The sequence below is a fragment of the Magnolia sinica genome, chromosome 4 (assembly GCF_029962835.1).
Source record: "Magnolia sinica isolate HGM2019 chromosome 4, MsV1, whole genome shotgun sequence".
Lineage (NCBI taxonomy): Eukaryota > Viridiplantae > Streptophyta > Magnoliopsida > Magnoliales > Magnoliaceae > Magnolia > Magnolia sinica.
The window spans coordinates 85841657-85913745 of record NC_080576.1 but is presented as its reverse complement, the minus strand read 5'-3'; the positions used below and the strand labels follow the sequence as shown (position 1 = coordinate 85913745).

At 39.9% G+C, this 72089-nt stretch overlaps 2 protein-coding genes and 2 long non-coding RNA genes across 4 annotated transcripts; 1 reads left to right on the top strand and 3 right to left on the bottom strand.

Annotated features, from left to right (window-relative positions):
* Positions 1 to 35946: 35946 nt before the first annotated feature.
* Positions 35947 to 46826, bottom strand: LOC131243310 (catalase isozyme 1). Its single transcript, XM_058242554.1, has 8 exons — positions 46672 to 46826; positions 46128 to 46224; positions 39423 to 39700; positions 38324 to 39100; positions 37215 to 37304; positions 37030 to 37097; positions 36845 to 36938; positions 35947 to 36218 (listed from the first exon to the last, which is right to left on the bottom strand). Exons 1-8 carry the CDS (start codon positions 46684 to 46686, stop codon positions 36159 to 36161), a joined length of 1479 nt encoding a protein of 492 aa, XP_058098537.1. The 5' UTR covers positions 46687 to 46826; the 3' UTR covers positions 35947 to 36158.
* LOC131243311 (uncharacterized) lies at positions 39082 to 39383 on the top strand. Its single transcript, XR_009170011.1, has 2 exons — positions 39082 to 39209; positions 39285 to 39383. It is a non-coding gene; the product is annotated as an uncharacterized LOC131243311 (long non-coding RNA).
* Positions 46827 to 48022: 1196 nt separating the features above from the next.
* LOC131243312 (uncharacterized) lies at positions 48023 to 50177 on the bottom strand. Its single transcript, XR_009170012.1, has 2 exons — positions 48724 to 50177; positions 48023 to 48523 (listed from the first exon to the last, which is right to left on the bottom strand). It is a non-coding gene; the product is annotated as an uncharacterized LOC131243312 (long non-coding RNA).
* Positions 50178 to 55383: 5206 nt separating this feature from the next.
* On the bottom strand, positions 55384 to 66897 carry LOC131243309 (catalase isozyme 1-like). Its single transcript, XM_058242553.1, has 8 exons — positions 66760 to 66897; positions 62009 to 62105; positions 59270 to 59547; positions 57071 to 57847; positions 56466 to 56555; positions 56108 to 56175; positions 55904 to 55997; positions 55384 to 55691 (listed from the first exon to the last, which is right to left on the bottom strand). The coding sequence occupies exons 1-8, from the start codon at positions 66772 to 66774 to the stop codon at positions 55632 to 55634; spliced, it is 1479 nt and encodes a 492-aa protein (XP_058098536.1). The 5' UTR covers positions 66775 to 66897; the 3' UTR covers positions 55384 to 55631.
* Between the last annotated feature and the right edge of the window lie 5192 nt (positions 66898 to 72089).

Genomic DNA, 72089 nt, shown 5'->3' with positions numbered 1-72089 from the left:
CACGTGTGCCATGTGAATCTTATTGGGATTTGTGCTGCGGAATCACACAGATATAGATCTAGGATAGTAATCTAAGAGCACCAAGCAATCATAAGAGAACACAGCGATTTTATGTGGAAAACCCTTGCAAGAAAAGACCATGGCACAAAGCGACAGAATTCCACTATGAAAATAGAAATTACAAAGAGAAATGACTTACCTGATTCAAACAACCTCGAATCTCACCCTTGCTACACCTTTAGAAATCCTAAAACCCTTTTAGAAACCCTTGGAATACCTTTAGGAAACCTTAGAATAACTTAGAAAAGCCCTAAGGACCCCTATTTATAGTTTGGGAAACTCTACTTACGCACCTCTCTGAAATCATCTCAAATTTACGCAACCCGCGTAGAATCTGCACACCATCTGCGTAACCTTTGACTGGTCAAGCCTAGGCTTCAACTGGTCGAGCCTGTCCCTCAACTGGTCGAAGACCTCAGGATTATCAGAAATATTGTCACTGGACTTTGAGTCGAGTGGGCTTCAACCAGTCGAAGGGACCTTCGACTAGTCAAGTCAGTCCCTCGACTAGTTGAGTAGCGTAGTGAAATAAGATTTAAGACATCTGTTTTACAACAATCTCCACCATATCTTCAATCTTTAACCACGTAGCTTCTCAACCTCTTTTCTTATCTTTACATCACATCATAGCTTCTGTTGCACACTTCGTCCTCCTTTTACGCCATCGCCAAGCCCAGAGAAGTTACACAGAACTTGAACTTCTCTACAGGAACGACCTTGGTGATCATGTCTGCCAAAATTAAATCTACATGCCCAACTACCTTTGTTCCTGTTTACCCAAAAGTAAATACATGGTCTTCTTACTATCTCACCACCACCCAATATTGCTTGCCGGGGTATTTGCTCACAACACCAATAGCCTTGGAAATAATCGGTCTAATACAAACCATGACGTACACTGTCAACCGCATTCGAATAAGTCTCATAAGATATATCCTACTTTCCTTATCTGTTTTGGGACATGTCCTGAGGAAAACTTGAGGAGAGATGTGTAGGGAATACTCTCTCAATACCTATCCAAGGTATTCTGCTTAAGATAACTAAATCCTACTCCTGTTTCTGTCTCAATGCCGAGAACCATCTTTGCAACCCCCCGATCCTTCATCCTGAATGTCCCACTTAACCAAGCCATTAGTATATTGATTTCAGACATGTCATAAATGGCAATCTACATGTCATCAACATACAATTCCTAACTCACCATTAAGGAATCAAATAACTGCCTAAGCGATAGGTCGTACCACGATCTCTTGCAAACTTTTTTCTCAACCCCTTTAACTTCGAACCACTCTAGTTGCTTCATGTAGATCTGCTCTTCTAATTTTTCATGCAGAAATGAAGACTCCACAACCATCCTTTCCTGCTCAAGATCACATTGGCCAACCAGCGCCAATCATGAATCTAATAAACACCTGCTATATCGACAGCACGAATATCTCTGAGAAGATGATCCCTTCTTTCTGAGTATAAACCTTCACTACCAACCTCACTTTATATCTATGTTGTATCTTCCTGAAGATCCACCCACATCCAATTACTCTTCGGCCCACTGAAAGCTCCACCAGCTCCCATGTGTCAATTTGGTACAACGATTTCATCACATTGCCCATAGTCACCTTCCACTTCTTAGCACTAGGCTCACCTAGAGCTATCTGAATAGAAGATGGATCCCCTTCGATATTGGAGTCGTCCATGTACCTCGCCGATATCCTGCGATTGTGTGATTCATCTCACAGGTGGCTACTCTACTTGCTCTGTATCTATGTCCGCGCGTCTCAGCCTTCATGCTTTGCTCGCTCATGTGGCCATGCCTAGCATGCCACACACGTGCAGAGGTGGAATCCGCTACAGCCACTGCAGCTCCACCTTTTAAAGTGCTCCCAATCAACATATAAACATTATTGAGTCATTGCGCTTTCATGATTACCCGTGCCCCCTTAGATACTTTAAGAAAACCATCAATCTTATAAACCCACACCCTATAGCTTCGAGTGCACCAAGAGAAATTAGGCTCTTCTTCATGTCAGGAACGTGCCTTACCTAGTTAGGGTATACTCTATCCCATCAAGCATTTTGACACGCACCGTAACAACAACCATAACATGACGGGCACTGTTATTGCCCATAAATACCTCTCCACCATCGCACTCCCTGTAACTGGTGAACCAACTCCGATGAGGAGTCATTTGAAAGGATGCCCTTGTGTCTAGAATCTACTCGCCCTTACGATCATCGTATGGGCATCAGATGGTAGAGACAGACAAAACATCACCATCGCATCCACTCGATCCATCTGACGTGGCAGCATTGGCTTCCCTGTATGAAGCCTCAAATTCTTCCCTCTTATATTTAGCATTTGTACAATCATTCTTCACATGTCCTTCCATCTCACAGTTCCAATACTTTACCTTTCCTTTGCCCTTGCCATTGGATTTGGATCTAGAACCTAAAGAACCTGTACCGTATTCAGAATTTCTACCCCTTATAATCAGTGCATTAGAAGATATTCGTATGTCGACGTTAAGCTTTCTTATAGCCTTCCCTTGAAAGGCTGAGATAACAGTGTAGACACTCAGGATTTTATTTGTGGTACACATAGTGTCCTTGAATAACTCATATAATGCTGAAAGAGAATTCAGCAACATACATACTTGTTCTTCATCTTTCATCACTTCCTCCATATCCAGCAATTTGCAAACCAATTTATTAAAGTTGCTGATGTGAGCCTCCAGATCTTCACCATCTACCATCTTGAAGTTATACCACTGTCACTTCAAGTGCAGGCGATTTTTAGAGGATTTTTTTTGCATAGACATCCTTTAACTTCTTCCATAACTTAGCTGCAGTTTTCTCCCTCATGACATTGTAGAGAACCTCATCCGTGAGACATAAACGAATCGATGATAAGGCCTCATCCGTGATTATGAAGAATATTCTAATCATCATCAGTTATAATAAACTTTCGCTCCTCAAGAGCACCATCTTCTCCTTTCTTGATTAAGGAACTAATCATCTTGATATTCCATAACTCAAAATTATTTTTTCCTGAGTACTTCTCAATATCATACCTAGTGCTTACCATTATTGTTTATCCCTTAGATTCAGATCTGCACCCCAACAATTGCTCTAATACCACTCGTTGGGATTTGTGCTGCGGAATCACACAAATCTAGATCTAGGATAGCAATCCAAGAACACCAAGCAATCACAAGAGAACACAATGATTTTACATGGAAAGCCCTTGCGGTGAAAAAACCATGGCACAAAGCGACAAAATTCCACTATGAAAATAAAAATTACAAAGAGAAATGACTTACCCGATTCAAACAACCTCGAATCTCACCCTTTAGAAACCCTAAAACCCTTTTAGGAACCCTTGAAATACCTTTAAAAAATCTTATAATAACTTAGAAAAGCTTTAGGGACCCCTATATATAGTTTGAGAAATTCTACTTACCTCTCTGAAACCGTCTCAAATTTACGCAGTCCGCGCAGAATCCGCACACCATCTGCGTAACCTTTGACTGGTCGAGCCTATCCCTCGACTGGTTGAAGACCTCAGGATTATCAGAAATATTGTTGTTAGACTTCGAGTCGAGCGGACTTCAACCAGTCGAAGGGACCTTTGACTAGTCAAGCCAATCCCTTGACTAGTCAAGCAGCGCGGTAAAACAAGGTTTAAGACATCTGTTTTACAACAAATCTCACTGCATTATGCAACTATAATATACATTTTTCATTTCTCTTCCTCCAACCCTCTCTTTCTAAGCTCAAACTCGACCCTGTATCTCCAAACATTGGCTTTGATACTCTGGTAGTGTCATGGATGATACACATGTACTAGATAACATACCACTCATATTAAACAGTCCAATTTATAGGTCTCAGTCAAGATGCACCGAAAATTTATGCTTGTTTGACCGACTATAAGAGTGATGGACATTTATTGGACGGTTGAAGATTAAAAATACACAATGGCCTCATGAATTCAACAAAGAAGTGTCTACGAATCAAAGGTTAAGATAATTAAAATAATCTGACTTTTGAAAAGTGACTTAGAGATACTGAATCTAATTTGAGTTAGTGCATGCAATGTTTATAATTCCTGAGTGCCAGTGTATCAAGTGTCATACTTTGACGTATCAAATAACTCCAACCTATGATACGCGGCTGGAGTGCTGCAGAGGATAGGTATCTTTGACCAAGACGCTCACAGCGGGTTTCTAATAAGCACCCACCTTTTGTTTTTGTTTTTTGGTTTTTTTTTTTTTTAATATTCTATAATTATTTTCATATTCTATTATTCTATTAAAACTTGTAGACTTTTACTATTTTTCAGCATTTTTTTAATCTTTCTCTCTTGTTTAATCTAGAAGACATTGAGATATCATTGTACGTACAATAGTCAGCAATCATAGTTTAGAAACCTAAAAACTCGATTTGATTCCATATCCAGTTGACTCGGCCGAGTCTTGGCTTGACCCAGTTTGGTATTTGATGATTAAATAAAAATATTTACAGTAACAAATATTTTGAATGATTATGTCAAGTAAAAATATATAAAATCGCTAAACAAACAGCTCCGCGGCCCATGCATTGTTGATCATGGACCTTTCCTGCTGGACGGGAATCATCTACAACATGGCCGGCAAAATGCTTTATGGAGGTAAAATGGGTAATTTGTATGCGTTCACTCCATATATATATATATATATATATATATAGAAAAGGTACTATGCACTCGACCTAACGAGTCCGTCCCATGAGGTCGAGCTGTGTGGGCCCCACCGTGATGCGTTTCGAACATCTACCCCATCAGTCAGATGCACCATTCCATCGTGGGCATAGGTCTCAAAATTCAAGTGAATCCGTGACTTGAGTGGGCCACACCATATACAAAAGTGGGGAGGGGTTGTGCCCCCTTAAAACATTCATAACCATTTTTTGGGCCCACCGAGATGTGGTTTGCAAATCCAGCCCATCCATTATGTGTGTCCAACTTGGATGAGGGTTCAAACCAAGTTTCAAATGCATGCAAATTTCAGGTGGGCCCCACCAAGTGCTTTTATATGTTTTAACGGTGTCTTCACATGATTTTAGATGGTATGGCCCACCTGAGTTCCGTATACAGCTGATTTTTGGGATATCCCATAATTTAGAGGGGACCCATCAAATGCACGGTGTTGATGGTCGACACACATCATGGTGGGGCCCACACAGCTTGACCTCACGGGAGCTTATCGTGAGGTCGAGCGCATAGGACCTTTTCCATATATATATATATATATGGGGTCCTTACTCTTACTCCGGTGGTAGACTTAGGAGTTTCAACACCTGGTGGAGGGTTCGAGTACCCATAGGTGGTGAAATCCCACCATGGTGTGCGTGTGTGTGCATGTGTAAAAATTAAAAACTAAAGTGTGGCTTCATATGCGGCAAAAAACCATAACTATGGGCGTTTGATTGAAATTTCCTTTTCTCTTTTTTTTTTTTTTCACAAGTTTGGACTTGAACCCAATACCTCAATGTTAAAACCTCTAAGTGCAAGTAGTGTTTGCCTTAGTTTTGGATGGGGCTGATTTTTAGACACTTCATTCATTTCGGTGAAATGCGTCAAATGCATGGATTGGATGAAATATACTAATACGAGGGCATTTTCATACTAGATTCAAGTGGGGTTACATGTGGGATGTGGGGGCACACTCAGGGTGGGCGGCCCATGGAACCCATAAATTTGGAGCCCGTGTAGGGTGGGTGGCTCATGTGAGGCAGAATCCATGAATTTGGGGCCCACGAGGGGGCGGAACCCATGAATTTGATACTCACGAGAAGGGTTCGGCTGAGGACCTAATCCATATATTTGGGGCATAGGTTATGAAATAAAGGGATTAATTCATCATGCTTTATTAGTTCAAGCTTTCAGAGCAAGTTGTTAATTGTTCCGCATCAAATTGGTATCAGTGTGGGAAGTCTTGTGTTCAAGACACTCCTCACTAGTGGGGTTGCTACTGAGCTATGTAGGAGCACACTTAGAGTGGGCGGCCCACGGTATTGGCTTGTTGAGTAGCCAACATGATTTATGCACAACATCAAACTTATCCACCAGATGAATCTAAAAAACTCCTTTTTTTTTTTCTTTTTTTTTCTTAAATATTATTATTTGGAAAATCAGGAGAAATATTATTACTTTCAGAAGGGCCTTTGCATAGGTTCCATAGGCTGTGTTGTGTATATAAATCCAAGTCATTTAGACTCTTATTATTTTTTTTATTTGGAAAATCACGAGAAATATTATTGCTTCCAGAAGGGCCAAAGGCTCAAAAAACAAAAGTGACTCTTGCCTGGATGAAAGGTTGGGCAAAACAACAGGCGATTAGATAATTCAAGGTGTGCCCTAGTGCAAATTCGCTGATTGGGTTGATTTTTGGATCATGAAGGTAACATGAGGTACATACCTAATGGACAGGTTACATTGGCCCCACAACAGCCTGCTACCACCATAAGCTACAGTGGTACCACTAATTAATTGGCATCTTTTAACTTCTTCTTTTTCTTTTTCTTTTTTCTTTTCTTTTCTTTTGTTTTTTTTTTATGTGACTTAAATGAAATCTCCCTGGTCGAGTTAAATCAGTCAAGTTTTGAGTTGACTCAGCAAATACTAATAATGCCACATAACTTTGACTTAGATCCAGATGCAGATCTTATTTTTTTATTTTATTTTATGTTTAACATTTTCTTTTTTAAAAAAGTAGGAAAAAGTAGCTACATACTAAAAAAAAAAAAAACACCTTGTGACTGTGATTTGCAAAGCTGATTGGATTCAAGTAGTTGTCTATGAAGTCCATTTTGTATTATTTCATGTAGAAAAATGAGGCGTGCGAGTGTAACTGACCACAAAAGAGGGTCCCGCCCACGTAATCACATATACTATATTCCAAGGAAAAAGTGTATGAGAGTAAATTACAATATTTCTAACGTGCATTCCACACAAACATTTAAATCCCATTTCATTTTCATGATTTTTCTAATGTTGATACATCAAAGTGTTGGTGTATGACATTAAGTAGCAAGAACTCGATCTCCTATGATGCAACAACGTCATGACTAGCCACCCAACCACTGGCATCCATCTAATGAGTAAGGTGGCCCACCGGAAAATAAGTCAGCGGATCAATAATCTATGGCATTTACATGATATCAGTGCTCAGTCAGCAATACGTACGGTGCATGTGGGGATATTGGTACTTAATAACTTATTTTTAGATCTTGTGTACAAAGTACGGATGGCCCATTGTTGTAGATGGTCTTATCTGTGATGGGACCTATTTGATTGAAAATCTGAACCTTTCGACCATGGGCTATACGTTTGATGGCATGGTCGTGTGAACTGTGACAATTGAAATGTCTCTTATCGCTGGTTTGATTGATAATATTTTAATTTGTGTAATTAGGACTCTAATATCTGGTTGTCAAGAAATCAACAATCATTGATGGAGAGAATATTAGGTGAAAAATGGCAGATGTATAGTGAATGCAACTATCAACTGAAAAAAATAGCTCTGATAGCATGTAAAAAATAGAAATCAATTTACTTTTTTGGTAGTTAATGAAGAATAACATAATTATATACAAGAGGCATACATGTAGAACATGAGTAGTATACAGAACTTGACTAATCGCATACTATGCACGTTCTTGAATACGCGGCTGGTGCATGAATCTGCTTGCCATTCCTAATGCAAGGGAGATCTGGATGGGTAGCAATTATATATATGATCTTGCCTACCAGTCTTCTGTAGTGCTCTGCATCTTCAAGTAGCTGCCCCTGGTTGTCAACCAATTTCACATTAGGATCAATGGGACTGTCACAAGGCTTACACCCCATCAATCCAGTTTCATATTGCAGGTCAAGTGTATATATTGTTTTTTCTAGATGATAAGATCCCTAGTTGGGTCTTTCTACCTTAATTCCAATGAAGAATTTCGGGAGGCCAGTGTCTTAGGTTTGAAACTGTTTTTATATATGGTGTTTAACATCGGCGATTCCTTCTTCGTCATTGCTTAGGATGATTATATCGTCAACGTAAATAATCAAGATTGCTACTCTCTTGGATCTATGCTTTATGAAAAATCGAATGATTGACCTTGTATCGATGAAACCCAAAGTTTAAAAGAGCACAACTAAACTTCCTGAACCAAGTACGAGGAGATTGTTTTTATAAACAGAGAGGAGCTGAAAGCTTTTGTGTATTTGAGATAACCCAAAGGGGTTGAATATATAAAGATTACAGCATCTATATAAGGAAAATAATAAAATCAGAATCCTCCACCTATGGAAACGAACTATACAAGGTATGCTAGCTATACAAGGTATATGTGAGTCTATCTAACATCCCTCCTCAAACTAATGTGGGTTACTGACGAGTAATAGTTTAACAACTAGAAATGAGTGACGTGCAGAAGTGAGGGACTTGGTGAGAATGTCTGCAATCTGATAATGGGATGCAACATGTGGAAGAGAAATGAGTCCAGACTAAAATTTCTCGTGAATAAAGTGACAATCAACTTCAATATGCTTCGTCCGTTCATGAAAGATAGGGTTAGAGGCAATCTGAATGACACTTAGAATATCAACATGGAGTGGAGTAAGATTCTACAAAGGAACGCCCAAGTCGGAAAGAAGTCCACGTAACCAAACAAGCTCATTACACGCAGCGGACATTGCCCGATACTCGACTTCTTTGCTTGATTTGGAAATAGTGACCTGCTTCTTACACTTCCAAGATATGAGAGAAGTGCAGAGAAAAACACAGTAGCTAGTGGTGGATCTTCGTGTGAGAGCGTAACCGGCCCAATCAGTATCCAAATAAGCATGAAGGTTCAGAGTCGCCGTGGAGGAGAAGAACAGTGATCGATCTAGAGTTCCACGTAGGTACCATCGGATACACAACACTACAATCATATGAAGAGTCCGATGAGCAAAAACAAATTGACTGATGACTTGGACAGCGTAGGCAATATTAAGGCAAGTTATAGTTAAGTAAACCAGACTCCCAACCAAATGACGGTATAAGTCGGGCTGTGCAAGTAGATCACCATCGTCACAGCCATATTGAATGTTAAGTTCTAAGGGAGTCTGAACTTCTTCTAATCCGTCAATGATGCCAAGGCGAGAAGATCATTGGTATATTTACGCTGGCTGACCAGGATTCCACGTTTAGAACATGAAATTTCAAGCCCAAGAAAGTATGTGAGATGGCAGAGGTCTTTCATATTGAAGGAGGATTGCAGAACTTCCTTTAAAGCCGAGATGCCAGTAGCATCGCTACCAGTCAGAAGTATGTCATCAACATAGACGAGAACAATGACAATTCCGCGAGCAGTGGTGTGCAAAAATAAGGATGGATCATGACTACTTTGAGTAAAACCAGCACTGGTAACAACATCGTGAAAGCGTTGGAACCATACCTGAAGTGTCTGTTTGAGGCCATACAGGGCTTTCTTTAGGCGACATACCTTATTGTCAGGGATTAAAGACCCAGGAGGAGGTTTCAAATATACTGTTTCTTGGAGGTCTCCATGAAGAAAAGCATTTTTCACATCCATCTGAGCAAGTGGCCAAGAGCGAACGGAAGATATTACCAGAAGAGTATGGACATTTTCATCTTGGCCACGGGAGTGAATTTCTCATTATAATCAATTCCCTATTCCTATTTGTATCCCTGAGGGACAAGTTAAGCCTTGTATCGATCCAATGATCCATCAGACTTGAGCTTGACAGAATAAATCCATTTGCTACCAATTAGCTGTTGGTTAGCGGGTCGAGTGACAATGTCCCACATATGATTATCATCCAATGCCGCAAGTTCTTCTGTCATAGCCTTCTTCCAACAATCATGAGTGATTGCTTGAGAGTATGAAGTAGGAACAGAAACAATATGCAGAGTAGCATTCATGGTAGACATAGAGCATATCAAGCGATCAGGTGCTCAATGTACACGATTGGAATGACGTATCGAGGTAGGTTCAGGATCTGCAACAGGTACAGTAGGTGCGAGTTGAGTAATTGGTGGTGGAGCTGTACGTGATCGACGCGAGTAAACCTGCAACGGACGAGGGAGAGTACTCGATGCAAAAGGAATATCAGGAAAGGTGGTTAGACTAGGAGATTTTGGGGCGTGCGAAGGAGGAAGAGATGAATGAAAGACAATATGTTCAAGACAAACAACATGTCGTGAAACCTGAACACGATGAGTAACCGGATCATAACATCGAAAACTCTTCTGAGTTTTTTCAAATCCCAAGTATATACATTTGATCATTTTGGGAGATAGTTTGTTACGCTCACGTGAAGACAGGTGAACATAACAGACAACCAAAAATACGAAATGTAGAATATACAGGAGGAAAGCCGTGGAGGACATAGTAAGAAGATTTACTGTTCAGAACGTTGGTTGCCATTTGGTTAATCAAGTAGACTGAATATAACATTGCTTCTGCTAAGAAAGAATGAGGAACACTCATAGTTGTCATTAGAGTGTTGGCAGTTTCAACAATATGACAATTTTTTCATTCAGCCACCCCGTTCTGTTGTGGAGTATCAGAACAGGTAGTCTGATGAATAATCTCATGACCCTGAAGAAATGTACGAAAATCGGTTAAGAGATATTCCCCCCTGAGTCAGAGCAGAGAGTTTGAACTAGAACCCGAAATTGAGTCTCCACCATAGAGTGAAATATCTTGAATTTTTCAAAAGTCTGTGACTTCGAGTGCAGAAAGTAAATCCAGGTGTAACGTGTGAAATTATCAATGAATATAACATAGTAACGTAACCCAGAGAGTGACATAATTGGTGAAGGACCCCAGACATCTATATACACAAGTTCAAACATAGAAAATGATTTTGAAATACTTAGAGGAAAAGGAATATATTTACTTTTTGAAAGACAATAAGATAAACAGGAACAGTCCAAATCTTTTTTATTAAGAGAAACGTTCCCTTACATGCCAGAAGAAAATAACTGAATTAACCGATCGGAATGTGGATGACCTAAGCAAAAGTGCCACAGTTTCCATAATTTATTTATTGAACAAATATCTAATGAATATGGAGAAAGAAACAACAAGCCGGAGTGACAAATGGATCAAAGTTCAGCACGTACAGACGATCATGCCGCCTACCCATCCCAAGTACTTTCCCCGTCGCCAGATCCTGCACAAAACAACAGTTGGGAAGAAATACGACTAAGCAGTTATTGGATGTGGTTGACCAACTGAAATTAAATTGAAGGAGAGGTTAGAGACATGAAACACATCACGAATGGTGAACTGGCAATGAGCAAAATGAGAGAAATTAAATGATCCAACGGACTGAATAGGTAGTCTAGTGCCATCTGCAGTAGAAATAGCCCGATTGCCGGTGTAGGGACGAATGTTACGAAGATGGAATACAGCACCGGTCATATGATTGGAAACACCCGAATCGAAGAACCATGGAGAAAATGGGGATATACCTGACATACCGGCCGCAGAAAGGGCTTGAACGATTTGCTGGAGCATTACAGAAGTCAAAGGTGATGAAAGACCTTCAGCAGAAGATGCAAAATCACTAACAGATGACTCGGAAGAAATAGTGGCAGTAATAGCAGAAAGAACACGACCACGACCACGACCACCACATCTACGGCCGAAAGAAGATGCATAGGCACGTGTACGGCAGTCCTGAATACCATGACCAGTCCGTCGACAATAAGCGCACCATTCTTTGCATTGAACAAGAACATGACCCACCTTGTTGTAGCCGCGACAAGTCAAAGGAGTGGAACCACGTGTTAGTGTAGTGGTGGACACAGCAAGCATCATATCAGATGATCCTAGAGTTGAGGAAGGAAGAGAGAACTTTCAGTTGTTATTCCTCAGCCAATAGATCATTAATAACCGAGTTCAATGAAGGAGTAGGGCTACGGTTCAAGAGAGCAGCCCGACAACGCTTGAATTCCGGATGCAGCTTCATAAGAAATTGGTGAACTTGCGCACTCTCGTGCATAGTTTGGAAAATCTTAAAGTCATGAGGAAATGTTGGATCCATCATAGCCATCTCAGTCCAAATTGTGACAATTTTAGAGTAAAATGATTGAATACTGTCGTCACCTTGAGTAAAGTTAACAAGATCCTGGTCTAGACGGTATAACCGGACCACATTACTCCATTAATAAATTGTCTGAAGATGTTCCCACATTGCCTTAGCCGTGCAATGAGGTGTGAGGTTAACAGCAATGGACCGATCGACCGAATCGAGAATCTAGGTAATAATCCGTCCATTGCTCATTTCCCAATCAGCTAATTTGTCGACATCTGTGGAAGTGGGGATAGTAACAGATCCTTCAATTACTCCCTACAAACCACAACCCTTGAGGAAGTTCTGAAAATGGATGGCCCATAGCGAATAGTTGGTACCATCAAAACTAAAACGTGGGGCCTCTGTACGTGATGAGTTCTTGTCCATTGATCGGAAGTATTGTAAAGCATGCAAAGAGTTGCAGCAGAAGAAGGTTTTAGATATACCGTACAATAGGAGATACCCAGGGGGTTGCAGTATTTGAAAAATAGAGATCTGGAAAAGCTAGATCTAAATCTGGTGGAACAGCAACAACAACAAGGGCTCTAGATCTGGAAAATCTAGATCTGGATCTGACGAAATAGTAACAGCAACAGTGGATCTGGATCTAGAAAATCTAGATCAGCAACAGGGGCTCTAGATCTGGAAAATCGAGATATGGCGCTGGATCGGGAAAAATGAGATCTGGAACAGCAACAGGGGTTGCTAGATGGTAGCAACAGCAACAGGGGTTGATGGAACTCAAACAAATCGAGCAATAGAGGTGGCCGGACGACGTAGGGGCGCTGGACGAGCAAAGGGGTGGTTGGACGAGCAGGGGCAAAGCTGTAGGGTGGTCGGATGACGTAGTGATGGTCGGACGACGCAACAGGAGTGGCCGGACGACGCAGCAAGGGTGGCCGGATGACGCAGGGGTGGTCGGACGAGCAGGGATGGTGGTCGGACGCAGCAGGGATGGTCGGATCTGACAGGTGATGCCAGATTTGGATCAATGAAGCTCTGATACTGTGTAAACAGAGAGGAGCTAAAAGCTTGTGTATTTGAGACAACCCAAAGGGGTTGAATGTATAGAGATTACAGTATCTATACAAGAAAAATAATAAAATTAGAATCCTCTACCTATGGAAATGAACTATACAAGGTATGCGAGCTATACAAGGTATATGTGAGTCTGTCAAACAGTTTTAGCCTATAGATTGCTTTCCTCAACTCACAAATTTTCTTAGTCTCCCCCTGAGCAACAAACTCAGAAGGTTACTCCATGTACAACTCTTTAGAAAGATCTCCATTGAAGAAAGTGTTTTCTTCATATTAAGTTGATAAAATGGTCAGGAGATCTGTTAGTTGCAATGGAAATCAATACTCAAATAGAATATTATTTTACCATAGGATAGAAAGTTCCTTCATGATCCAAGCCAATAGTTTAAGTGTATTCTTTAGCAATAAGTTGCGCTTTGAGGTGCTCAATTGAGTCATTAAGATAGTGTTTAAGTGTGTCAACCCATCAACAATTGACGACTTGCTTGCCTGGAGGAAGAGATGTTGAGGACCATCTGCTAATACGATACATCACATAGATCTCATCTTCCATTGCTTTTCTCCAATAAGGATGAGTCATCACATCATGGATCAATGTAGGGACCATATCACATGACAAATGATCGATGAGAATGATGAAGGCAATGATAATAGGAAAATTTGGAAATAGGATGGAGGGTACAGGAGCGAGTAACTTTCTAAAGAGAAATAGGAATGTCTAAATTAGGAATGGACGAAGATGAAGGGGCTTCAGTGACTCAGTTAACGTTGCTGATGTGGGGTTGGAAGCACATGTCATACTCTCTGCCCTAGAGAAGGTGAAGATGGCATGGTAGGAGAAGAAAAAAGGCGAGGTTGAGGCGGAGTGACAGGTAGAGGTGGTTCTAGGAGCTTTTTGGCAAAATATGGTGTCCTTAAAGAATGGAAAATTGGCTCTCACATATTCATAATTAATTATAACATTCAGGCACCGATACTCCTGAGTACGGGAGTATCCCAAAAAAGGCACCTAATGATTCAAGCATCTAGCTTGTTAGTAAAGACACTCAACTTATGAACAGATGTAGTAAAACCACAAGGTTTAAGGAGGTAACCAAAGAGGTTTGACACCTGTAACTGCTTCGGTTTGTCAATGACCTTAGCTAATGAGTCTTGAGCTGGTTGAGCATCCATACGAAGACATTGAAGAATAAAGACTGAAGACTCAAAGACTTAAAACATCAAGGCTTGAAAGCACATGTAAAAATGAGGTACCATGGTAATCCTAGCCTTAGACCCCTTTAGTTCTAAAAACACTTACTTCTAGATGATACATTCCAAATAAGAAAACCCACTATATATCATCCCTAGCCTTAGGCTTAAAATGATCATCATAGGCTAGGCTCTGAGAGGTTTAGAGTTACTATAAAATAGAAACCTCAAACAACATTTTTCTCAGAATTGTCGATTGAATCAATAGTTCATCGATTAACTCAATTTAATTGAAGGTCCGATCGAAGACGATAAAAAATGTCCACCGAACAAATGACAAATCCTGGAATTTCTCAATTGAATCAAAAGAATGCTTAAGCAAATTGAAGGTGCGTTCGATCGATCGATTGACAACTAGTCGTTATAGCATTAGAACATTTTGTCTATATATTTGGCATTCAGATCTTTGTAAAAATGATGGATCTTGGTGAATTAGAAGCTCCGGTGTATTTCACTCTTCCCCAACACTCATAGGCTCTATCCCAAAGAGTTTTATGTTTCTATTCTTATGATTAATCAATCTAATGAGCATTTTAAGCTCCATTATAAAAATATACATGAACTCCTCCATTTTCTAGATATTAGACACCAACCCAATAAGTAAATAATTGTCTACAATATTTAGAATATCTATATAGGTGAATCCTCTTATTAGAACCAACTATCCATTAGTCGTAAGAGATTCCACCATTCTCCCATTTCCTTAATAGCCCCATAGGTACATCATATGCAACATAACCGATCGTAGGAACTGAAGCATCTGCATCAAAGATCAGAGGAGCATAAGAGAAGCAAAATCAAGAAGAGAAAATACATCTTAAGAAGGTGTATCAAGAGGGTTGAATCCAACAAATAGATTGTTATTTTAGAGTCCACGTATTCTTTCCTTGTGTAGGATTGAGTATAAAGTTTGTAACTCAAACTCACACAAGTCCTTGTGTATGACCATATTGCCACCAAATACGGGTGTGTACTTAGGCCACCGACACGAGTGATAGGTCCGTGTGTAGGACCGCCCCTCCAATGGAAGTGTATGCATGTCATTAGATTTTGACCGAGGTTATTAGTTAGCCGATAGAAAACCAATTAGGTCTATGCGGGAGTCACCAACATAGGTGAAAACGTGTTCCATAACATAGGTGAGTACATGTAAGTTTTTGTGTAGGACCATCACCGACACGGGGGTGTGTGTGTGTGTGTGGGGGGGGGGGGGGGGCACTTGAGGAGGGTGCGTCCATCAGGAGTGGAGTAGGCAATTAGCCAAACTACTATATATCGTTGTGTTTGCAATTGTGATTTGAGTATGATATTTTGTTTATATTTATGAGTTAAATGGTTTAATTCATATGAATGCATAATAATTAGAGTGTATGCTAGGCGCTTAATTAATTGAACATACACACACAAGATATCTATCTCCCACAGATTATTTTGCCAAATTAGTTGTATCTTAATTAGTATATGTTCTTGATTTATGGTGCCTAATTGCATAAATTGGTAAAGAACCCCTCTAGTCTTAGCCATAATTTTAAGCTCCGTAACCGTCCACATAGTGTGGTGCCGTGTTAAATAACTGATTTAATTTCAACACCTAGAAGTCAAAACAGAGAGAGGAGTGGCCTCATAAAGAATAGAGGGTTGATTATTGATAAGGTACCATAGAGTGAGCATAACATAACTCCAGAACATTTGGGAATGCTCATATGAGTTAATAGAGAATGAGGTAGTTCCAACAAGTATTAGTTCTTTCATTCGGCCACTCCATTTTACTATGGGGCGTAAGTGCACAAGGTTTAGTGTGTGATGACACATATGGACAAATAGTTTGTGGAAGAGGGAGACATGTTCGACATCATTATCTGCCATGACTGCTTGAGGTGCTGGGTTCAAATTAAACCATAGTTCTAAAACTTGATGACTTGACTCAAAACTCATTTGAGTCAACTTGACTCGGCCAAAAATCGAGCCGAATCACTTTGAAATTCGATGAGGAGTAGAATTCAGCTCTAATTTGGCATGACTCATCAAGTTGTCTTGCTTACTCAGTCCACTCGAAATGACTCAACATGACTTGAACAGACATAATTGGCTGAGTAAAGAGACTTCAATTTTTTTTTAAAAAAAAGGAGCAAGTGGAGTGATTCAAAATCACCACCCCAACCAAGCCAATCAACAATAATGACCAACTAACCAAGACGTGTTTAATATTAAAACTCACAAATTTTTATATTCGTACAATTTTAAGAGTTTATATTATTAGTGTAATTAATTTCATAGTTTAATAATTAATATTGAGTCGAGTCGAGTCTTCAAGTCAACCGAACCTGACTGGATATCAAGTCAAGTGGAGTTTTTGAGTTTTTAAACTATGGTTCAAATCCCATAAACTACTCAAGTTTTTTAATTTAAAAACTGAATCACCTCAATGATTGACTCAATTGGAGTCATGCCGAATAGAGCCAGCTCAACTAGTCATTCCGAGTCTGAACCAAGTCGGGATCAATAGCAAGTTATTTACAAGTTGACTCAATTTTTTGTCTAAGTCAAGTAATTGGACACGAAATTTCAAAACTATGATATTTTCTAGTATTCACATTGAGGATGAAACCTAAAATCATAGTTACATTCCTTCAAGTCTGTTGATGCAGAAATCTGGTTAGCCTTCCTTGGACCTTTAAGCACAAGCACAAGGAAAAGACAAAGGAGACCCTAGCTAATACAAGGGACCTTCTGATGCTTAAGTCAAGTAGGGAATTTGGGCCTGGTCGTAAACTGGGTTTTAAGCTAGAGACTGTGCATACCTTTCACCATAAGGGATGCCCTTATTTATAAGCAGGAGAGGGTGGTGGAGTAGAAGGCGGTCTCCCTATTCGGTAGGTGCATATTGTAGAAGGATTTAGATCCTATATGTGTCATGAAGATTTCCTGAGATCCTCGGCTAAGATCTCGGACAGATTCTTGTTGCGATTGCCTTCCTAGATCCTCGGATGGGATTTCGGGCGAATACCATCGGGACCAGGTCGGAACTAGCAGAGGAGGGATTATGCAAACCTATATGTTATGCCGACCTAGGTGTTATGCCGACCTGGATGTTATGTCGAGTTCCCTTTGGCAACGGGAAGATTAACAGGTTTCCTAACTTGCTCTTGAGGACGGTCGCGAGATCGAGTCCGATCTGGTTTCCTACTCAGGAGTGATGTCTTTAGTAGTATTTGTAATTAGCTGACCTTACTGAGTGCATAAGGTTCCGACCTGACCTTATCTTTATTGGATGATCTATTTTTTCCATAACAGTAAGCCCCCTACTTATGAGTTTGAGAAACAGGCTTGGAAAGTATGTCAGTCTAGTTCAGGCTGGACCATCTTGCGTCAAGGGTATCAGATTTGCTTACCATTAATGTAGAGTAAGGCGACGTGCATAGGAATCAGGGTGTATCTACAATCATGATGCGCAGTGCTCGAGGTGGCGTGTCGTGGCTCAAGGTAGCGTGTCGTGGCTCGAGGTCACGTGTGTTGTCAGGGCACCTGTTCAGCGATCGGCATATGGGACACTAACGCGTGGCATGTCCTCGGTCGTAGAGCTGTGCAGTGAATGGTAGCGCTCCACGTGTCCAAGTGGGAGTGTCGAGGAGACATTTTCGGCTCTGCATTAAATGCGAGCATTGAGTGCTCGCACGAGCATGCCTGTAATAAAAAGGGGTGCCCTAGCATTGTCTAGGGTTATTTGTCCCTTTGCCTTTTTACTGCGTTCTGTGCTCTTCTCCAGCATCAGACGATTTTCAGCGAGACTTCGGGCGTTCTTCCTCGGTGAGCCTTGCTCTTGCACTTCTACCCCCCCCCCCCCTCCCCTCCTATGTCTTTTTCTTTTTCCTTGGTTTTCTAGCTTCCGGCAGCCTTCCTGCTCAGAGAATATGTCTAAATCATCTAATCAATGGGGGGGGGGGGGGGGGGGGGTGCTTCCCAACGTGATGGTGGGGCAGATGATCTCCACCCTATGTCGAACCCACAGTCACCATTGGTGATGATGAGCGACAAGGACTTTCGGGCATCCCATGAGTCATGGATAGCGGAACAGTCCTTGACCGAGCGGCTAGAGGATGTAGAGGGGGCTGCCCTAGCAATGGAGAAAACTAGTGGGTCTTCGTCAGAGGCGGAGGAGAAAGGACGAGTAGGGTTCACGCTGATCGAGGCCGACCTAATGCGGATCAGGTCGAGGTATCACGTTTCAGAATTTGTGATACTCAGAGCTCCTGCACCAGGTGAGCTCCCAAATGAACCCCATAACGACGATGTGGCCATCAAGTAGGTCACCCTCCAATGTGGGTTGAGGCTTCCTCTACAAAGCATAGTGAAGAAAGTCCTTACATATCTGGGGTTAGCTCCTAGGCAGCTAGTCCCTAATGCTTGGAGGGCATTGGTGGGGTCATTCATTCTTTGGTCCGAGCTCGACCAACCGAGCTGACCATGAATGAGTTTCTCCACCTGTATCAGGTGAAATCCAACCCCTTTCACAAGGGTTGGTACTACTTTGTTGCTTGGGCGAAGACCAGTAAGGCCATGTCACAGGCACCTAGACCTCAAATAAGAATTGGAAGAGCAAGTGGTTCCAGGCTTCGGGGGATTAGGAGGCTCCAGGAACTTCCGGGTTGAGTTTTTGGGTTCCACCTTCCTTCGCTGAGCCAGGTCGGTATATCTGAATTGCTTTTCCTTGATTTATTTTTTTCTCCATCTCTGACTATGGTTGTCCTTGCCAGTTATGCCTAAGTATCCTACTAAAGTGAGTGGGGAGGAACGTGCTCGGATCGCCAAAGCGAGGTTGATAGACACCGAGCTGAGATCTTGGAGGCATCTGATTATGCCTGAGCTGCTACTCAAATATGGTCTTGGTTTATTCTTGATAGGTACATCTTTTTAGGAGATAGTTGAAGATTTTTTTTCACCCTTATGTGTTTTGCTGACTACTACTCTTTGTCATGTAGAGATGCCCGAGCAGAACCGGTCTAAGCGAAAGGCTTCTTTTACGGTCGAGCTGACCTAGAAGAAGAAGATGCATGCTCTTAAGAAGAAGGAGGATGTTGACTCTGCCACTATTTCTGTTGCCGCTCCTCCAGACCAACTAGTGGTCTCTGGAGGTGTCGGGGCTATCGCAGGGGCAACCTCAGTTGTTGAGGCCCAGCTCCCTAAGGTGCGGGCAACCTCTAGCTGTGAGTTCCAGCCTTCCTCATTTCTACTGGGTAGTCTGGCTGGGGGCCAGGGTGGTGAAGCCCGGGGGCCCCTCAAGTCAGCCATTGCTGCGATAGAGGGCCTCATGCCCTATATAGCTCAGCATGTCCCTGATGCCAAGTTTACCAAGGTGATGGATATGGCTAAGAGGCTGTCGTGGGCCATTTGGTGGCTCTCTTTTACAGGGTAAGTTCTTTTCTCCATAATGGTCATCTTTCTTTATTTAATAATTTTTTGTGCCTTCTAATTGTTGGTTTTCTTTCAGTTCTCTCACTCGTGAATGTCCGCCGTGAGATATTACGTAGCAAGACAGAGTGTAAGGAGGCGGAGGCGACCTTATTGCAGAAGAGCGTTGAGTCCGAGTAGCTCTGCTCCGAGAATGCTACTCTGAAGGCCCAGGCGGAGGGGTTGAGGACCGAGCTGGAGGCGGTGAAGGTGCTTCTCAAGGAGGCCCAAGAGAAGGGTGCTCGGTGGAAGTCCGATCTGGGGGAGTTGAAGTACAGTCACAATGTGAAGATAAAGGAGGCCTAGGCGGCCATCTCGAAGGCTAAGGAAGTGGCCATGGAGGTGTGGGAAGGCCTCCAAAGAGTGGGAGGAAGAGAGGGATGCACTTTACAACACCGGGTACGACAAGTGCATGGAAGACGTTAAGGAGGCGCACCCCAAGCTCGGCCTATCCGCTTTCGAGGTCAGCCCCTTTGAAGAATCCACTCCACCGGAAGCCAAAGTCTTTCCTTCCATGCAGCCTCCTCCATTCGAACCCTAAACACCTTTTCCTTCTCTTATACCCCTCTTATTGTTATGTCCTTTTTTTGTTATGTACTCTTCATATCATATAAATGAGAAAAGAGCTTTTGTTGCAATGATTGTTTGTGTGAATCTTCTAAGTAGATTGGTCAAATCATTTTTCTTTTTTGTTAATTGACAGGTCGACCTTTTTAGATAGTGTCAAGGCCTAAGTACGAGCCCTTCTTGTGGACCGTCTAGTCTTGATGACGTTATTTAGTTAGTAGCCCAACCTCTTCTTTAAGGGTTGGGCGACTAGTGAGGACTTTCTCCCTTGCACTAAGGGAAGTCCTCAGTAAGCCATGTAGATCAAGTTATTATAGGCGACGAGTAGAACATAAAATGTCCTGACCTCATGATTTTTATTATAAATTATGAGGACTACATGTGGGTTCCAACTTGGTTGGTTATTGTGAATTCTAGGTAATAAAACTATAGATTTTGGCCCTAGGCATGTTCAACTTTCATGGGTAGTAGATCTTCAGGTGTTCAGCATTCCATGGATGTGGTAGAGGTCACCCTTCCATATCTTCAAGCCGATATGTTCTAGGTTGGGTAGTGCCTGTCACTTTGTAGGGTCCTTCCCAGTTCAGTCCTAGGACTCTCGAGCCGTGCTCCTTGATGTTTTGGAAGGTTCGACAGAGGACAAAATCTTTAGCCCAGAACCTTCTCGTCCTCACTCTAGAATTATAGAATCGGGCAACCTGTTGTTGTCAAGCCACAACCCTGAGTTGGGCCTACTCCCTTTTTTCCTCAAGCAGATCAAGGTCCAACACCATCTGCTCGGCATTTTAATTTTAGTTGTAAGAACGGGTCCGAGTGGTAGGGAGTCTGATCTCGACTAGAATGACGGCCTTGGTTCCAAAGGCCAGGGAGAAAGGAGTTTCTCTTGTGGCTGTTCTGGCGGTGGTCCAATATGTGCAGAGGACATGGGGGAGCCCTTCGGCCCACCCCCCTTTAGCTTTCCCGTGCTTGGTTCGGAGATTGTTCTTGATGATCTTGTTGACCACCTTGACCAAACTGTTGGCTTGGAGGTGTTGAGGTGACAAGTAGACGTTTCAAATTCCAAGGTTTTCACACATCATTGGAATCAATTATTGTTGAACTGCTCCCATTGTCCGAAATGATCGTGTGCAGTATCCCATATCGGCATATAATATTTTTCTAGACGAAGTCGGTAATTTTCTACTCAATGATTGTGGCCAGAGGCTCAGCTTCGACCCATTTAGTGAAGTAATCGACCGCAACGACTGGGAATTTGGTTTGGCTTCTGCTAGTTGGCAGGGGGCCAGTGATGTCTATTCCCCATTAAGCAAAGGGCCATGGCCTGGTCATGGGGGTCAGCTACTCAGGTGGCTGATAGGGTATTGTTGTGAATCTCTGACATTTGTTGCAGCTCTAGATGTATTGTTTAGCATATTTTTGGATGGTAGGCCAAAAGTATCATTGTCAAATGACTTTGTAGGTGAGGGTACGACTACCAGAGTGATTGCCGCAAATACCTTCATGTAGCTCTCTCAGGACGTACTCGGCCACTTCAAGTCCGAGGTATCTGAGATAAGGTAGGGAAAATTCCTTTTTGTACAAAATGTCCTCGACCATAGTGTACCGGGCCGACCTAGATCGGAGTCTGCGGGCATCAAGTCGGTCTTCGGGGAGCTTCTCTTCCTGAAAGTAGTCGATTATTGGGTTCATCTAGCACGGTATTGAATTCACCAGGAGAATCATATCCGAACTGGAATTGCTGATGCTCGGCTCGACAAGAAACTCGATTTGGGATTGACTTCGGAATGTCGTCTTCTGTCGTTGTGGCCAGCTTTGCTAGTGTATTCGCTTTGGAGTTTTTTACTCTTGGGATCAGGTTGATGTCGCACTTGGGGAATTTGCTGATGAGTTCTCGGGCCCTTTGTAAATAGGAGATCATTTTCTCTTCATTTGTCTGGTACTCATTTTCTATATAGTTGACGACTAGCTATGAATCACTGCAGACTTTCAGGTTCTGTGCTCCCATTGTCGTTGCTAACCTAAGTCTGGCAAGTAAGACTTCGCATTTTGTTGCACTGTTCGGTGTTTAAAATCTAAATCTTAAGGCATATTATGTGCAAATCTGATCAGGAACCTCCAAGACTATCCCGACCCCGCTGCCTTTAAAATTTGATGAGCCATAGATGTACAACATCTAGAGTGGCAGGTCTGGCTCGACTACATGACTTATAGGCTGATTGGTCTCACTGTCGAAACTGGTTTCCGCGTCATTTTCGCTTGTAAGCTTGACAATAAAATCAGCCATGGCTTGGCCTTTGATGGCGGTTCAGGGCTGATATTTAACATCGAACTCGCTGAGCTCGATTGCCCATTTCGTGAGTCTCCCTGACACTTCAAGTTTTTGGAGTACCTGGTGGAGGGCTTGGTTGGTCGGGACTATTATAGTATGGGCCTGGAAGTAAGTTCGGAGGCGGTGAGATGAGACGACCAGAGCTACGATGATTTTCTTGATGTTTGGATAGCTGGTCTTGGCTGGGACTAGGGCTTTGTTGACATCGTATACTGGTAATTGTTTCCCTTCTTGCTCTCAGATGAGGGCCAAGCTTACTGTTGTTATTGAAACTACTAAGTATAACATGAGTGGTTCTCCTTGCTCAGGCTTTGAAAGTAATGGTGGTGAACCCAAGTACTACTTGAGCTGTTAAAAGACCAGCTCGCAGTCTTCGGTCCACTCTATCTTCCATTTTCCTTTCAGTTGTTTCAAGAAGGGGAGACACTTATCTGTGGCTGAGGAGACGAATCGGTTGAGGGCGACTATTCTCCTTGTGAGGCATTGAATTTCCTTCATCGTCTTGGGTGAGCTCATGTTGAGTGGGGCTTGGATTTTGTCGAGAATTGCCTTTATCACCCTCTGGCTGACTAGAAAGCTGAGGAACTTTCCTGAGTTGACGTTATAGGCGCATTTGCTTGAATTTAATTTCATTTGGTATCTTCGCAAGATTGCGAACATCTCTTCGAGGTTGGCAACGTGATATGCAGATTTGATGCTTTTGACGAGCATGTCGTCAACGTAGACTTCTATGGAGCATCCGATCTATTTAGCAAATATTTAATTTACGAGTCATTGGAACATGGCCCCAACCTTCTTCAACCCAAAGGGCATGACCTTATAGCAGTAGAGTCCTTTGTCGGTAATAAATGTCATCTTCTACTTGTCGTAAGGGTGCATGGTGATCTGATTGTATCCCAAATAAGTATCCATGAAGCTTAGGAGTTCGTGCCTAACAGTGCTATCGATCAGTGAAAGAGGAAAATTGTCCTTGGGGCAGGCTTTACTTAGATCGGTGTAATCAATATAGAGTCTCCACTTCTTATTAGACTTTTTTTACCAAAACGATATTTGCATTCTAGTCAGGGTTGTATATTTCTTTGATGTGCTTCGAGGAGTTTACCAACCCTTCACCGATTATTGCATACCGTTCTAGCTCGAATGCTCGTCGCTTCTGCTTCACTGGTTGGTGGTCAGGGTTGACATTCAACTTGTGGACTATTATCATTGGATCGATGTCAGGCATGTCCTGATGGGACTAGGTGAATACATCGGCATGTTTTCGGAGGAGATTCATGACTTCATACCGCAAGGCTGGAGTCAATGATGCGTCGATCTGCATGATTCTAGTTGGGTCGAATTCGTCGAGCGAGATGCTTACGAGATCTTTCATTGGGCACCCTCTATCGACTGAGTCCTCCCAAGGGTTTAGAGAGGTGATGGTCATCGTTTGGTGCTGAGTTCTCAATGCCATGGAGTAGCATTGCCGAGCTTCTTGCTGGTCTCCTTTGACTAGCCCGACACCATGCTTTGTCAGGAACTTCATCGCGAGATGATACGTTGATACCACTACTCGTAGAGTGTGGAGAGAAGGTCGTCCGAGAATGACGTTGTAGACAGAAGGACAGTCGACCACCAAGAAGTCGATCATGATCGTTGTTTAGTTATGTCCTTCTCCCGTTGTGACTGAAAGTTGAATGGATCTTTCCATGGTGAATTTGTCTCTTGCAAAATCGAGTAAGGGAGTTTTGACAGGTCAAAGTTGGGACCTCCTGACTCCCATCTTATCGTAGGCTTCAATGAAGAGGATGTCCGTTGAGCTGTCGATGCCTACCAATATCCGAAATACCTTGGGATTGGTTATAGTCATGGCCACTACTAACGCATCATCGTGGGGATGGTGGACACCTCAGATGTCTTCTTCAGTGAAGATCGGCTCACAGTGTAACACCCTGAACTTTTCAATACTTGAGTATTAAAAGTTCTCAAGTGTTACCGTGAAATTTAACTAAATATGTACATGTATACGATATTAATTTAGCTATCCTAACCTTACGTCTATTCCCCGACATGAATCTGATCGTTAGGAATAATCTTCATCCACATATCAAGCCATCAAACCATTAATTTTAAGACAGGATCATCATATATCTAAGTATCCTCGCCTGTTCATCATAACCAATCGCTCAGTCAAATATGCACTGTTAGATAGAGACATCTGACCGTCCACTTTTATTTTGGACCACCCGATCGTAGTAAACTACCTACATGATATCTATATCTGCTTGTACACATATCAAGTTAAGATTCTGATCCATTTATCTTGTTCATCACCTATGAATATGCTTAACCCACTAGTGATTCAAATATTTTATCATGGACATAATGGGCTCTGGGTAGTGACCCTCTTAGTCGACGTGTAATTCCATGGATTTTAGGTAGTGGTACACAAATTGATCTAAGTAATCCACAATGTATGTAACATCACTTCTGGGATTGGATGTCACAAATAGTCGCTCCATGAACAAATATGTCACGTAATTCATCCAATCCGTGTGTTGTGCCGTCTTGAAGTATTCACGTAAATCCATGGTAGCGTTGGATATACCGGCGAATCTCCGTAGTTATGAGATGCGGGGCAAGCCGAGTTTTCTATGAATTATATTCCATATTGTGATGATTACTACATATGATGAGCCACACATACTTTTTTAGGCATGCATTCATATATATTGGTTGCACATACTGATACTACTCGTAGTGGTGGAGTACAAGACGTATCAGAACCTCTTACATTACTCTTATGAATCCCTTGAATTATTGCTAATCTTAAAGGATAACCATCACTATAAGTAAGGCATTAATCCTCTCCAACCATACAGATGTTGCAGGTGAATTATAGGTTGACGATACAAACGATGATCATTCTGTGAAATATACGTTTGAATAAAGAAGAAGAATAGCATTGAAATCTATTTATCTATTTTCTGCTACTTACTTTAAGATGATGTAATAAGCTCCCATTAAGAGGGCATTTGAATATTAGTTGAACGCTTTTTACTCTAATAATAAATGCAGTTGATTTTATTCTCATGAATGTAACTGGATGTAATCTAAATGAAAAAAAAAAGGTGCGATTTTGAAGCATCTAATTTTTACATTATTAACACCTTGAATTCTCGAACACGAGTATGTACTCGAGCCGCGAAAATTTGAGATGTTACACATATGATGCTACTTTTTGTTCCTTTGGTGGCCTACTCCTGACGTTGATTTGATGCTTCGAACTGCAGTGACTGATACTTCGAGCGTGAGCTCTCCGTGCTTGGTTTGAGTCTCCTTCCCCCGATGGGTCCCCAAAGATGGTGCGGATTTCCCCAGTGGCTTCATTATTGATAGACTGCTAGTTGTTATGATCCGTCTGCTCTTATTTCCTGTTGACATATTCTCGCAAGTGCCCATTGCGGATGAGGGCCTCGATCTCCTCTTTTAAGTTGAAGCAATCGCTGGTTGAATGGTCGTGGTCACAGTGGAAGTGGTGGTACTTTTGTTTGTCCAGCTTGTTGGCATCGGATTTCATCTTGTTCAGCCATTTTAGGATTCGTTTGTCCCGAACTTCCATGAGAACCTGTTCAGGCATCGCATTGAGGGGAGTGTACAAAGTGAACTTTCTCTCAAGCCATCTATTTGAGCGCCGACTTCTAATTGACTCATCATCCTTTCTCCGATTATTCTATTAGTCGTGGTTTGTTCCTCCTTAGGTTGCTTTTCCCTGGCCAAGCTTCCCTTTTTCTGAGCAGCTTTTTGTGAGCTAAAAAGCTCCTTGGTGTTGGAGTATTTCTGAGCTCGATTGAGGAGATAAGCCAAACATTGTCGGTGGGTTCTTGTCGAGTGAGAAGAGGAACCTCCCCTCCCTTAGGCATCCCTTCATGGCAGCCAAGACGATCTCTTTCGATTGCCCCTCTACTTGCATTACCTCCATGTTGAAGCATTTGATGTAGTCCTTCAACATCTCGTCCTCTTTCTGGATAATGGTGATGAGGTGAGTAGTCAGCTTGAGCCTTTTCTTTCCTCCAATGAAGTTGGTGATGAATGCTTTGCTGAGCCGTGAGAATGAGTTGATCGATTGTGGCTTCAATTGTCGGAACCACTTCTGAGTTGCTCCTGTTAGGGTCAGGGAAAACGCTTGGCACATAACATTAATTGATGTGCCCTGAAGTTCCATCCAAGCCCTAAAAGATTTCAGGTATTCGGCTCGGTTAGTGGTTCTGGAGTATGGGGCGATCTAGGGCACATTTAAAACCTGTGTGGGAGTTGGGCATGCATGATGTCGGTGGTAAACGACGGCTCAGTTTCTTTCAATGTTACTTCTATTGAGGTCGGAGCGTGTGTGCGATAAGCCTATCGTATGTCACCGATCTGGCCCCATAGTTCATTGAGCTCGGCTTAAGGATCTTTGCTTTCAGCCACTGCCTCAACCACAATTTTGGGAGTTTTACAGCGCCTATTCTTCTCCAATTCATGGTGTAAGCCATAGGCAACCAGCATGGCAGTGACCAAAATGTGGGAGGGCGTTGGCCTAGATACTCCAATCTACCTACTCCTTCGAGAGTGGCGGGCGCTTTGGATGGTGCGGGAATTTCTGTGACTGCTCGAGCCATTGCTTCCCCAACACCCCAGACGGGGGGAGGTTCTGTTGCTCTAACATTCGCTTTATCAAGTCAATATTGTTAGTTAGTGCCTTAACTTGCTACTCGAGAGAGATAAGGCGTCCTCCTCGATTCCGGGATTGTTACATCGGTCTTGCAGGCGCAAAGTCAGCCTGGAGTTGAGAAGATGAATCCTTACGGTCAGCAGATTGCTCTGGTGGCGCAAGATCGGGTGCAACGGTGGAGGTCTGAGGTTTCTTTCTCCCTTTTTGCCATTGTTGAATCTTAGTGGATATGAGAATGACTTTCGACGTCGTTCCCACATACGGCACCAAACTGCTGATGCAGAAATCTGGTTAGCCTTCCCTGGACCTTTAAGCACATGCACAAGGAAAAGACAAAGGAGACCCTGACTAATACAGGGGACCCTCCTATGCTTAAGTCAGGTAGGGAATCTGGGTCTAGTCGTAAACAGGGTTTTAAGCTAGAGAGTGTGCATACCTTTCACCATCAGAGATGCCCTTATTTATAAGTAGGAGAGGGTGGTGGAGTGGAAGGCAGTCTCCCTATTTGGTAGGTACATATTGTAGAAGGATTCGGATCCTATATGTGTCGTGAAGATCTCCTGAGATCCTCAGCTAAGATCTCGGACAGATCCGTGTTGTGATTGCCTTCCTAGATCCTCGGCTGGGATTTCGGGCGAATACCATTGGGACCAGGTCGGAACTAGCAGAGGGATTATGCCGACCTGGGTGTTATGCCGACCTGGATGTTATGTCGAGTTCCCTTTGGCAACAGACAAATTAACAGGTTTTCCGACCTGCTCTTGAGGACGGTTGCGAGATCGAGTCCAATCTGGTTTCTTGCTCGGGAGTGGTGTCTTTAGTAGTATTTGTAACTGGCTGACCTTTCTGAGTGCATTGGATTCTGACCTAACCTTATCTTTATTGGACGATATATTTTTCCCGTAACATCGATCTTCCCGAAGGATAAGAGTTTTAAACGTTTAAACAATTATATAAAATGTTTTTTTTTTCCCTCACAAGTACACAGTGACCTACGAAGATACTGACAGCAGATATCTTAAAATATGGTGTGAACAAATTCCAATAAAAGAAGATTCTTGGACTTCCTCTCAAGCTTCTATTATTCAATTTCAGAGATGAGAAGGCTCTCTAGCCACATGGGATTTTCTTAATTACACTTCCACACTCAAACCCACATCAGCTGTGACATCAAACAGATGCGTTTCCTGAGAATTTATGGACACCTCTCACCATCAAATGTATTGTTTACTCGCATGATTTCATACCAGTAGCGACAAGTGTAGGTGATCCAAATCATCTCTATGACAGGCATTATCATGGATAGAGGATCTAAAAGTTAAGAACCATTAATGATGTATTTTATTTATAGAGAGGGGTATAAATACAAAATACTCTAGCTATATATGGTGCATTACATAGCTGTACAATCTGTAAAATAGAAAGGGTAATCTGTACAATAACTCATAGACCCACTCCCCCCTCAAACTTGAGATGACTTAAAGGAAATCATTGAGAGTTTAGAGACAGGGAGATATTATGTGACTTTGTGAAAAAATCAGTCAATATGCCAGGAAGAGAAATGATTCTATTCACATTATTATTATGTTTTTTTCAAAAATCAGTCAATATGCCAGGAAGAGAAATGATTCTATTCACATAAAAATCAGTCAATATGCCAAGCATATTGAAGTAGATTACCGTTGTGTTTAGAGACGGAGATATTATTTGACTTTGTCAAAAGATAATATACAAGGAAGAGAAATGATTCTATTCAATTATTATTAATAAACACAACGGTAATCTACTTCAATATGCTTGGTGTATTCAATAAAATCTGGGTTGCAATTAATATGGATGACACTCTCATTGTCACAATGCAAAAAGGTATGTATAGCAAGATGCACACGTAAGTCAGCTGATAACCATTGTAACTAGAGAATCTCAATGGTAATTAGAGCCATTGCTGGATATTCTGTCTTAGTCAATTGAGAAATCCTATATTGTTTTTTACTTTTTCAAGAGAAAAAGAGAGTCACCAAAAAAAAAAAAAAAACAATAAACAATAATAGACTTCCGTTCAAAGAAAATTCTTACATAATCAAAATTTGAATATGGTTGTAGCTCAAGTGGAGAGGTTGCAGAGAAGAAGAGTGATTGATCAAGAATGTCTTAAATATATCAAATTATATGGAAGACAACTACTAAATTGACAAAGCCGGGTGCACTTAGAAATTGACTGATAAGGTGAATCGCATAAGCAATGTTTGGCCGAGAGATGGTCAAGTAAATCAATCCAAGTTGTTGGTAAAAGGTTGGATCTAGAAGAAGTTTTCTATCTGCAAAACTATTTTTGACATTTAATTCAATTGGAGTGCCGATGAGCTTATACACACAGAGGACGCTAAAAAAATCCCCATGGTTGGATTATTACAAACCCTTCATCGCTGAACTATTTTTCCTTAATATGGATGGTGTCTCTTTAATCATATATATTTTTTTCTTTAAATTTAATGTCATTCGTGGGCTACTGACCGAATGTTTAGAATTTTCAGCCCTTTGGATCGCCTAATCTTGGCCTATGCATGCAGAATCTACAGATGAGAAGAAGTAATGATTCCTATTATTTTGCCCTTGTAGTCCCGTGGTAGATGAGAGCTCTACCTAACTTCTTTTATTTTAATAGATATGTTTACATCCAAGGTTGTGTGTGAACTTTCACATGCAACACTTTCTTTCCCTCCCAAGGCATCAGTGGTGTATGGCGTTGTAAACAAGGATGGTCCATTCATCAGGCTGGCTACACTGGCAAAATCAACGAACATCTGATGATTTGATTCAACGAAAATGATTTTTCAAAAATTTGGACATTTTTCTAACTTTAAAAGGATACTTGTAAACAATGTTTGGATTATTGCAAATACCTATCTCTGCTAGTGACAGAAGAAGAATCTGCACCAAATGATGAAAAGATCCTCCGGACTTAGTTTTTTGCCTGTACCCTTATTTATATGGTATTCGACCTGCCCCCCCCCCAAGAAAAAAAAAAAAACTTGGGTGCCAAAAGAATCAGGCTATTCCGATCAGTTGATGGACCACACCCACCCCCAAAACCTCGAAACTCACATGACAGCCGCCTATGGTTGAATTAACTTAATTTTAGGAGTTTCTCATTTTCATGATGGAGTGACCCTACTAAACATGTTATATAACAAATACACACTGGCACACACGTGTCTTCAACCAGTTACCTGGAGCTGTACACGAGTTGAACTGACTAACCCCAGCTCAAACTTGGCTCAGCTCGGTCCTTGAGCCTGTCGGGCCAGCTCGGCTCAGTTTGGTCAGTAGCTTAGGCCAGTTCGAACTTGTGCGGCATTTTCTCAAACACATAAAATGCATATTCAATTTCTCAAAGAATGCAAAACAGTAACAACATTTTTACAGGTATTTCATCAAACACCTGGAAAGCATCATCAAAATCAAACACCCAGTGAGCAACATCAAAATCAAACACCTGGCACATCGATTCCTTCTTTGTCAACACTTCGTTGAGCCATTTCATCAAACACTCGGCGAGCAGCATCGATATCAAAATAATCGAGTCACCGATCTGATTTGATCCAAGTTGGTTCGAGTTAAGGTTTGATCCGAGTCGAGTCAAGCTCAGGCAAGCTCGAACTCGGCTCGAAATTTTTTGGAGCTCCAAAACCAGCTTGACTCGTAATTTTTTTGAGTTCCAAAAGCCAGCTTGACTCGGTCCGAAACCAATTTCAAGTCAAGGCAAGTCGAGCAATTCCGAGTCAAATCAAGCGAGCTGACCGAGCTAACTCGACTCATGTATAGCTCTACAGTTACCTATCAGGGACATGCTACTTGTGATTTACTCCGATGAAAGTGAGCACATATGGGCAACAGTTTCCTTCGGTAGGCCCTGCCATCAATGGGCGCTGGTGAGCTGGTGTCACACATTCGTTCAAGATCTAGGCTCTTTATAGGTGTAAATGGATCAGGCACCCAGACTTGATCCATTTAGGAATCGGGTTAGAATTTTAGACCTAGACTCAAGCTCTTAAAATAATAGTTGGATCTAAGTAAGAAATAGCCAGCCCATTTATCACATGGGTCAAGTTTAGGTTGAGTCTGGAAGGACTTGAGATGGGTATAGAAATTACAATTGAGTTTCTACACACACTGTTTTAATCCATCCAATTGGTAATGGCTTTCTATTTTTGATGGAAGAATGAAAGGGCCAACATTTCCAGTTCAATGGGTAAAATTGGATGGTTAGGATAGTTCAATGAGTGTGATTTTTAGTATATACTCCATTGACAATGGGATCATTATTTGTAGGGTTTAGATTGTCACAAATATAGTGGACGGGTTATCATTTTAGTATAACTCAAATGGAACCCATTTAAAAACTGGGTCTCTATCAAGTCGGGTCTGGTCAATTTTGAGAGGACTCATACTTGACCCACGTAGTAATGTGGGTCAAACTTTTGAACCCAGACGGGCCTCATGGGTTAAAATTTTGGACCCACACCTACTACTTGGCAGGTCAGTTCCAATGACCCATCCAAGTCGATGTGAACAATACAATTTTCAGGTGAGCTGGATATGTTGGGAGAAATGGGTGGCGATTTCGACAATACATGTGCAAGATCTGGACCACTCAACTGATGGGGTCTCACTGGGAACATGCCCTAGCAATGGGTACTTGGTAAAAAAATAAAATAAAATTGGTGACATTTCCTAGTATTCTTAAAAAGGGTCAAAATTGCAGTCATATATTTGTTTCACATTCAATGTAATTAAGGTTTTTGCTGCCGTACTATCAGATGCATGAGTGTTCAATATAACAAGATACATAGTCGATGATGAAATCATTGATTGTAATTAACCTATGTAATAGACTATTAGATAGCGCTTGATCATAATCAACATATGTAGTAGTCTATCACATTGTACCTATGGGAATTTTGAGCTCTCATCACGGATCCCTAGCTCGAAAAAACAAGGTTGCATCCAGCTGGTGGCTGGAGTCCAACTTATGTCATGACTTCAAATCCGAACATGACATTCCAAACTCATGCTAGGGTATTCCCTGTAAACTAGGCACTGCATCATAACCAAGTGTAGTGAGTAATGGGCAAAGGGTTGGCTAGGGCATCCTCTAGCAACGAGTCAAACCAATGTTAGGTTGTTATCATTAGGCCAGGTTCATGTGCTATTCTAGACTTGTGCGGGTTAAAAGCTAGTTCAAGAAAATAGGATTCTTCTTATTAGATAGAATAAAGGAAAATTGACAAGTAAGAGTATGAAGTTAGTAGATACGATCAAATGAAGGAGAGTTAGTATAGATTGCATTTAGGAGACCAAATGGAGAAAAAAAAAAAGAGAGGCCAAAACTAGATAAATTAATAAATATAAACTTTGGTATATAGGAAATGATAATAATAGAAATGAGGTATGAGTAAGTTGTAGATAAAGGTTTAAATAATAATATTGTAGATATTGATGTAGTAAGTGATAGGATTTTAGTAATAAAAAGTGTTAAGAAAGGAATTGATGTTATTATTGCACGTGTGCCGCACGAAGAGTTCAAGGACAAAATCAAGAGTCAATTCTACAAGGATGTGGATGCTAATGCAAGAAATTTCGAACATAGAGGATACTTGTAGCATGAGACTTACATGGTCATGAAGAGCACAAGTAGAAGATTTGAGAGCATACATGGAGGATGTGGTTTGAGATAAGAAATGGGATGAGGAATGCTATTGTTGATTCGTTGTGGCATACAATCTCACTCTAGCATACACATCAAAAAAGAGATGAACATTTAATAACTCTCAAAAGTGGATCAAATGACAACCACTTTTGAGAGCATATGGATAGAAGGAACCATAAACTCAAATGACGTTGGGGAAGATAAATACTTTCGTAAGATGTCTGAAGTGAACGAAGCTATGAGAAAGATGAAAATAGAAAAAGCCCTTGGACCAGATAGTATATAGTAAGAGAGGTTTGAAAGTGTATAGGAAATACTGGGTTATTGTGATTGATAAAGTTATTCAACAAGATTGTGAGATTGAAGCAAATGCCATATGAATGGAGAAAAGTTTCATGGTACCTGTTTATGAAAATAAAGGAGATATACCATGATACCAAGCTACACTATCATGAGATTACACTTATGAGCCATACTATGAAACTTCAAGAGAGAGTAATTAAGCAAAACCTAAGGCATAAGACAAAAAAATAGTTTAGTTTCATGCTTGAGGGATCTACAACTGAAGCTATTTACCTACATAGACAATTGATGGATAAATCTGGGGAGAGGAAGATCTCCACAATCTTTATTGGCTTGGAGAAAGCTAGGGCCTTAGAGAGTTTAAAAATATGTATGAGGAAACAGTAACAAATGTGAGGACCACTGTGGAGAGACAAGTGAGTTCCCAATTACTATATATTTACAATGGTTATCATTAAGCTCATACTTTTTGCATTGGTTATGAAAGAGTCAATGAGGCATCTACAGGAAGCAACCCCAAATTGTATGTTGTTTGGGAATTGATATAGTTTTGATTGACAAGACGAGGGAGGGCGTCAGAAAGCTAGAATTATGAAGGAATGCTTTAGAGTCTAAAGGATTTAAAATTAGTCAGACAAAAACAAAATATATAGAGTGCTTAGTAGCAATAATAGTGAAAACAAGGAATTAGTTAAGACTTTGATTAGGTCTTCCAAAATGACTACTTTTAATACCTAGAGTCAACAATTCATGAGAGAGGAGGTATTAAGGATATTGCCCTTAAAACTTGTTGGATGAAAGAAATGGAAATATCTCTTTGGAGTGTTATGCGATCGTCATGTACCACTCAAACTAAGAGGAAAATTCTTTAGAATGGCTATAAAAGTATTCATGCTTTATGAGATAGATGTTCACAAGATGAGTGTACTTGAAATAAGGACATTGAGATAGATGTGAGGACGGATATAATTAGAGATTAATGCTTTCGAGAGAAGTTACTAGCAGTAGCACCAATGAGTAATAAGATTGGGGAAATAGACTTGATGGTTTAATCAAGTGCAATAGAGACGGAAAACCATACTGGTTAGGAGCGAGTAGGTATAAGTTGAAGGCTGTTAAAGGACATAGGGAAGGCCCCAAAAGATGTAGATGAAGGTGCTAAGAAAGGATTTGATGATCTATGGTTTAATCGAAGGTCTGGACCTTGATAGAGTGGAATGGCGGAATGGTAAGGCTCACATGAAGATGATGATGATAACACATACGGCGGAATAGTAAAGCTTAGATGAAGAAGATGATGATAACATAACTGATGATGGCTGCCTCAAAAATCTCAAAGATCATGACATCCTAACATCCAGAAAACACCAGTTACTGAGAAGATTCAAATTCAAAGGAAAACAGCTAAATGATCCAAGGTTTGAAATACTCCCCCTTCAACTTTCTTTTTTTACCCCATTGACGCAGGGATGAACGTGATGAGGATAATTACTCCAAATCCACGGAGCTTCTTTGGACTCCTCAGAGAGACTTCAAGCAGAAAATAGAAATAAATTCTAAGAAATTCGAAATTGATTAGTTAATCAATAAAAACGAGTTCACAACCCTTTAAATAGGGGTACCAAGCAATGAGAAAGAAATTAGAAACAAACTACAACTCAAACTCCTAGAATCCGCAACTTACTATAAATAGTAAACTTACTATTTATAGACAGTCGTGATGTCTACTAGTGCGCAAGGTTTTCGGCCAAAAATAGTAAGTGTCCTATTTGGCTTCACCAAACCATTCTCCTAATTATTCTAAGCTCTTTTCACGTTGGGCGCAACTCCTAAAGCCCGACGGATGAAGAGTTATAATCAAACTAAGACTTACTATTTATAGTAAAAACGAAATTAAAACAGGGAAACGACCGTCAATCCAGGGATTTTTTGCAATTGCGGGCTGCACAACCCGGCGTAGCGAGGTTGGTTAGCTTCAGTAGCTCGTTCTACCCCAAAATCATATATTTTACGTTAGATAACTCATTCTGGATTACAAGATATGCCCGATTTAAGGTTCAATGGTCTGGATCACTTCTATCGTCGACCGGGCCTTTTCTGATCCATCTTGGCCATGTAACTATCCGCGACCCACTCTACATCACCCATCCACATTGAGATCCATCATATAAATGGCCTGGATCATTGAAACATGGCTCCAGGTAATCCTGTAACAATACGTCGAGACGTACTCTAGAAAACCCCATCGCAATTTCAAGCCCAGACCCAAAATGAATGCTAGCAAATGAAATTACGATTTGGTCCTTTCCACTTCATTAGAGACTATGAAAATTGAAATTTCACTGATAATGCATCCAAACACACCCAGCAGGCACAAAAACAGGCTCCTCACCACAACTTTTATGCACAGGTGAAAGAGGGTGCAGGAATTATAAAGGTGGAAGGTCTCAACAAGAGATTCTTTCCAGCATAGAAACTGCAATTTATTATATGATCTGATCAAAGTAGAGTTAACTTCACTTAGATGTTCTTAGTACAATGAAATGATCATCAACCATCATCAGCTTCTGTTTGACATCCATGACACTCTTCTCTACATATAACCCTCCGCAACTTGAAAGCAGTTCCCCACATCCATTAATCACATGCTCGGCTTGATGTTGAGGCGGGACGCTATCTTCTGGCCCAGTGACCTATCAGCCTGCATTACCCACAAAATTACACGCCATGTATTGGGGTGTTATCATCAAAGTAACTTCCTTGCTAGCCATGAGTTCAAGCCTAGGGCTGTCAATCAGTACCTAGATCTGCCGGGACCCAGTGGACCTGGCCTGATTTTAATGGGTCCAGGTCCAACTGAGAGCTTTGATAAGTGCACACACGTGCAATAAAGTTCTTGTACACATCACACGTGCCAGCAGGCACATAGGTGCGAGATCCAATCCATCCATCACGTCGCACATGTTGGAAATCTGGTCCACTCCGCATGTGAGCCTCAATGCTGGAAACAGGTGGATCGGTTAGAAAACTTCAGCCAAGCTTTTCAGAGCTGTACATTTGATTTGAAACTGTGGCCCAACTGACCAGTGGATCAACCTGATTCTTGTGCTAGGGCATCAATAAAGTGGTTCTGTTCAGATAGATGGATTGGATCTTGGACCTACCATGCCATGTTGGCACGTGTAGTGTGCAAATGAGCTTTATTGCATACGAGTGCGCACTTAGCAAGGCTCACTCAACCAATACAGGTTAGAATTACCATTCATAATGCTAACAGCATGAGGCAAAAACTTCCTTATAGTGAGCAACAAAAGATGGGAGACTCACCTGAGACCAATAGCTGATCCAGATGTTGCGGATTTCATGGGTGACCCTTGGGTCAGACAGCGCCTGAACCCATCGACGGATAAAACGATCTTGCCTGCAGACATAGAGAGAGGACCCCACATCAAAATCCGATCAGATAGTTATCTATGATATAAGGCAATTTATAAGAAGCTGAATGTGGTCACCTGTCTGGTGCCCAGGATCGGTATCTCTCTCCGGGCTGCTTGAAATTGTTCTCCTTGTCGATGACACACTACACGTCAGAAGATAATGCCTTATTAGATTGGTAGAATTGCTAAATGTCGCAAGCTAGCAGTGGCCAAGTTAAACTAATGACTGAAGAAAAGCTGGGATAATAATATGAACTTACTTTTTCACGCTTCCCAGTGCAAATACGGGAAGGGATTGGATATGTCTCTGCATGACGCACCGGATCATACCTCGAAGGGAAGTAATTCACCTGAAAATCACTTCATCAGCATAATCAAAAAAGGAAAAACAATTAGGGCTGCAACTTGGGCTTGGGTCAACAAAACCTGACTGACCTAATCCAAGTTCTGGTTGAAAAAGAATTTGGGTCGGGGTTGGGTTGTGGGTTGGGTCCTCTTGAGGCCTCGTCAGGCCTGGGTTGATCCTCAACCCAACTCAACCTGCCTGAGTTGCAACCCTAATTACCATTACATGACAACACCCATAACTAGGAAAACTAGAACGTTATTAAATCACGAGACATTATAAAGAAGTGCACTTAGTGGTATTGGTGCAACAGTAGGCTTATGATGGTTCCGGGAAGATGTGGGGCCCATGTGGTATATGTATCAAATCCAACTTGGCCATCAGATGCGTCCCCTCAGGTTACCCTCAAGGCTTGAAAATTACCTTGATTCAAAACTCCAGTGAGCCAAAGAACAGGGGACAAGGTGGTAAGTGACATTCACTCTTTATCCTCGCTGGGGCCCACCTGAGTTTTAGAAAAGCCTGATCTTTGTCTTCTAACCATTCATCAGGGACAGGTGAAGCATCTAAATAGCTTGGATTATATATACACAACATGGTGTGTCCATCACGAAATCAAGGGTGGGTGTACCCTCTTAACTTGTGCCCTGTGCTATGGCCCACTTGAGTTTCCATTTGGGCTGAGTTTAGGGCCCTGGGGTTACCATGAGGCGATGAAGCTCATGAGCGTGGATGTCATGAATACATCGTGTGGGTCCTGATTATGCCTAGTACAACAGCAGCTTACGGTGGTACAGGTACTACCGGAGCACACCCCTTGTATCAATGTTTGATCTCAATAGATAATAATATTGTTTTATTCAAATCAGCAATTGTACAGGTGGGACCCATCTTTTTCTTATCCTAAGATGCTGATCTGGTGAGCCCCACCTGTACATTTTACTAGGCCAAGAAAATGCTTGATTGAACATTATATATTTCCTCTTAAATAAAAAACCAAGCACAAAATTAATATAGTAGTACCTCCTCATCCCTATGCATGAAATTCATAAAACCATCATGGTGGTTGTTGTGATGAGCACATTTGGGTGCATTCGCAGGAAGCATCAGATAATTCGGCCCGAGGCGGTGTCTCTGAGTATCAGCATATGAGAAGATCCTAGTCTGGAGCAGCTTATCATCTGAATAATAAATCCCGGGCACTATGATCGCAGGGCAGAAGGCGAGCTGCTCATTTTCAGCAAAGAAGTTATCAATGTTCTTGTTCAAGACCATGCGCCCAACAGGCTGAAGAGGCAAGATGTCCTCCGGCCATGTCTTGGTAACATCCAGCGGATCAAAATCGAACCTATCCTCATGATCAGGATCAATAGTCTGGATGAAAAGCTTCCACTCTGGGTGATTTCCAGCAGTAATCGAATCGTAAAGATCCTTACTTGCATGGCTGTGATTATTTCCTCCAACGGTCACACACGCATCCTCCAATAGACACTTCACTCCACATGTGGGCCTCCAGTGGAACTTCACATAATGGGCTTTTCCATCCTTGTCAATAAGAGTATAGGTATTAACACCAGACCCGTCCATGTGCCTGTAATCTTGTGGGACACCCAAATCATCAAAGAGAAAGGTAAACATGTGCAAGCTCTCTGGATGGTGAGAAAAGAAGTCGAGTATCCTCCAGTTCTCCTGGAGGTGGGACTTTGGGTTCGGCTTCAGAGCATGGACCATGTCAGGGAACTTAATTCCATCACGAATGAAGAAGACTGGGAAGTTATTTCCAACAAGATCGAAGTTACCCTGAGAAAAAAAAAAATGGTAATAAATCATCCATATATTTGACTAAGAGCTAGACAATAAAAAGTGATAGATTTCCTTCTAAGCCAACAATGACAGACTTAGAAAAAAGGTGCGGACCACTGTATCACATATATAGCCACACATGCAGCGCGTGCATGTGTGGGTGTATACAGGATTCCAAAAGAGCCAGGACAGGGGTCGGTTTGGACCTTTCTAAAATTTTCGGATATGATTTGCAAACGTAACCAAAAGGAAAACACTTTCTCCTCTACCCTTTGAAAAACGGGAAGAAGAAAAAGAAAGAAAAAACAAGCTTTATTACCTCTCTGGTGTAAAACTTCACGGCAAAACCTCTAGGATCTCTCAGGGTTTCTGGGCTGCCACGCTCATGGATAACAGTTGAAAAGCGAACGATGACTGGGGTCTGGACACCCGGTGCCCGAAGGAAATCGGCACAGGTGAGGTGAGAAATATCATGGGTGACCTCAAAGAAACCCTTTGCACTAGCTCCCCTGGCATGAACAACACGCTCTGGGATGCGCTCCCTGTCAAATTGAGCGAGTTTCTCGATCACATGATAATCCTCAAGTAGGATTGGCCCTGTCAACAAAAAAGAAAACGGGATTCAAATCTCTTATTGATAGAATTTGGAATCTTAACCAATAATCAACTGAAAATACAAATGGCTCTATAGTGTGTATTTATAGATATTGATTCTACAATTTTACCATTAATTTTGGTGAATCCAATATGTAGCCCCTTTAGAATAAAAAAACATAAATAATTTAATCTTTACTTATAAAGATTATGAAATTTCATGGATCATTTCCCTTGGCTGTTTTACACATTAGTTTTAGTGAAATAAAATAAAAATCAAACACGATATATGGGATAACAGATTGAAATCTGCCAATTGAATCTAGAAGAGTAAAACCAAGAGTTCCACATAAAGGAAACAATCCTTCTGCTCGCATCCTCTTTCTCATAATTCTCTGAGGGACCAACAGTTCAGGGTAAAATAAGATTATGCAAACTGATTAAAAGGAAATACCTCTGGCCAAACAAAGTTACTAACCTCAATAAAAAGACAAATGAATTCAGGAAATATTTGACTCTAAGAATCATCTGATCATTTAATCAAACAACAAAAGTCCACTGACAGTACCCAGCTGCAATCAGCTCAATGCCATAATGTAGGACAGGTTGTGGACAGCTTTATGGAGAGGCAAGAACAAATAAAATCAGGTCGATCTAAGGGCAAAAAAGGGCCTAACTGCGCGCTATAGCTTCCGATGGCCATAACTCTGTAAAATGGTTACCAGATTTGCGCATATAATCGCGTTGGAAAACTATAGACGTGGTCTACATTCTGGCCAATCAATCATCGGCCCCAAAAAGGCTTTGCAAAATTCAATCATTTCAGGGATATAATCAGAGTTGTACATGAGTCGAACTGAGTCGAGCTTGGCACAGCCCGACTCGGCTCAGCCAGTAGCTGAGCCCAGCTTGAACTCGGCTTGGCTCGGCTCAGTTTGGCTCTCAAACCTGACTGGCCAGCTCGGCTCAGTTCGGTCAGCAGCTTGGGCCAGTTCAAGCTGAGTTCGAGCATGTGCGACATTTTCTCAAACACATGAAGTGCACCTGCAATTTCTCACAGTATGCAAAACAACAGCAACAATTTATAGGTAATTCATCAAACACTCAGTTGGCAGCATCAAAATCAAGATACGGGGGTAGTGTTTTTTTTTTTTTTGTAGTGATTTGTTTCGTTTCCATACCTTCCTCGCCACCAGCCAATCGCGCGGAGAATGTATGCACCCAAAACAACACTTCGTTGAGTCATTTCATCAAACACTTGGTGAGCAACGTCAATATCAAAATAACCGAGTCACCGAACTGATTTGATCCAAGTTCGATTCGAGTTGAGGTTCAATTCGAGCTTGGACAAGCTCGAACTCGGCTCGAAATTTTTTCAAGCTCTCGCCTTGGCTTGAATTCAGTTCCGAACCGAGTCGAATCGAGCTTTTCGAGTCGAGTCGAGCAAGTTAACCGAGCTAACTCAGTTCGTGTACAGCTCTAGATATAATTTGAGTCCAAAGTAAAGGCTTACTATTTTTAGTAAGTTATGGTTTGATATTTTTACAGTTTTAAGAGTCCGATTCTCGTCTAAAGTCTTTGTTTTAGTCATCTAAGCGGTCATTTGGATGCCTGTAACTTTTTATGTTGTAAACAAGTAACTCCTGAAAGTGAGTTTCACGTGTAACTTGGTTACAAGTGAATTCACTTCTTGTTCTCAGGATTTTAGATGCACTGAAAAGCTTTAAGTGACTACTTTTAACTAAGTTAAAAGTGAAATTTCCTGTCCAAACAAAACCTGTATGTGAGTTACCTGTAAACCCTTTACAAAAAGTGAAGGGTTTAAGGGTGTAAGTTGTGGTTTTATCAAACATAATAAAAAGTTATGGTTTGATATTTTTACAGTTTTAAGAGTCTGATTCTCGTCTAAAGTCTTTTTTTAGTCATCTAAGTGGTCAATTTGATGCCTGCAACTTTTTATTTTATAAACAAGTTACTCCTGAAAGTGAGTTTCAGGTGTAAGTTGGTTACAAGTAAGTGAAATCACTTCTTTTTCTCAGGATTGCAAATGCACTGAAAAGCTTTAAGTGACTACTTTTTAACTTAGTTAAAAGTTAAATTTCCTGTCCAAACACAACCTGCATGTGAGTTACCTGTAAACCCTTTACAACTGGTAAAACTTACAGCATCCAAATGACCCCCAAAGAGTTGTTTACAAGTTTGCATAGGATTAGGCGTCATTTACTATTTTTTGTAAGTTTACTATTTTGGAAAATTTTTTATTTCGGGGAAGTTCTCTATTTTGAGTCGATTTAGAAGTCTACGGCGTCTATGCTTATATAAGCACATCGGGTACATTGTAAATGACACTTTTCATCGACTAATATCAGTTTTTTACTCTTGTTTTTTAAGATTTTCTCTCCTTGTGGATTAAGGACCTTTATAGGGAAGAAGACAATGATCTCTTCTCTTTTCTCCACACACCTGTTACATTACATAACCATCCATCATCATCATCTAAGCCTTATTCCAACTACTTGGGGTCGGCTACATGAATCTTGTTCTACCATTCCATTCTATCAAGGGCCATAACTTCAGTTAGAACATAGGTCATCAAATCTTTTCTTACTACCTCCACCCACATCCTTTTGGGCCTTCTCCTTGCCCTTTTAGAGCCTTCAACTTGTACCAACTCACTCCTAACCGGCAAAGTTCTTGGTCTCCGTTGCACTTAACCAAACCATTTAAGTCTACTTTCCATCATCTTATTACCTATTGGTGTACTCCTATGTTCCCTCAAATGCATTTATTTCCAATTCTATCCTTCCTCGTCTTGCCACCAATCCATCTTAACATCCTCATGTCAGCTAAACTCATCCTATGAACATGTTGTTCTTTAATTGCCTAGCATTGTCCTATAAAGCATGGTTGGTCTTATAGCTATCTCATAAAATTTCCATTTCAGTTTGAGTGGTAATATTACATAACCATTCATGAGAAATATTAACTTCACTTGGGGCGGGGGTTACAAAATCGGTAACTGTTCTCACAAGTGATGTAAAGAAAAACTTAGTGACATTAATGGTTTGTGCAAAACATGTAGACAATGTACAATCAAAACCACAACTGACTTGAGCCTGAATTGCAACTGAAGAAAAACTTCCAACAACAAACAATAGTAGAAGTAGCACTTGATATCATAAAATAAAAAACTCCATGTATCAACCAAAACACTAGAGGGGCCGTTTGGTAACACCGAAGTTTACACCTGGATGAGCTCATCTAGGCTTATAGCCATTGGGGAGCTCCTCTAGAGGTTGTCAAGACCTATCCCTGCAGGGAACCCAGTAATAACAGGAAAGAGCTATCCTCAAAAATAGCAATTGGGGCCGTCTAAGCTCGTCTATGCTTATAGCCATTGGGGAACTCGTCTAGCGTTTATTGAGATCTATCCCTGCAGGGAACCCAATAATGATAAGGAAGAGATATCCTCAAAAATAGCAATTGGGACCATCAGAGCTGTCCTCGCCCATTCATCCTAAGCTGGTGAAATCTCGGTTGTTTATTGCCAAGCACTCGTAAATTTCATTTTCCAAGGACATCCCTTTTAAATTAATAAATTACATTCAATGTCTAAAGTGATCAGGAAGCCCATCAATGTTCTCAAAAGCAATTGCATAATGCCATCCATATGGCATATGCGATGGTCACAGATGGCATATGGATAGTGTGCAATCACATATGAGATTATGTGATCATGTAATGACATATATATATATATATATATATATATATATATATATATATATATATATATATATATATATATATATGTTGTAAAAACTTGATTGCTTATGCGATTGTGTGATTGTATAAACGATCAAGCATAAGCAATCGCACAGGATTGCTTATGCCATTTGACAACATTGAAGTTCGTACAATTGTCAAAAGCTAATTTGAGCGCTAAAGTGTCCAAAGCTATTGGCAATATATACGATCAAGCTTGTTGTGGCCCATCTAAGTTTTTATTTCCCCAATCGTTTGTATTTTATTTTTTTTAGATCACCAATCATTTGTATTTACAATTCAAAAAGGATTATCGCATGATGGATAGAGTAGATTTCACATATATAACGTGGTGGCCCGAAGGGAGTATCACCTAGGTAAAGCATGTGTTGTAGACTATCACAATTCCCTATTTTTTTATTATTTATTTTTTTGTTTTTTTTTGTGTGTGTGTGTTGGGGGGTTGCTTTATGCTGAAATGTATAGATCTTCTGGTTTGAAAATCAGGCCAAATCACGCCTCATGTGTGCCACAACATATCAAAACAGAAAATCAATGGCTAGGGGGAAAAAAGTTAAACCATAAATTTACTTTGCAAATTGTGGCCCACTTGGAACATGAAATGGTCTTAAAGCTAGTGTGGATGGAGACACCTGCTGCAAAAATCATCCATGGCCCACCATGATGTTTATATGCCATCCAATCCTATGATAGTTATGACCATTTCTTAAATGTGGATGACACGTCTTCATTACATGTGGCAATCATATATTAACCATCTAGACCATCCAAATTGCGGGTCCCATTTTGGATGGATCATATCTCTAAAATCATGTTGATTTAGCAATCCTAGCCATCCAGGTATTAGGTACCTAATAGATGGTTAAGTGAAATATTGAGTGGCCCAAATTTGAAATGAAAATTTTGACCCTGAGAGGCTTCAACAAGTAGCTAACAGGCTTGTACTTGGCAAATCTGGACAGGTTTCAACAAACAGATGACAGGACTAACCAGGACCACAATGTCTTAGCTAGACAAGACCAGGACAATCCCAATCTAGATTGGCTGTTCGCACTTGAACTGTTGCTGCTACAAATGGGCCCTAAATGTATGACCGCAAACATTTGATGCTTACCATGTGACAAAAGAAAATTAGAGTCAACATCAATAAGGGGGTTGTTTGGATGCCTGTAAGTTGCATTTGTTGTAAAGGACTTGTAGATAACTCACTTATAGATGGTGTTTGGATGAGAAGTTTCACCTGTGGGTTAGATTTCACTTACCTGCAAGTGAGTTACAGTTCAGGGACTCCAACAGTCATGTTTTTAGATGACTGGCTATGAAGGACAGTTGCAGCAATGACTCTCTCTCTCTCTCTCTCTCTCTCTCTCTCAGCAGCAAGCTCAGAGATTCCATGTTACCCAATGATCTATGGAGCCCACTGTGATGCCCGTGTGATTTCTGCACCGTCCATCAGTTTTCCTAGATTATTTTTGGGCGTGAGCCCAAAAATGAGGTAGATCTGAAACTCAAGTGGGCCACACCACAAGAAACAGTGGGGTTTGAGTGACCACCATTGAAAACTCATCAAGGCCACAAATATTTTGAATCAGCCTAATATTTGTTGTTTCCCTTCATTTTGGTGAGAATCACCATATGAACAGGTTATATAGATTGCATATAAAGTATCATCGTGAATCCCAAGAAGGTTTCAATGGTGGGTGCTTCCCACCCTACTGTTTAGAATGGTCGGGCCCACTTAAGTCATGGATCTGCCTCATATTTAGGCTCTTATCCTCACATGAACTAGCGAAACTGATGGACAGAGTGGATTTCATGCAAACATAATGGACCCACAGATCTTTGGGTTACACAGGTGAAACTGATGGACGGAGTGGATTTCATGCAGATAGCATGGACCCCACAGATTTTTGGGTTACAAAGGCTTACACCCAACTCGAGTCCCTGTTGAGTTATAGGATAGGCAGTATATGATGTTTGATACACAGGCACTCAAAAATTGCACAAGTGGCGTATATTAACTCCGATAAAACCAACTAGAGTGTGCAGTCCACTGTTGCCAAGTCACATTCCCAAAGATCAAACAATCCCGACCCTGATTCGTGGACACCTGTTGGTGGAAATAGGACCGTTGGATCCATTTCACTTTTAATATCCAATAATTGCCCCCCTAATCCAATAGTCCGATAATAAAATAAGTATAATTTTCATTTCATGATACATCTACATTGGTTACCATAATTTGGACAGTTTAATTTGGCTAATTGTAAGCCATTTGTGCAATTTCTAGGTAATTTCTTAGTACACATGTGTCATCCATCACACCCTGCTAGAATGGCATTTTGAATATGTGGGCCCACTTTTGTGGCCAACCTGATGATTGGTAACCTAAGAATCAGCTCAAAGAGTTGTCTAGAATCTTAGATGGACTCAACCAAATGGCCTATCATATGTCAAGCTTGATTTTGGAGTGATTCTGTGCTCCAAGTTCTGTTTGGTGTGAATTCACTCTTTCTTACATGTAAACACTTTATTGATTACCCAAACACAAAAAGCTGTAGAAACTTACACCTGAAAGTGACACTTAAAGGAAATTCCCAATATACACAAACAAACAAATCAAATAGCTATCAATAGCAAATACCTCTTGATCCAACGGTCAATGATGAATTGTTGTTCCAAACAGGGGCACCGGAGTTTGTCGTAAAGAACGGAGAATTGTAAGAGCTCGCCGGGCGGTACTGTACCAGATAAAAAAAATTTAATTTAATAAATTTTAATAAAACAAGATTAGAAAGAAAAACATTTGAAATTCATACAAAAGATCGATAGACATAAAGAGAGAACCCATTTATGAATCTGATTATAAAAATCAGAAACAAAATCAATATCCAATCAAACAAAGAAATAAAGCATCGAAAAACATAATCCAGTCAACAGAGAGAACTACCAAACTGAACAGTTAAAACAAAACAACAGAAATCAATCATCACAAAAGAAAACCCATCAACAGAATCCAATAAAAATGGAAATGCAAACAGCAAATCAATAAAACAATGCATTGGTAGAGCAAAAACCAATGAAATCAAGCCCAAGATTAAGCATTTCTAACCAATCAGACATCAATGAAGAAAACCCAAATCAGGAAATTCAATGGAAGACAAGAAATCAAGGAGAAAGAATCAAACCTTGTAAGGATCCATGGATTTTTTATTTTCGAAAGAGGAGACTCTCCTTATCTACTCAAAGATAAGAACGAGGAAAGGAGCCTTGTTTCTATCGTGCGTTTGCTCTCTATGAGAATTTATAAATAGTCGGATTCCGAGGGATTATTAAATTCGATTTTCTATTTCCTTTATTGGTTGATAATGTCAGGAAACAGCCGCAGTATTCCTCCGGTCCAGAATTTATCGGGTTCTCAAGCATATACCACAAGGATATATATTTTTTTTTCGAGAATTTATTTTTCCATTGCAAGTGGGACCCGCATGCAGAGATGATCTGATGATCGGGACCTTCCTTTGTCTGAATAATACCGTGGATGGACCATGGTTAGAAGATTAAGATGTATTAATGATCTGAACCATCCATTGGTGTAGTTAAATTTGGACAGTTGAAAGGAGAAGAATGTCTACATTTTATGTGACAGGGCTGTCAATGTATCGGTTGGGGCCCACAGATGCAAATGTTTAATAGGCCCATCCAGAAAGCCTGGCCTGAACAGTTCGAAATCTTGGCCTTTGACGATGATAGGCCGGGCCCATGACAGCACTATCTACGTCCATTGTAATAAGGAAGGTCTATAAAAAGAAAAATGCCATGACTTGCATGTGATAACGCAATGAAAAATGCACGTGGTCAAGGTTGTGAGTAGATGGACGGCTGTGATTATTCAACCATCCATGGATGCACTGATTTCTGAGTATTTGACAAGTGGGCCCATCTTAATTCAGGCCTACTTTTGTGATCATCCAACCATGCATGCATGTCAGCCCCATGGAGTAAAATCCCATGAAGTTGAAGGGTATGAAACTATGCGGGCCCCACATGTGATGGACTGCACAAAGGCCGTACAAAAATGCTGGGCCCAGCCCAGCTTATTCAACGTTGTTGATCGTAGTATGGGCCCCACCTAACTTGGGCCTTCTTATTGGGTCACCAATTAGGATGGGCCCTAACTTATGGGCCTGGCCTGACCCATTTTCATCAGTATATCGTGAGAATTTGGAGATAAATTGGATTTCCAGGGGACGCGAGTTTCTTTATTATTTTGGTGCGGGGAGTTATATATACTCAGGCAGTGCGTGATAGTTGATACGCTGGCACTCTTGAATTCTACACGTATCATATATTAACTCAGTCTAAACCGTTCAATTGTGGAAAAATGTGTCTCTAACTCTAAGTTTAGATCCCAAAATCTGATATGTTTAAAAATCCTATTCTATGATTCGTGTAAAATTAGTTGTTGAAATATAACCATTTTTTAACTATCCAATAAATGACCACTAATCCGACGGTCAGAAAATCAAATAGACATACTTTTTGGTTCATGATACATATAATCTGAGACCCATTATTTGAACAGTTTAAATAAACTTAATTTTATCCAACGTATGCAATTTCTAAGTACCTGTGTACCATCTATCACATTTTGTAGAGTATGAAATTGACACGACAACGTCATTGGCTGCTCCTTCCTTATCTCGTTTGTGTTTTTCTATGACTTGATTTCAACCACTTATGACCTGGGATGACGTGGATCCTTGTAAAGCTGCCACGTTTACAGAAAGGCCTTGAAAGGCGTGTTTGGTTGGGAAGCGTTTTGGATGGGCTTGAGCAATGGCCAAGGTTCGTTTTAAGTTTTTGGTCACTTGTGGGAGAGCTGTGGACAGCGTGTGGAGTAAGAAGATAGGTGGGCCACACCATCAAAAGGCTATTATCGACAACGGGCCTCGTTGCTGCATGGCCTAGAAAATTAAAATAAAATAATAATCTTATTTTGGATTTTTTTTTTTTACATGGTTTTGGAGAATGGATCACCTACAACCGGCTGCATCACCTCCAACCGGCTGCATGGTAACTTCTCATGCAGCCTTCTATTTTCCACCACGTACCAATTTTTGTAGGATATCTGGTCCGTGGAAAAGGTGGGCCCCATCATGAAGATCAATCATCTTAAAATTCAGGATGATATTTTACATGGTTTTGGAGAATGGATCACCTACAACCGGCTGCATCACCTACAACCGGCTGCATGGTAACTTCTCATGCAGCCTTCTATTTTCCACCACGTACCAATTTTTGTAGGATATCTGGTCCGTGGAAAAGGTGGGCCCCATCATGAAGATCAATCATCTTAAAATTCAGGATGATATATTCATTAAGTGGGACACGAGAATTATCGGTTGTCCATCGATTTCAACGGTGTGGCAGGCCTGATGAGCAGACCCTCTTTATTTTTGTGCCATGTGATCTTCATGGGGAGGAGTTCCGTTGGAAAGATAGGGATGCATGAAAAGTTAGCAAACAGCTGGCTGCAGGTGAAATTTTGAATATCAAACTCTTGTTTGTTTTTTTCTAGAGATTTCTAAAAAGTGGGACCCATGCTTGGGTAATCAGACGGTTGGTCTTTCGCATCCCACTGTCGATGGAATAACATCCCTGGATCTAATGAATAGGACTATCTCTACCTTCTAATTAGTGGCCAATGGATAAACGGTTATGAAGAGAAAACGAGATAGTCAACAATCAAGTGAAAAAGGTCCCAAGGTTGGCGACCGAAATCCCCCAAAAGTGGAAATTTTTGGGTAAGGTCCATCCACGGTGGGACGCAACAGATTAGTGGTCTGGATTGCCTACCACTGGGCCCTACTTGCCAGGACTGAAAACCTGATACACTGCAAAAGTAGGTTGATGAGCTAGCGACCTTCAACGCTGAGATATAGCCGGCCCAGACAGACTGGTTGAGGATAATGGCAAGGAATTATATGTTCTATGTGTGGCCCACATGGATGGATGGGGCAATCGTTGTAAAAACTTGTGACCCTTTTGCAATGATCCAAACCGTTCAAAAAGTGGGCCCTCAGTTAGGTGGGACATAGCTCCAAAAATTGCACCAAAATGTCATCTACTTTGCAACTGTGGCTCACTAATGCTTGATTACAAAGAGATGGTATTCAGTCCAGTAAGTGTCACATATGGAGTGATTGAGATGCCTTATTGATGTAATTTTTGGGCCATGGCCCATCGACAGTGAGGCCCACATTTCGAACAGTCTATTTTATAACAAACATGTGCCTAGATATTAATTGTTGAAGGTGGGCCATCTATCAGATATTCTTCTGAACTAAATTCTTCAGACAAGGGTTAAAAACCACTCAAATTGAAAGATTAATCAGAAAATAACAAATAAAAATGAAGAGATAATGCAGGCATGGTTGCACCCTGTGGTACACGATGTCCCGCGTGCATCGCTCCACCTCATGCGTAGACTAGTATATGGACAAAGACAATGAGAGGCCCAAATTTCACTTCATTTGGACCACACACTTGTTTGATGAACAAGGACAGTGACCCATCAATCCACGTCGAATCTTTGCATTGAACATGTGAACATTGTCACACAAGTTCATTTGCATAAAACCGGACTTAATCGGTCTGGTAGGCTTATTAGCTACCATGCAAAAGATCAATAGAGATCTCGAAATGAATAATAATAATAATAATAAATCTATGTATAATAGAGATCTTGAAATGAATTTATTTTTAAAATTTTTTTTTTTAAAAAAAATTTTAAATCTATGTATTTGTTGTTGGACGCATATGGATCATGATCATTGATAGTAAGCCTATGAATGGAATATGAAAGCTCAAACCAGATTAGAGATTTTCTAATTATGTAGGTGTTTTTACTCCCTTAGATGCACTAGTTAGTCATCCTCAAGCTACATGGTCATCTTCAATTTAGACATTCAAGCTACATGGTCATCTTCAATTTAGACATTCAAGCTACATGGTCATCTTCAATTTAGACATTTGACTGTTGTAAGTGTAGATTAAGGACATAAATCTGACCTGGGATCAGAGTCCACCCCATGTTGGGCCACTAGATCTGGCGGTGGATAGCCATTTGGACAGGATGGCATCGGTGTGTAAATGCATCATCTAAACCTATAACCACAAGGGATCTGCTAAAATGGCTTTCTAGTGCTACTAAACATTTGAATGACTCAAGGAGATTCAATCAAAGTGGTTGTTTTTCCAACCTTAGAGGGATGTTTGATTACCATTAATTCTCCAGACAGGTTCTTAATTTCGTGTTCATATGAATTTTCATTATCTGCTTTTAGGTTTCTTGATTTTAGTTTTTACTCATTTTTGGGCTTACATGTTTTCACATTTTCCTGGTATTTAATTAGGTTGAGTATGTAAATTATGATTCCACAGGTTTTCGAGTTTGCATATACACATGTAAAATGGATTAGTAGAAAAACCATCTTTTGGGTTCTTGAGCGAACCAATCATAGAAAGAATGAGAAGCATGTGAAGCAACCATGCTCGCCGTCACATGTGCCATTCACACATACACCACCTATTGAAGAGAATCCCACATGATTCTCTTTGTTTGAGTTTTGAATTTTCAATATAGTTGTTACAACAGTATATTGAGTTGTCTCTCCCCTTCTAAGGGGAGATTTTCAACAAGTAAACTACTCTCACGCTTCTGTTTTAGCTCTAGTGTAGGGCTAACTGAAAATTGCTAGATTTGGAAAGTGTATGTACAGACACTGCATCTATTACAGCGTTGCGAAAATAGTACTCTCCTTGAGAGGTAACCTTAAGAGAATGGTACATAAGAAAATGCCTATTTAGTGCATTACTTTGAAAATGCATTTTTGTATTCTATCACATGGTATGGCATTATAAAAGAAGACAAGGGATGCGCGCATTAGGAATAAAGTCATTTTATCTATGCTTTTCCTTCCCTTTAGAAAATTTCATATCATTAAAATCATCATAGTCTTGTCCTTGTTATTTGGGTTGGTTTCAAGAGTCCCATTTCTCTAATAATTCCTAAGGCCCTATACTTGTAAGTGAACAGACCTTCATATCCCTTCAAACCAAATCCTTTCAGGTCTTCCCCTCATCTTCCTTCTAGGCCCTTCAATCCTAGACAAGGTCCACCTCCCTACAAGGGCTGCCTAAGATTTTCATGGCACATGGTGGAAACATCCCAATTGGATTTTTCTATGGTTCTAAAATCATGGAATTACGAACATATCTTTCCAAATCAAAAACCGATCTTGGTTTTCAATTAGAACATTCTATGGTATGGCCTGGATAATGAAACAGCAAAGCAGTCCATATGCAGTCTAAGCAAGATGGGAAGATTTGAATGACAAGATGCCATTGCCCAAAAAGGACATGTTCTCAATTCAGCTCTTTGTTGCATTGAGTTCACTTGCCATTCGGTTCTGATTTGACGAACTTCCTCTATTCTACTCAATAAGAAATGGGCGTTTCCACAAATGGAAATCCAATTTCACATTTAAACTCAATGCCACTTAAATAGCGTGCAACAACAGTCTATGCCTTATTCCAAGTGGAACCAAATAACAATGTACAAACAGAGCAATCAAATTGTGAGATGTATAAAGTAAAAAAATTAGATTTCTTGTAATTTTTTAACGAATGGTTTTGGAGTCTTGAATGGTTAAGTAGCCTATTTACACCCTCACTTTTTTATGGTTACGCCTTTTTTATTATTTTAGGTACTCAAATGGTAGTGTTTGGCATTATTCGAGTACCGAAAGTATAAATTTAGGTATATGCACAAAGAAGTAGGGACCCAATATCATTTTCTACAATTATAACTCAAAATAATAAAAATCACAAAACCCGAAGTTCTGTAAAAATTCAATGAAGAAACTCACTATTTCCAAGTTGCCTTCTTCTTCATGTTGCTTCTCTGTCCATTGAAAATTTCCATAGAGATTGAAAACAATTTCAACTGAAATGATAACAAAACAGATTGTAAATTTTAGAATTAGAGAGGAAAACCAAATTCTTTTAAAAACAAAGAAAAGGAGACATCTTATCAATAGACAAACAAAAAAGTAAAGATGGGTTCTCACAAATACCTATTAATTATACATAGAACTCATTAATTATAGGAATCTGATTAATATGGATACAAGATTAATATAAAGTAGAAGAAAAATCCATATAAAGTGGAATACATGTACAAAATCTAGAACGTTCATCAGCTGGGCCTTACCGTGGATGGTCGCATCCCCAACTCATGTTGGTCGGATGATCCTAAACACTAGAGGGAGAAGTTTGGAAGATAGTAGATGACCAATTTGAAAAGGTCTAACTAATTTTCCACTTTCCTTGAGAAAAATAATTTGAATAGGCAGCTAGCCCATCCACAATGCGACCCACTAGATGAATAGTCCGGATCTTTTACTTGTGTGTAAGTCCATATGGATGGTGTCCAATATCTAAGGAAAAGTAAGTGTTGACACTGGATACTTTCTCATAGCAATATATATTGGATTGCATGAAAGAAAAGAAAAACTACTTCCTTTAACCACTTAAAGAGTTCATGTGGTACTGTAAAAATAGGGTTGCATTTGGATGCGCTATTAAATTGAATTGTATAATTAGTTCAATTAAGGAGGGGCATGTTTGGCTACATGATAAAACATAACCGCATTTACTAGACTAATAAAGTGGAAATAACTGAATTATAGCATCCGACCCTGATGTCGAGGTTTGCAATCCAAATTGTAATTTCATTGCTCCTACTTGAATTTAAAAGAAACATTTCGGCAATTTTAAGGCTAGTTTATTGTTAGAAATGCTAGTAAACAGCATTTTTTTTGTCATTTCCTTTTGATTAAACCAAACGGTTACAATTCAATCCAGTTGTGCCACTAAGCAAAACCTAAGTGAAATGACCAATTTGTATTGACATTTCTCTATATCGATATTGAAGAACAAGGCCCAAATAAATGTTATTTTCAGTATAGACTTTTGAAAGAATGTAACTAAAATTTGAAGGCTACTTCCTTATTGGGCATGTTTGGATATGAAGAAAACCATGGAATCTATGGAATGGAAAAGATTTTCCATTGTCCCCCATGCTTGGCCCTTCTCTAAGGGGTTGTTGTGTAACAAGTGCATAATGTCCACTGGAATGTCCATGGATTTTATCATCAACTCGATGAAGGGTGTTATGTGCGACTCATTCAGATCACGAGCTAGAACAAATGAGATGATTTTTCCAGTATCAATAACCAACACCAATTAATAGGATAGAATATGTGACTTTTTGTATTGTTCAAATAGCAATGAAATTTGTCAGATTCCACCAAGTAATCATTAGTCTTTTCTATAGTTTGAATTCTCAAGCACAAAATACAAGGTGACCATTCTCAGAAGAATCTAGGATTTCCACTTGCTATCCAAATAAGATTCCTAAAAATGGAATTCATGTTTGCATAGTGACCGATATTTCCAATCCCACACCAAGGGTTCGTCCAATGCAAACATGCCCAAAGGGAAGTGCAGTTTGGTTATTTACACTAAACCAGTTTACAATTCAGTCCAATAGTGCATCCAAACAAAGAAATTTAGTTGACGAAAATCACATAATAATAGATGATTGAAATACACGGAGAAAAAAAAACTTACATGTTTTTCACAGATAATTCCTCTGTGTTTATGCTTTTACAATGAATATGAGAGTTGAAAACACTTGTCTCGTCCTCTGATGATTGACTGCACATCATTACTTACAAAGGCAACAACATGAAAAATCTCAAGTATGGAATGAATGATTATGAGGAGATCCATAAATAAAGGTGATTGTAGTGATTATGTTAAATACTCCCAAGGATTGAATAATTCTGAGTAGCTGCTGCATAATGTAGCCCATCATGATTGGTGCCCTACAACGGGCCTTGGCCCATGCAACAACTATTTTAGTTGCTTCATGGGTGGGCCATGGTGCAAAAAATGTCAAAAGGTGTGAACCCTTTATCAACCTGGGCATGAATTAGCTACATTTTAGTCTGATTCGGCACCGATCATTTATAATAATGTTTTCTCAGAAGCCAGAATCCATTTCCTTGGAGAAAATAAGAACAGAAAGATGGTCACTGAATCAGTTCTCCTCGAGACCACCAAATTATTTGATCCATCTGGCTTTCATTGGTATTAACAATGAGATGCCATTAATACTCAACTGGATAACTATCCAATGACCAGATGGGTCTTATGAATTAGAGAGTTGGGGGTCCATTGTTTCCACAAATGGAAGCCATGTGAAAAATCCTTCATTGACGTGAAGAATACTTTTGGGAAAATCATTGTGAAAAATGGATTTTTAGTAGATATTGATGAAATATAGACAATTATAGTCATTTTTAGTAGATACTGATTTTTTTAATTTGCCGATAGTTTTAATGGTTTTGGAAATACTTGGTCTCTTCCAAAACCTCTGGCCCACACATTATGGATTGTATATCAACCATTTCCTTCTGTGAAATACCATCATCCATCTCAAGCTTATAACAAGAAAGAGTAATTTAGGCTATGTTTAGATGCAGTATCGAATTGAATTGCAATCATGATCTCGGTAGGGGAAATCAAACAAATTTCAACTACTGCCAACGGTATTCCTAATCCAAAATAAGCCCATATTTTGAATTACGTTGCTTTCAATTCCAACCCGAAAGTAACACAATTGCGATTTGGAGCTTAGTTCCATCATACGAATACTGAGGCAATTCAAATTCAACCATCTCAACCTTATTGAACTAAATATTGCAATTCCATTCAAACTAGTACATCCAAACGCAGCCTTGAAGTAACTGAAAATGTGAGACTGATAATGTCACTTGGCCCATTTCCCTCTTCGGCACGTGAGAGGGGATTTTTCTATATAGCATGTAAATACATATAGTTTGTGCCGACAGACGGCACTGTGCAGGAGGCACTTATAATATCCAGCAGATAACATAGTTACAGAACTCGATTACAGCATAAAATCATGGCAGTGCCCGTGTGGGCCCGACCCATGACCTCATTTTTCTTTTTTCATCTTCTATGTGCCGCACGAGATGATCATCCCCAAACTTCATCATATGCATGGTCTGACGTTGAGGCGAGATGCAATCTTCTGGCCCAGAGAATTGTCACACTGCATTCCATCATAAGACACTTGCATTAGTAAATTGTATATTTTCAGACTTTTTATTTTTATTTTTATGTTCCCATTGGTACATGAGAATGCACACTAACGGATCTCGCCTGTCCATTCATAGTGGGCAGGAATCTCCATATGGATTCAGATTGGGATTGTGAAGGTAGACGACTTTGAATGTGCCTAGAAGCAGAATAACAAATGTTCACCTGGGACCAGTAGGAGATCCAGATGCTGCGAAGCTCGTAGGTGAGCCTTGGATCTGATAGCCCCCCGACGATCCGACCGATAAAACGTTCTTGCCTGAAATAAGAAGAGGAGAGAGGAAATCCATAAGAAAATATGGCTAATCTGATACCGTAAGACAAATTTTTTTTTATTATTATTATTTTCAAGTAGAGCAAGCACAGGACCTGTCTGGCGCAAAAGATCGGTATCTATCTCCAGCCTGTTTGAAGTTGTTCTCCTTAGAAATAATGGTCTGCATTCACCCAAAAGATTTCAACATCTGATTGATATCTGATCCAAAAAAACCTCTGTTTTTTTCGTCAAATGGGCCACAATGATCATTTTCAATAGTGATTATTATGTTTTTGATTCCCAAATACAATAGGGATTTGAAAGCATTACTTAGACTAGTGAAGAAAAAAGAGAAAAATAATGAATCAAAAGCAATGTGCATTGTGAAATGTACTGAAATCAGTGAAGGACTAAGAACTGCGAGAGAAGAAAAAGAAAAAGAAAAAAGAAGCATGGCTAGTGAAAACTCACCTTCTCACGTCTACCAGTTAAAATGCGGTCCGGAATGGGAAACTTCTCAGCATGTCGGACGGGATCGTACCGTGAGGGGAAGTAATCCACCTGAAATTCTCCGCTCATCAATACAATCCAAAGAGGATCACATGAACCAAACATCACCCATAACAATGTAACAAGGAAAATTCATTTTTTTTTTCTTCTTCTTATAGAAATCATCATATGTTATGAAATCGCCATGCTTCGATCCTTTCATGTAGACAGTGGGACCCAAATGTCCACAATGGCAACATTTGTCATATCAAATTGATCATCCAACTGATCAAAGCACATGTGAGAACCATTTTATCACATTGAAAATTCATTTATTTTTTTCTTTTCCTTGTAGAAATCATCGCATTTTGACATCTTATGTTACGAAATCTCCGGCTCTTTGATCCGTTCATGTAGACAGTGGGACCCACATATTCATGATGGCATCATTTTCTGATCAGATTGATCTTCTATGTGACCAATTGAAGCACATGAGAGCATCATTTTATTTCGTGGATATGCAAGATGATTAACAGGGCCCAACAACTGAGAAATTCTAACAAAATATAATTAGAAATGGAAGTTACCTCCTCATCCCTGTGCATGAAGTTCATTGCACCATCATAGTGATTGTTATGGTAACCGCATTTTGGTGCATTGACCGGAAGCATCAAGTAGTTCGGTCCCAAGCGGTGCCTCTGAGTGTCGTTGTAGGCGAAAATCCTACATTGAAGCATCTTATCATCCGAATAATAAATGCCAGGCACAATGAGTGATGGAGCGAATGCGAGCTGCTCATTCTCTGCGAAGAAGTTATCGATGTTCCTGTTCAAGACCATGCGGCCCACCGGCTGAAGTGGTATGATGTCCTCTGGCCAGATCTGGGTAACATCCAACGGGTCGAAATCGAACTTATCCTCGTCGGCAGGATCCATGGTCTGGATAAATAGCTTCCACTCAGGATAGTTCCCGGCTGAGATCGAATCATAGAGGTCCTTAGTAGCATGGCTGTGATTTTTCCCACCAACGATCACAGCCTCGTCATCCATCAAGTTCTTGATCCCACATGTGGGCTTCCAGTGGAACTTCACGTACGTGACCTTTCCTGCCTTGTTAATGAGAGTGTATGTGTGGACACCAAATCCTTCCATGTGCCTGTAATTCAAAGGAATGCCGACATCATCGTAGAACCAGGCAAATGTGTTCAAGCTCTCCGGGTGGTGCGAGCAGAAGTCAAGGATCCTCCAATTCTCTTGGATGTGTGACTTTGGATTCGGTTTGAAGGCGTGGATCACGTCGGGGAACTTCATTCCGTCCCGGATGAAGAATATTGGGAAATTGTTTCCAACAAGATCCCAATTTCCCTGCAACCCACCAAAAAATGGCAATGCAACGGTCATGTGCGAGCAATCATGCGGTAAGAAATCACAACTTCAATCTTTCTATAGTAAGTGAATTGATTGTGGAAATTTTGAATGAAGAGAAGTGATTCATTTTTCATCATTAAGGGCCTATTTGGGTAGTGCGACTGCTAAACATGGACAAGAAAACCCCTCCTGGAAAGCAATCAACGCACGAAAAACAGTTGAATGTCAGAAGGTCAATAGTTAATATACATTATTTGTTTTTCAATCAATTTTCATAGACATATTAAAAAATGTTCAACCACAACAAATGTCTCACAATATCATTGAAATTTCAATGCCCATTGTTTAGCTTTTTGAGATAATCTTTTTTTTTTCTTTTTTTCTTTTTTCTTGAAGAAAAGCTGACCATGAAGGTCGATACAAATAGTGAAACCACCACATCCATGGAAATGATATTGATTTCTAGTGATTTCTATGTTTCCTAAGTGTAATTCCATGGTCATTTGAAAATATGAGAACACTTCATAATCTATGAATGAGGTTGTACATGGGTCAAGCTCAAGCTGGGTCTGCTTATTTATTTAGTTCTTTGCCAGAAATTTAGGGCAAGAACCAATGAAGGGGTCTAAGGTTCATGTCCAAGCCTATCCAATTATCTAGGGTGATAAATGGGCTAGGTGGGCCAGGCCAAAATAAGTGAAAGTCCAGCCCATGAGGTAAGGGCATGAGTTGACTAAGAGCCCAACCCAGGAGCTAAAGAATCAGGCTTCGGATGGCTCATACTCACTATACGAACCCCACAAATGTTGAATAAGTGAGGCCAAGCCCATCCTATATGTTTGGCCCATGAAGTATATACAAGCCCAATATCATTCTTAATCAACAAGTGGGCCCAAAATCTCAAGAACCAATACCAACCTGAGGTTTTAAGGCTAAGCCCAACTCCAAACTGGGCCTGAATTGGGCATGGGCCAGCCCATATGACACCCTAACGACAGTCAGAAGCTGTCAAACCTAATCCCATCCATGGCCTTTTTAGTTATCGGGCCTAATTTCATCCATCCGCACAGAAACAACGTTCCCAATATGCAATCCGTGCCCGCCCATCTAGTTGGGCCCAAAGGCCAAGTGGGCTCAGGCCAGACTGGGCCCATTGCATCACATCCATATCCTCTAAACATTATAAATTGTAAGTAAATCACTCACAAAGAATACTGGGGTAGAAGCATGGGTTGATGACTTGGACGAGTCACCCCCCACTCCGCTGAATGCCGATTCACCCCCAACTTGGATGAGTCACAACTCGACTTGAGACCAGATGAGTCAGCCCAAGTCACTGAGTCCTAAATCCATGGGTAGAAGTGAAGGGGAACCTAAGTTACAAATAACAGTGAGCTAATAATAATAAGACATTGTTACCTCTCTAGTGTAGAACTTGATGGCGAAACCTCGAGGGTCTCGGATTGTCTCAGGGCTGCCTCGTTCATGGATAACTGTTGAGAATCGGGTGATGAGCGGGGTCTGGACTCCTGGGGCTCGGAGGAAATCGGCACAAGTGAGGTGAGTAATGTCATGGGTGACCTCGAAGAAGCCCTTCGCGCTAGCTCCCCTGGCATGGACAACCCGCTCTGGGATGCGTTCCCGATGGAACGCCGCAATCTTCTCTATCAGATGGTAATCCTCAAGTAGGATTGGACCTGCCCAAGTGATAATTTGATTGAAATCTCAATCCTTGATTATGTAATTTTAAGACTCTACACTCAAATTCAAATTGAAATTTATTGATTGTTCAAAATTATTGTGAGTGTTTTTCTTGTTGCATGATTATATCTGTCCAATGGAGAAAAAATACAAGAACCTACTCATTGGCCCACAAAGTAGGCCCCACCCTCATGATCATCCATTATCTTGTTTGAATGAGATGGACCTCCTTGGACAGGGAAAATGAGAATAGTTGAACTTTTTTACACTAAATGATATGTTTTTGGCAGTGACAGTGATAGTTCAATTTGAAACTCAACTTGACGTATTTTGGAACTGAGTCACTAAGAACTCTATTGTTTGTTTAACTCAATATCAAATCTGAAGGACTCTCCCATCATTTGAGTCGAACTCTTGGATCATTTAAGCTTCCCAGACAAATCAGTAAATCAGTAACTTGTGTGATAGAAGACAATTTAATAACATTCCATTTAAGAAGGGTCGAACACCTTAAAATGACTTATGCGCTTAGGCAAAAAAGAAAAAGAAAAAGATTGCTTTTCTACTTTTTTCTGGAGAAAAGACTTCCTCTGCTCTTGTGATCCAAGTGCATCTCTCCATAATCTCTATTTCTTCTCTCTTTCCTCATTGTGTCTCTCTTTTGTGGTTTGTTTATCTTTTTTTTTTAAAGTAGTTTTTATCGAAGAAAGCAAATGATTGAATAGTCACTATTGCAGCAATTTGGGGCTTTTTAACACTAAAATAGGAGGGAAAAAGTCTGATAATGAAATGATGGGTTGAAGAAGAAACTTTTCTTGCTTCATCTAGGGTTAGGGTTTCCATTCAGGGATTTTTTTTTTTTTTTTTTCATAAGTGGATAGTGTTTTTCAAAAGCACTTTTATTAGGAAGTTTTTTAGTGGTTATTATGACAGCAGTTTGGGGCTTTTCAATGGTGGAATAAGGTGTAAAAAAATCTAAGATTGAAGTGATAAGCTTAAAAAGAAACTTCTCTTCTTCTTTTTTTAATTGTAGAGTTATGGTTAGGATTTGGGAATTTTAGGGCAACTATGTTGTTTATCAAATATATTTATATGCAATATCAGTACAAACCAAGATCAGCTATGAAGGCATAAGTAGCTAAGTAAAATGACTTATTATCCAAAGGGACAACTGATTACAAGGAAAGTTACTATCCCAAACGGTTGTTACAACCCAGGCTGAGATTCTCAACCTAGCTTTTGCAAAGAAACTAATAAGAAATTAGATATCTTATTACTGAATCGACATTTTTTTATTTTTATTTTTTTTGATAGCTTGTTATAACAACAACAATAACAATAGAAAGTGGTTAGTGTTACGTTTGTGTTTTGGTATTTATTAGAACGTCATGTTATATAAATAAATGCCACATATGCCACCATTCATCTTTAAATGCCCCATATGCCTCATGTGCCACTGTATATCTTTAAATACCTCATATGCACTAATGTACACATGTGCCTCATGGCTTATTTGAGATATAACTATCGCTACATAATGGTAGTAACAAGCCAAGTTTGGGCTGGATCCGCCTGAGCTTAGAACAACATGCATGTCTAGGCATGAAAATTTTTTGTATTTTGGCACAAATAAATAGACATTTATAAAAATAAAATCCGTGACCTCAGTTATAGATTGCATATATAGTCTAACCATGGTTGGAGCCATGAGCCAAGCTAATGGATCCAAGTACAGAACCTACATGCACAGTTTCCACAAGTTATGGTGCCATTGCATGTAGGTGGTTAGTTCTCATTTGTCAATGTGGGGAAGAATGACTCGATGAGAAGCATGAACCGACGACTCGGATGAGTCAGATGCAACTCATTTGGAGTCACCTGGTCTGGATCAACACCACGAGTTACTCAGACCAGTCGACCGAACTTGGGTGAGTCATGACTCAAAACCAGACCAAGTGGCCGAGTCTCAAATCCATGATAAGAGTAAGCACTACGTCTACGTGAGTGTAGACATGGACAATGTCTAAGAAATCTCCCTGACTGGATGATCCTAATCGTCCAATGTTTATCTTGATTTCAGTTGAATGTGAAAGAGTAGGTGCAACTAAAACTAAATCTGTATCACATGATAAAAAAAATATCATCTCCAAATAAAATGACAAACATAAACTTCTGTAGCTATAATTGGTTACAAAACTGTGACCAACATTTCAGTGGCACAGATTGACATGATCTAGACCGTTCATCATGTGGACACTGTCATGGAGATCATATAACTCAAAAATCACACCGATTGGACAATTGTAAAATGCTCTATCAGCAACCGTTCAATGTGTGTTTTTTATGGACCATCCAATGATGGCCTATCTGATGAATGGCCCAGATATCATCAAAATGAGCCCCAACAACAAATTTCCAATTATGCAACAACTAAATGAATGGATTAATTATGAATACCTCTAGTTCCAACGGTTAACGCTGAGTTGTTATTCCAAACAGGCAAGCCAGAATTGGTGGTGCAGAACGATGTGTTATAACTACTCGATGGTCGGTACTGCATCAAAAAATAAATAAATCAGGACTAGGTTAGGAGATGTGATAATACTCATCTGATTTATATATAAAAGAAAAAATAAATAAATAAATAAATATTTAAAAATTTTTTAAAAAAAAAAAGAAAAAGAAAAAGAAAGAAAGAAAAATAAGGAGAAATGATCTAATGTTTTCACAGCACTCTTAACTTATAGTCCTCTTAGATGCATAACGTGACATGGACAGTCTGATCATTCAATGTAAATTATCCAATAGATGGATCAAACACTTCAAGGGCCACCATGCAAAAATGACATTGATTAGGCAAATCCAACCATCCATTGTTAGCCCAAAATATGGACAGTTGAGATGGTTTATAAAAAAATAGGTTTAACCAAAAATCCCCAAAACCTTGAAATTTGAAAATACATGAGAAATACAGTGCACTAAGGGATTGTGTGAATTATCACTGTTTGTAGTTGTTGGGTAGACCAACTGGCTCACTAGTGTTACCTACTACTAGGGCACAAAAAAATAATTGAGTTCAAGCTCTACCCTTTCTCTCTCTAACTCTTGACATAGAAAATTTGGATATATCAGTTATTTCGTGGAAAACAAATTAAAAAGAAAGAAAAATATTTTCTTTTGACATGACCGTTTTAATTAATCAAATAATTAAAAAATAGTTAATTCTATAAAATAATCATTAATATTTTATAATTACAATTCTCTAGTTAAAAAAATAAGAAAATTATTGTCTAATAAATATAAGATTTTCACTTGTCATCCAAACAATACTTTAGCACTAATTCTGATTTTCAATAATACCCAGTAAAAGAATTCATTAAAATTAAAATTTCCTATTTCCTTATCATAGAAAGGTGCTGCAATCCAAATATGATATTGGGATTACGAGAGTCTACACAGCCAGTCCCATGATCTTAGAAGGCAGGCTATGCCTTGATAGAGCTAACTAACAAAGCCCCCAACACACCAAGTGCCTAGAGAGGTCTAATTATAGGTGTTTTATGTAGATCCAAGCAAAAGATCTCACCCTATATCTATAAGAAAATTTAGGCCCAGGTTCAACCCAGGAGCTTCATGGCCGGACCCAATCTACACAAATGAGCTGGACTTGGGCCAGGGCCAAACGGCCCACTTAATAATCAACTCTTGCCCATGATGGTGTTCAAGAGATCTCTTCCAAATTACTTAAAAATTTGATTTTATCAATCAAATGAAAGAATAGGGACCTTAATCTTAACTTACATGAGCACCATATGTGTAAGGCATCCAACCCATCCAACAATAATATCCCACCTACCATGATAACTATCAAACGTCAGGCTGATCTGATCATCAGGTGGCCCACTTGTGAATAACAAGCAATTTTGGCCGTGTAGATTGTTTCTATGGTGTGGCCCATCTGATTATTAGATCAGCCTGGCATGACCATCACGGTGGGATTCATCTTTTGGACGGTTCGTGTGTCATCCAAGCGTCACATGGGCCCTCATGCTCAATTCCACCGCTTTCAGTGAAAGGATAAATGGACGAGGGCATTTAGGTCATTTTACTTCTTAAAAAAAGGACAGTCTTGTAAAATCAGAATCCTGGAGGGACCGCAAAAATCTGGGAAGCCGACTTGCGTGTGGTGACTCCAAATCCACCCATATCCCTGGGGTTTTAGGTCTGCTCTTTTTTGGGCTGTTGTGGCTTGCTAGAGTTTTAGGGGACGCTTATTACCTAACGGTGCTCTGTGGGGCTATCATGATATATATATGTTTTATCTACACCATCCAATTATTTTTTCAGATCACTTAAGGGCATGAGCCCAAAAATGAGGCAGACCCAAATCGGTAGTACACCACACCATAAGAAAACAGTGGTGATTGAATGGGCACCATTAAAACTTCCTAAGGCCCACTATGGTGTTTATTTGCTGTCAAACCTATTGATTAGGTCATACAATCCTGGATGAATAAGAAACACAAATATCAGCTTCATTCGAAACTTTTGTGCTGGTAGGAAGGTTTTAATGGTGGACGATCAGTCACCACTGTTTCCTGTGATGACATGGTTTCATGAGATTTGATCAGCCTCATTTTTGGGCTTATGTCCTAAAATGATCTATAGAAATGGATAGACAGCACGGATAAAATATTTACATCACGGTGGAGCCCGCACAGTCCGGGGCGGATTGCGTCCTACCCTGTCCGTCTCTAGGCCCGAACGGGCAGTTCTATGGGCAGGCTCACCCTGATGGATCTATACATCCAAGCCGTCAATCCTTTTTCTCTTATTATTTTAAGGCATGAAAAGAAAACTGAGGCAGATCCAACGCTCAAGTGGTTTTGTATGGTCTATTTAAGCATTGGATCTGTCTATTTTTTATGTTCATGCCTTCAAATGATACAAGAAATTGGATGGAGGGCTTGGATGTACAGATACATCAAGGTGGGCCCACCCACAGAACTGCCGGTTGGGGACTAGAGATGGGCAGGGGTAGGACGCAACCCGCGTCCCTCCGTGGGAGCCAATGTGATATATATGTTTTATCCCAGCCGTCCATCAATTTTAAACAATTATTTTAATGTATAAGAATATAAGAAGAAAGGAGATCGCAAGGCTCGAGTAGACCACAGCGGAGTGGTGAGCCCTGTTGAAACTTTCCCGGACCCGCCATGTTATTTATTTGCCATCCATCTTGCATTTAATATCCACTGAACCTTCGATCTCCTTTGGGACATGATTCATTTTTTGTCTAATGCACTACAATTGATCTCGAAAAATGGATGAACGGTGTAGATATAATAAATACATCTTTGTGGGGCCATGTAACTTTGATCTACATCAGCTGTATAGCTGGTATGTGGTACACCAGCCAATCCGCTTCCGTAGTACCCAGTCGCATCCATCTGTTGACAGCGTCAAAGACAATCTGCCTCAGTCTTAGTCCCACGTAGCGTTTCATGGAATGCTCTGTCCCGATGGAGATTCCTGCTGAAGGCTTGTGGGAAATCCACATCGTTCATCCGTTTTACAAGCTCATTTTAAGGCACGTGACAGAAAATAATACCGATTCAAAACTCAAGTGGTTTACACCAGAGGGAAAATTAGGAAAAGAAACACCTACCGTTAAAACTTTTCTAAGACTCTACCTTAATGTTTATATGGCTTCCAAATCATTTATAAAGTCATTTCCACACAGATGAACTAAAAGCTCACCAAAAAAACAAAAAAAAAACCCAGTAAAAAACATATGTGGACGTATGAATGGTGGTTGTTCAATCGCCATTATTTCCTCTGGTGTGGGCGGTCCACTTAAGTTTACGATCCACCTTATTTTTAGTCACATGTATGATAATCGAACCCCACCATTCTAATGATCCTAGCTGTACAATTGGTATCCTGCAAATGGATGGTTAAGAACACAAAGATGAACAAAGGCCAACAGTTTTAGTTTTCTTTTCTTTTTCTTTTTTTTTAAAAAAGCACAACTAAAGGAAGAGACAGGATCTCCCATATATATGCAATCTATGCAGCTATACAGCTATGATCACTCACACATGGCCCACCAGAATATCTGGGAAGACAGATGTTCCCAATGGCTGTGGTCTCACTTCATCTTCCCAGTAACGGCTGTTAACAGTCGCCTAATAAAAGCTGCCAAAGGCTAGCCCTGGGTTGGCTTCAGCTTAAATTTTGAAGTGTTTGGGCGAGGCCTGCCTGATGTGTCAGGTCTATTCAAAATTTTGATTTTTCCCAGCCCGAACCAGCCCGTTAATAGGCCAGGTCTATGCATATTTTTAAGACCCATATGAGTCTGACTCGGTCGAACCTGATCTGGTCTAATACAGTAACTGACCCAGCAACTCAACTTAGGACGGGACGAACCCGGTTGAGCTGCTGAGTATTTTACCAATGGTTTATATACCATGATATAATTATTCAGTTGTATACTGAGTACTCTTTTTAAACAGTGTTTCCTCGCATGACACTGCGACGAAGTTCGATCGTGTGATGCATTACATTATGATTTTTTTTTTTTTTTTCAAAATCTTGCCTCTCGTTGGACCCAAGATCTCAAAGTTGAAAGCGATGATCATGATGGGAAAGTGGTCCCAACGATTCAGGCGATCAAGGGCCGCAGGCGATCGGATCGGAGTCAAGAAAACATTCTCCGCTAAAAAAATGATTCTCCAAGAAATGATACCAATGTTAGTAACACGAGAAAATGAAAATAAATGAAATATGATGAAGATCCAAGAGCAAACTAAATGATATAATCTCTAAAGACATTTCAATGTAATCATAAAAACATAAAGATTGAAGGAAATCGGTGAGAAATTCTAAGGATATCGCGCCGCCTTGAAAGATTGAAGCGGCAGTTCATGGTGCAGGTGCCACATGGTACATGAGATCTGGGCCATTCATCAGTCATTCCCCGGCCAAAGATCAACGTGTGGACGGTTACAAAAATGGCTAACGTCCCACGATCGACTTCCACATGAGTGGATCATTTCGAGTTTGAAGCCTGGGCATGTTTTCAGTGGACCCCATTTCAATGAATGGCCAGGATCTCACAGAAACACACCATGCACGCGCGATCACCTCTCCAAACCGGCTGACGGGCAATAACCATAGCAATTTTTATTTTTTTCTCAAAAAACCACCTTGTAAGGATCCATGATCGATATAGGCTAAGGCAATGAGCAAGCTTCAATGGGTTTCTGGTGATTTCATTGAGAGGCCTCCAAAGGTGATTTATAGCAAGCGGACTTACCCAATTTGTTAAATTGAGCTAACTAAAAAGTGTACTGTAGTAAAAACTTCCTGAAAATTATAGGTTGGACATTTCTCCTTTTCTTTTTTCCCTCTATTATTGGATATGGGATGGGATGTATTGGTCCACCTTGAAGAGATTCTGATTATTACGCATTGAATAATCGTTCCATAACCTTATCCCTCAAGTGGGTGTTGTGGGACCCACCTAACATGGTCCCTGCAGCACTATGATCACTGATAATGGCATGATCTGTCCTAATTAGACGGTAACTTGAAGTGTGTATAAATATCAATGACTTAATTTATATATGAAGTGCTTAAAAATGAGTTTATTTATTTATTTATTTTTATTTTTGTCTGTCTAACACACACATCCTGCATAGGCACTCAAACCCATGATCTCGATGTTGAAAACGGACTTTGTTTACTTCTGAGCCACAGGATATGTAACCAATAAGTTAATTTCATTTAAGTTAATCATAAAACATGTATTAATTGTTAGTAATCAAGATTGTTTTTGGTCTTTATGAGTACTAAAATACATCTTGATGTATTGCAATATGATATATTAGGACTTTATCCATTGAAAATGGTGTTTTTTTTTTTTTTTTTAATGACCCAAATCGTTTATGTTATAGGGCTCTCCTTCGATGAGTGAAGCCCGATATTTTATTTTTTATTTTCATATTAAATACTTCAACCCTTTGATTATACAAAGGTCATGGGACCATCCATTTTCAAAGGAAAAGCACCAAATTTTAAATGGATACAACAACTAATTTAAGAGATTTTATTCGTTGCCTAGTGTTGAGGGTTAAATATTACATATTATCGCCTATTTATATTTTGGTTTTATGAACATGATAATGCGTAATGTTCTATTTTACTTATGTTTGTGTTGTAAGGTGAATTTAAGAGCTTGGATTAAAATGAGTACTAAAAGCATGAATTTGATGCTCAAGAATCACCAAGGCAAGGGATGGATCTTAGGAGACCAAAATTGAAGAATTCACATGCCAAAGATCTAAGAAAACCAAGTGATAAATGAAGAGAATCAAAGATTTGAAGTGAAGAAAAGGAATCCTGAAATCGTCCTGAAAAAACATATTCTGAAACTTTGGGTCATTTTGTAACATTGCAAAGAGTGAAGTCTATTTTGAAAAACTACGTAGAGTGAAGTCTATTTTAACAAACTGCATAAATTTGAGGCAGTTTCTAGAGTTTTCCAACTATGTGTGAAAGTTGGAGTTTCACAACTATAAATAGGACTCCCTATAATGTTCCTAGGCATCATTTAAGGTTTAAGGAGTAGAGCAAAAGGTTGAAGAAGCCGTTGTCAAGAGTTTTTTTTTTTTTTTTTTTCTTCCTAGTTGTTTCATATTTTTCTTAAGAGACTTTGGTCTAATTATGTTTATGGTTAGTTAAACCTTTTAGTTAAAGCTAAAAGGTGAAGCTTATAGCATGATGGGATGTTTCTATTGCTTTGATTCATGTTTATGTTGAACTGCATAAATTCCAATTTGATATTTAAGAAATACTTTCAGTTTTTAATGATTTATTGTGACTCAAATTACAGTATAACTGCAATAGCTTTGAGTATCTTCTTTTCCTTATTTAAAATTGTGAAATTAGTAAGTCTTGTTGTTCACCATCATCCCGTGGGCATGGTAGGGTGATGGAATCTTTCCTAATCTTCACAATTCTCCTGCTTTGAGATTATGAGATTAGTAAATCATGTTGTTTGTCCTTGTCTCCTAGGCATGGTTTGGTGATGGAATCCCTGCCAATTATTATAGTTCTCATTCATTAAGAATTAGGTCAATGGAAGTTCAGATTTGATTTTATTGATATATTTTCCAATTGGATAGGATATGACTCTAATTTCAATTGTGTTACTTGAATCAAGTTAGAGGGCTCCCTGATAACTACAAGTGGATTCTTAGAACCCTAGTTCCCACCTTTAAATTTTTAATTTTAATTACTCTATTCACAATTACTCTTTTAAATATTTCAGAATTATTTCACATCTTCTTTTAGTTGTACTTCTAGTTAATTTCAGAAACGTACAAGTTTCAGTTTCCGTGGATTCAACCTCGGTCTTACCGAGATTATTACTACATCGCGACCATACACTTGGGGTTGTGAACACTTAGATAGATTCATTATAAGTCGACGATCCAGATTCAAAGGCTAAAGTCATGATATATCATATCACAATTTATTGGAATGTATTGAAGCAAACCCCTTTAATCCTAACAAAAAAGAAATATGATATCTCTAATGAATAATTATGATTAACTAAATCAAGAGAAGCTCGTCTTAACCATCTACCAAACAACACTAAAGATTATATGGATGGTGGTAAATAAGTAATTTGTCACAAAATGGATATCAAGAAACATCAATGTGAACGTTCATTTGATTGCCATCCAGCCTAGCAAATGTGACAGTGACCAATCTAAACTGCTTATTCATTGTGCACCCCACTGATCTAATCCCATCGTTAATGCAGGAATCTCATGAACCACATAAACCCGTGAGATTTTTCTTTCTTCTTTTTTGAAAATGGATGATTAAAGTAAAACAATCCACATTCAATCAATCCAATCAGACAGTCTGGATGGTACAGTGCATGTTCCTCCCTTTTTTGCTTTTTGTTTTTTCCATTGATGATTGGGGACAGATCATATGTCTCATGACATGAATTACCATGTTACATTTTTTCCCCTGCTAAAGTCTCATATGTTATGGCATCAAAGTCGGTGAAAAAAAAAAAAAAACAGAGAGGTACCATCATGAAGATGACCCGGAGTGGAAATGATCAGACTCATCAGCTTCTCAAATGAGCTATAAGTTGAAATAATAGCAGTCATTGTCTGACCCAATATATAGGTGGGGCCCACATTATGAGTGGATCAGCCTGATTTTATTAGTGGGACTCACCTTTTGCATGGCTTGGACAGATTGTGGGAAAAAAGGTGTACCATGATATGCTTTTTGTGGGTTAGGCATAATTGTTCCTCTGAAACTCTAACATTGAATGAGTTCAAATCATTGGGGCCTGTTTGAGTGCCACATAAAAATGATTTCATGTCATTTTAGTTAATCACAATGACGTATTAGAAACATGATTTTTGGAAGATTATTTTTAATCTTTACAATAATCAAACATGATTTACAATACATTGTTGTGATTAACTAAAACAAGTTGAGATGAATTTATTTTTAGACATTTACCAAACAGGTCTTGAGCTTTTTCCAATGTTGTATGACTTTTTTTCTAAAAGAAAAAACAAAACCTGTTTATCCTTGTTATGGTGCGATTAAATCATTGTCTTGTTGTACACATGCTGTTAATATGTGGAATTAATAAAATCTTTAGGAGCATGTTTGTTAAACACCTAAAAATGAGTTCATATCATTTTAATTAATCAAAATTGTATTAGAGATCATGACTGTTGCTCATACTTTTTAATCCTTACTAAAAAGAAATATTATCACTCTAATATATAATTGCTTTTAATTAAAATGGGATGAATACTTATTTTTAAGTGGCACCCAAACTGACCCTTAACTAATATGAATGAGAAATATTCCATACAACTTAACTTTTATGCATTGTACTTTCCACCTTTTTTCCTTGAAAAGAATACGACTTTTGTGGTTCAGTGATCCAGATGGGATAGGCCCCCAACGCTGATGGGAGTTGACTAAAGGATATCATGGTTATCATGACCCTTTGATCAGTGACTACAAATAGAGGGTTAGTAAAAAAATTGGAATGGTCTAAAATGCATTGTTGGATTCTTGAGCCTAGCTAGAAAATTTTGGAGAGTGCACAGTCATCACAGTGGAACACACATCAACAGTCTGGATCACACAATCCTAGGCTCCACTTATCAGGATTGTAATAATCATCAATGAGATTTTGAAAATCTTGTGATATTCTCATGAAAAATTGATCAAAACTTTTATTGTGAGATTTTCAACATATCAAAACTTTTAAATTTCTCATGATTGTGTTGGGATTTGTGTTGCAGAATCACACATATATGGATCTAGGATAGCAATCCAAGAGCATCAAGCAATCACAAGAGAACACAAAGATTTAACGTGGAAAACCCTTTCGGGAAAAAACCACGGCACAAACCGACAAAAATCCACTATAAAAATAGAAATTGTAAAGAGAAAGGACTTACCTGATTCAAACAACCTCAAATCTCACCCTTACTACATCCTTTGAAACCCTAAAACCCCTTTTAGAAACACCTAGAATATCTTTATAAAGCCTTAACATACCTTATAATGGCCCTAGGGACTCCTATTTATAGTTTAGGAAACTTCGCTTACGCACCTCTCTGAAACCACATCAAATTTATATAGTTCGCATAAAATTTATGCATCATCTGCATAACCTTCGACTGGTCAAAGGACCCCTTCGACTGGTCGGAGACCTTAGAAATTTCAGAAACATTGTTATTAGACTTCGAGTCGAACTTTTTCCAAAACTTTTCAGATTTAAGACATCCTTTTTAACAACAATCTCCATTATGTTTTCAATCTTCAAATGTGTAGCTTTTTTACCTCTTCTTTTATCTCTGCACCATTTCATAGTTTCTCGTGCACACTTCATCCTCCTTTTACACTATCGCCAAGCCTAAAGAAGTTGCACAGAACTTGAACTTCTCTGCAGGAACGACCTTGATGATCATGTCTTCCGGATTCATGTTGGTGTGAATCTTCTCCAGTGTTACACCTCATTCCTTAAGTACCTGTCGTATAACATGGACATCCAACTAATTGCTCCACCCGCTAGTACAAACGAGTAACCCGAAGTTGACTTTCTGGAATCTACACTACCTGAGTAATCTGAATCCACATACCATACCAACTTTGTCCCTTTCTTCTCAAAAGTAAAGACGTAGTCTTCTTACCTCGAATATATCAAAGTAACCATCTCACCGCCATCCAATGTTGCTTGCCGGGGTATTTGCTCACAACATCGATTGCATGTGAAATAACCGGTCTAATACAGACCATGGCATGCACTACCAACCACATTCGAATAAGGCTCATGAGACCTATCCTACTTTTCCTCATCTGTTTTGGGACATGTCATGAGGAAAGCCTTAAATTGATCCACGTAGGGAACGCTCACCGACTTTGTCTGGTCCATCACATCCTTGATCAATACCTATACAAGGTATTCTACTTGTGA

Coding starts and splice junctions, on each gene's coding strand:
- LOC131243309 (XM_058242553.1), bottom strand. Junction 57,848..59,269: donor TCAAGTTCTACACTAGAGAG/GTAACAATGTCT, acceptor GGTGGGTTGCAG/GGAAATTGGGATCTTGTTGG. Junction 55,998..56,107: donor CGATCTTTTGCGCCAGACAG/GTCCTGTGCTTG, acceptor TTCTTATTTCAG/GCAAGAACGTTTTATCGGTC.
- LOC131243310 (XM_058242554.1), bottom strand. Junction 39,701..46,127: donor ATTGACCGTTGGATCAAGAG/GTATTTGCTATT, acceptor TTTTGTTGACAG/GGCCAATCCTACTTGAGGAT. Junction 36,219..36,844: donor GGATCAGCTATTGGTCTCAG/GTGAGTCTCCCA, acceptor TGGGTAATGCAG/GCTGATAGGTCACTGGGCCA.